Genomic DNA, 72,089 nt, shown 5'->3' with positions numbered 1-72,089 from the left:
GATCTTCCCAACCTAGGGATGGAACCCAGGTCTCTCGCATTGTAGGTGGATTCTTTACCAGCTGAGCCACCAGAGAAGCTTGTTTTTATTTTTAAAATAAGGTAATAAAAGCTACCACTTATTGGGGAGCTACCAGGTACTAGATATTGAATGAGGCACTTTATGTTCATAATATCTCACTTAATTATCTCATAGAAAGCGATAAAGTATGTCTTGATATCTTCATTTTAAAGGTGAAGAAATAGCTTCAAGAGATTTATGAACTTTCCCGGGATCATACAGTTAGTAAGTTATAGAGCAGGAATTTGAACTCAGTTCTTTTTGACAATATGCGAAATCTCTTATTTAATACACATGGGTAATTCCAAGGCATAATCTCAGTATCACTCCTGGAAACATACACTTGTTGAAGCCTGTAGTTCTTCTATCACATTGCAGGATACAGGTACTTAATCTTTACAGAGATACATTACTTTAAAGGAGAAAGCTAGAGAAAGAGCAGTTAGCCTGGCGGACCTGCAGGGGGCATCAGAGGTCCATTGAGCATCCGTGTTAGTCCTGTCCGACTCTTCAACCCTATGGATTGCGTTCTGCCAGGCACCTTTGGGATTCTCCGGGCAAGAATACCAGAGTGGGTTGCCATTCCCTTCTCCAGGGGATCTTCCTGAGCCAGGGATCAAACTGTGGTCTCCTGCACTGCAGGCAGATTCTTTACCATGTGAGCTACCAGGGAAGCCGGATTGAACCTCAAGACTGATTCAGAAAGAAGCCAAAGGGTGCTGTGACCAGGGGTGTTGCTCTGTGTGGAGATGAGGGGCAGAAATAAAAGGCAGTGAACCTTACAGATGGAAGGGGGAGATATTTCACTTTGCGCCCTGCTGTTTTCCCACCACATTTCTCTCCCTCTTCTTTTTATATTTTTTGTTTTGTTTTCATGCTCTTTCAACTTTCTTCCTAATCGTGTTCACCATAATTGCATTTTACTCTTCTCCCTACCTTTCCCCCCTTACCTTTAGATTATTTCTCTCTCTCTCTTTCCTTCTTCTTTTGGCTGTGCCACACACTTGCAAGATCTTAGCTCCCCAGCCATGGACTGAATCTGCCCTAGCAGTGAAAGTACCAAGTTCCAACCACTCAGGGAAATCTCTTTCTCTTCTTTTTAAGAACTTCAGATTTGTCTTAAAATTTGCCCTCATACAGGGCAGCAAAAGAGACACAGTTGTAAAGAACAGCCTTTTGAACTCAGTGGGAGAAGGTGAGGGTGGGATAATTTGAGAGAATGGCAGTGAACATGTATGTTACCGTATGTGACATAGATGAGCAGTGCAAGTTTGTTGCATGAAGCAGGGCACCCAAAGTCGGTGCTCTGGGACAACCCAGAGGGATGGGGTGGGGAGGGGGGTTCAGGATGGAGGGACACATGGGTACCTGTGGCTGATTCATGTCGATGTATGGCAAAAATCACCACAATATTGTAAAGTAATAATCCTCCAATTAAAATAAATTGATTAAAAAAAAATAAAATTGTCTTGGGCTTCCCTGGTGGTCCAGTGGTTAAGAAACTGCCTTGCAATGCGGGGGACACCAGTTTGATCCCTGGTCCAGAAAGACCCCACATGCCGAGAGGCAGCTAAAACCGTGCGCCCCAAACTACGGGACCATACTCTGGAGCAGGTGAGCTGCAAGTACTGAAGCCCATGTGCCCCAGAGCCCACGCTCTGCAGCAAGAGAAGCCATTCCAATGAGAAACCCGCACAGCACGAGTAGAGAGTAGCCCCTACTCACTGCAGCTAGAGACAGCCCGTGCAGCCGTGAAGCCCCAGTGCAGCCAAAAATAAATAAATAAAATCTTAAGAGAGACATGCATAAAAATTGTCTTTATACATGTGAGTTAAATGTAATACAATGGCAGCATCGATATTCTAAAATGAATAGTTACTACCAAAAGAAAAGAGTACTAAGCACTAGGAGGTGCTTATTGGTTTTGGTTTTAGGTGGTGGGGTTGGGGGTGGTGGGGTTGGGGGTGGTGGGGGGTGGTGAGGGACACTGAATTAAAATCAAATGGAGAATTCCCAACAGTCCAGTGGTTAGGACTCAGTGCTTTCACTGTGAAGGGCCCAGGTTCAATCCCTAGTCAGGGAACTAAGATCCTGCAAGCTGTGTGAGCTAAGTCATTTCAGTTGTTTCCGATTCTGCGTGACCCTTTGGACTGTAGTCTGTCAGCCTCCTCAGTTGACAGGACTGTGTTCTTTTCAAGAGGCTTCAGGGGAAAAATGTGTTTATTTGTCCTTTCAACTTCTAGAGGCTACTTGCATTCCTTGGCTCACGGCCCCTTTCTTCCATCTTCAAAGCCGGCAGTGTTGCATCTGTCTGTATTCTTGCCTGGAAAATCCCATGGATGGAGGGGCCTGGTAGGCTGCAGTCCATGGGGTCGCTAGGAGTGGGACACAACTGAAGCGACTTAGCAGCAGCAGCAGCAGTACCGTTCTTTAATAATCACACCTTCCTTGACTCTCACTCTTCTGCCTCCCTCTTCCACTTTTAAGGATTTTTGTGACTACATTGGGCACACTTGAATAATTCCTAGCTTACAGTCAGCTGATTAGAAACCTTAATTTTACCTGCAATCTTAATTCTCCTTTGTTATGTTATCTAACACATTTATAGATTCTGGGGATTAGGATGTGGACATCTTGGTAGGGGGCATTATTCTGTCTGCTACATCAATTACCAACATAGCTGACATACTTAACATCTATCAACTAATTAAAAGAATTTGTTATTTACATAATCTGTCAGTTAATGAATTCTCTTTAAATCGTGGGCTCTGTGAGTATGGTTCTCCCATCACTTATGGTCCAACATCCCCTTTCATAACAAACACTTTTATTCCCTTTACTGTCCTGAAACAAAACATATAACATCTAGGGTAAAGAACTTGGCTACCAATGCAGGAGACACAAGAGAGATGGGTTTGGTCCCTTGGTCAGGAATTTCCCCTGGAAGAGGGCATGGCAACCCACTCCAGTATTCTTGCCTGGAGAATCCCATGGACAGAGGAGCCTGGCAGGCTACAGTCCATAGGGTCATAAAGAGTCGGACGTGACTGAAATGACTTAGCATGCATGCATATATAATATCTATATGCATAACCTAAAAAAAAAGAATCTGATATTCAAATAGTCATGTAGAAGAGAAGTAAAAGGGAAGTAATTTATACACTAAAAAACAAAAAAATTGAAAAACAAAAACCACGATCAGTTTCAATAGGTAATTGGTCAGATGCAACTCCCTTGGACGACATCATGATGGAGTTGGAATCTCCCAAGTACACACAGAAGCCCTGTGATTCTGATAGCTACAGATGCTGGCTGACACAGGTATGCTTGACTCAAATTGTTGTTGGCCATCTAATTTTGCAAACTGTGAACTACTCTTTGGAAGGGTCTGAACAACTATTCTTAGGGAAGGGTTTGAGCAACAAGAAGTTTAACTTCGCTTGATTTACATGATAGTTGTGTTCCTGGAAAATTTAGTAATATTTAAGCTGTGCAGAAAAATATTTTGCATTTATATGTAAAATGGAATTAGGCTTCAGGTTCAGATAATCAAAGTTTTATTTTTATTTTTTTTACCTACATGAAGACTGGGAGGATATATAAAGCTGTGTAGGATGCGAGGCAGTTCACCACTGTGCTGACCCATTAATTGCAGAACATCTAGTGTCTAACCCCAACCTTAACCCTACCCACTGAGTGTTGGCAGTGCTTGCCAATCATTGTGACAACCGAGCCAAAACCTAACAAAACAGAACAGCTCACCTGTGAATTTCCCAGACTAGCGGTGACATCATCCTTGATGAGAAACACCAGTGGTCAGCATTTTTGGGTTACCAGTGTTTTTCACTGGGAGAGATGATAGCATTAAAGTTGATATTTGTTGAGTTCTAATTAGGTGCCAACACTATTCTAAATTTTTAATCTATTTAAACTTGTTTAATCCTCACAACAACCCTATGATGTAGAGTCAATTTATAGAAAAACCCAATTTATAGATAGGGAACTAAAACTTATCAAGTTTAGGCAATGCATTCAAGAAAACCTAGCTAGGGAATTCCCTGGTGGCCTAGAGGTTAGGACCCCACGCTTTCACTGCTGAGGGACCTGGTATAATCCCTGGTTGGAGAACTAAGATCCCGTAAGCCTTGTGGCATGACCAAAAGGCAAAAAGAAAAAAAAAAGGGAGAGAGAGAGAAAAGAAAAGAAAACCTAGCTAGTAAGTAAAGAAATTGGAATCCAAACCTGGCAGTCTGGTGCTAGAGCCCTTGTGAGTAACCACTGCACCCCACTGCTTTATGGCAGAGGCTGCTCAGTCTTTAATTACTTTCTCCCCAATAATAGCAGTCCCCTTAAAATTTATCAGATGGTCCTAAGCTAATGCGTCTAAGCCTGCTGCTGGGGTAACTGATCAAAATATTTGACTCCCTTTCTAACTGTCTTGCTCCATTTCTCTCTCTCTCTCTCTCACACACACACATACCGCAGTCACACCACTTTTTCTTTCCCTCTGGTTCACTGGAAGGAATGATGATATCAAAGCTACTGCAGATCTGTGAGTGATGATAGTAAGGATTGGAGAAAATGAGTCAGGGGCCATTCATTGGAAAGAGTGTGTGTGTGTGTGTGTGTGTGTGTGTATTGTATTTTCACCATGGATGTAGTAGCTTGGTTACAGTTGCTTGGTAACTATTTACTGTTATAAGTAATTTTTTAAAAAAAGAAAACTGGCTCTGTGCAATTCCACAGATTTTTCTTCCCCCTTTACAGTCTCTAGTTCTCACTACTGTCATGGGAAAACAAAAACGCAGTAGTGCTCCACGCTTCACCTTTCCTCTTATTCCTCTCTTGTGTTTGGCAGCCTCTCACAGCACTCTGTATGCCAAATTTTGCAAGTTCAGATATTTGAATGCATGGCATGAAATTGCTTCACAGTTGCTTTTTGAATGACTAGTTTTAGATATTTATTGGCAAAACTATAACACTGCAAAACTGTAACACTCTTTCGCTAAAGGAGAAGAATTAAATAAATTTTGTATTTGGAGTAGTCAACATCCTACCACATAGGATTTGAATGTAGTAATACCCCTAGTCTGAGAGTGGGCTCAGTGGAGTTCCAGGACTTTAGGCCTGAGGTGCCAGTAGAGCCCCATGCTGGAGGGCATGACTGCCCCGTGACAAATCCCCAAGGTGGACTTGCTTTGGGACCTTGGGTAAGTTACTCAAACTCTTTAAGACTGTTTTCTCATCTGGGGATGGAAATAGTACTAGTCCCTAAATCAGTGTTATTGTGGAGATGAAATGAGATAATGGATATATAATAGCCAAGCCTTTAGGTACCCAAGCAAATAATAATATAGGTCACTAAAATAATATCATGAGTGCTCCAAGGTCACCAGACCCTTAAAGGTCAGGTGCCAATGTTCCAGGGTGTCTTCTATGGTTAGAGGTTGTGAATTACCTACTTGGTCATCCATGCTGTCCTTTTAAAACATTTTAGTAATTTGCCACCTTTAAAATTCAGGAGATTTTGTACAACACTCTGAATTTCTGGCTTCTTGTGAAAATGTGGGAATGTCTAAAAATCTCCTGCCTTTCCTACACAGCAGCAATAAAGTAGAACTGAGTTGGGGATGTACTCCAGGGACTCTGTCTTGTCACCTACCAGCTCCAAGGCATTTGAGTTAGCCACTACCTGGCATGCAGAACATCTTAACCAGCACCCATACCTAGAAACAGTAACAGTCATTGTGTGTCCAGCCCCTCCTGTGTAGAGGAGCTGGGAAGCAAAAGCCCAGTAAAGCAAAGTTACTGCAAGTCCCGTCACTCAAGAACTCCTGTAACTGAACTGGAGCATACATAATCTTACTAGTCAGCAGTTTTAGGCTCATTCTTGAGAAACATGTCAATCTAGCGGATGAGACATGCCTGTTATATTGGAGTATTTAGCTGAAAATTCAAAAGGAAGTTCTTAAAATCAGGAGAATGGCTCTGGTCAAATAGCATTTCTATGGCCTGCATCTTCCCTTTTCGAATACATCTAGACAAAACCTGGTTTCGAAATATTCCAGGATGTCTCATTGATCTTGGTGGGGATGGGGAGAGTGGGAATATAGGAAATTCTCAAAATACCCTTAAAGCATAATTGATGCACATTCTTCATGTATTAATAATTTGCCACTTTGGCATAGAGTGGGAAACAAGAGAAGTGGCAGTAAGCAAGGAGCAATTTGGGAGACACTGGCCCTCATTCTCATGAGTACCTGCTATGTGGCCCTGCAAGTAAAGAAGTAAATATGCTACTAAGTAAAACAAATCTATTTGCTATTATAAATGAAACTGTAAGCAGGTACCCATGCCCTCCCGCACTGTCCCCCAGACTGTTATCATTAGATCCATTCTTTGTAGGAATTCTGAAGAAATGTGGGAATGTTGTTGGCAGCTTCCACCCCTCTCCCTGAAGGGTATTGTGAGTTAAGACAATGGGGATCGAGTCCCATTCCTTAGAACTGGTCATCCTTGCATTAGTGGATTCACAGCAAAGAAGCTTTATGGTTTGTTTTTCTGAAATTCATCTGACCCCCTCTGTTCCTGCCCTGCTCCACTGCCCTTTGAATCTGATCCAGGTGCTTGGTTGGGACTGTGATCAGAATTACAGGATTTAAAAAAGAAACTGTGCTTGACTTTGCCCTGTTAATGTATGTGTGTATGTGCTCAACTGTGTCCGACTCTTTGTGACCGCATGGACTGTAGCCTGCCAAGAGCCTCTGTCCATGGGATTTTTCCCAGAAAGAATACTGGAGTGGGTTGCCATTTCCTTTTACAGGGAATCTTCCCAACCCAGGGGTTCTTGCAGCTCTTGCGTTGCCCTGTTAGGGCTCCAATATTCTGGGGAGGCCCCTTTGGCAGTGACTACTTTAGAGAAACTGAACATGAGCAAAAGAGAGACAAATTGATAAAATTTGAAAGACCACTTCTTATACAGGGTCCTCCCAGTTCACAGGCTTCACAGATTGCACAATGGTAAATGTACAGTGCAGAAGACACAGGAGACGAGGGTTCTGTCCCTGGGTTGGGAAGATCCCCTGGAGGAGGGCATAGCAGCCCGCTCCAATATTCTTGCCTGGTGAATCCCATGGACAGAGATGCCTCTCAGGCTACCATCCATAGACTAGCAAAGAGTTGGACACAACTGAGTGACCGAGCCGATGCACGCACACTCCCAGTTAGCAGACAAACTGGCCTTCCAAACAAAGCATATGTCACGGGTCAGACTGAGCTCAGATGGATATAAGTAAGCTCAACTGAATGACAGAGTTCTTAAATCTAAGATTGAAACGTGTGGCAGGGTGTCCAGGAAGCACCTGGTGTGAGTTAGTGTCCTTGATCCTCAGAACCATCTAAAAAGGTAGGAGCTATTACTATCCCCCTATTTTGAGTAATGAAACTGAGGGACAGAGAGTAAAGTAACTTACCCAGTCTCAGAGGCAGTCAACTGCAGAGGTGGGTAATGAGCTCGGACAGTCCCCCGTAGGCTGTGCACTGTAATGGTGAGGTGAATTTTTGGCAATCACAGGTTGCTGACCTCTCCAGGACAGGTCTCACAGTAACAGGTTAGTGCCCTTGCTTCTGTGGCATAGCCATTTTGCATTATGACACAGCATAAAGCATTAAGCCCATAGTTACTTCACATTACCTTTAATGACCTGAATTAGGTCTAAGAAAGCTAGCCAACAATAAAAGAATGCTTAAATTACTTCAATGCCTAAAAAAAGTGACTCCATTTAATCCTCAGTTGGCATTTGAGTTTAGGTTCAACCTAAATGCTCTTGGGGTCTGTCCTGGTGGCCCAGAGGTTAAAGTGTCTGCCTGCAATGCTAGAGGCCTGGGTTCAATCCCTGGGTGCGGAAGATCCCCTGGAGAAGGAAATGGCAACCCACTCTAGTACTCTTGCCTAAAGAATCCCATAGACGGAGGAGCCTGGTGGGCTACAGTCCACGGGGTCGACCCGCAAAGAGTCGGACACGACCGAGTGATGTCGCTTAAATGCTCTTGTGTGTTTTTTTGTTTTAGTTGCTCAGTCGTGTCCAACTCCTTGCAACCCCATAGACAGCAGCCCACCAGGCCCCTCCGCCCATGGGATTCTCCAGGCAAGAACACTGGAGTGCGTTACCATTTCCTTCTCCAAAAGGAACTGTAGAAAGAAAGAAAGTGAAGTCGCTCGGTCGTGTCCGACTCTTTGCAACCCCACGGACTGTATGTAGCCTACCAGGCTCCTCCATCCATGGAATCCTCCAGGCAAGAGTGCTGGAGTGGGTTGCCATTTCCTTAGCTGGGCATTAAATGAATGTGGTCATTGCCTCCCTTTTTATCTTCTCAAATAATGGCTCTGGACCCAAAGCTAGTAGCCCTTTCTTGAGTTCAAGCAATTCAAGCGGCGAGAGGGGTGTCCTGGCAAATAAGGACGTTACTTCAGGGCATTAGGTTATCATGAGTGTCCATGATGGCCCACTGTTGGCAGGATAGATTCTGTGGGTTGTGTTTCCAGTCATGGCGGTGGAGTTGTGCTGATCCGTCCCCAGCAGAAGCCCCTTTGTGATGTGGGCTGGGGTTTGTAAGATGCCTGGCCAAATTGAGTGGAATCCTTGGTTGTGGAACAGTAACACTGCCAAGCATAACGAGGAATTTAGGTTGATTGGCAGCAAACAGAACTTCCTCCCTGCATCTGTGAGTGGAACATGTCCATCCTACCAGCTGGGTCTCTACTCTACCACTTCCTCAGTTTTTGCTTATCAGTTAACTGACAAATTAGAAACCCATCCTGTGTTAGTCTTCAAAGCCTTGATATAATTTGACTTTAATTGGCAAAAGAAACCAACAAATAACCCAACCAGATGACGCGTGAGGATCTTCCCCTCCTGCAACCTGTGGTAGTCAGATGTAGTGGTTATGAGGGTGGGTCCTTAGATCAGACTTCCAGAGTTTGAATCCTTGCTCTGAGACTTAGCTGTTGTATAACCTTAATCTCCGAGTGTCTCAGATTCTGCATCTGTAAAACAGGAATAAAAATGAGTGATGCTGTGAGGATTAGGGCGCCTTATAGTAAAACCTTAGTAACTGTCATCTTTATTTCCCGTCTTCCTCAAGTAGTTTGGTGTTATGTGTGGCTAATGTCACATGAGAGACATTCGTTTTGTTAACAAAGTTAAAAAGTTATTATCTATTTATTTTGGGTAACAAAAAATCAATTGTGTTGTTTTGGGTCTCCTTTTCTTTTTGCTTCTTGCACTGCTATGGCGACAGCTGTCTTGTACCAAATGGCCTCTTCCTGTGATTATTATTTTAAATCTATAACTAGTCAAACAGATACAAAAAAAAAAAAGCAGTAGTATTCAGTCTAACCACACCCAAGTGAGGGCAGATGTTTGACTGTTGCCATGGTGATGCAGAATATTTTGTAAAACACTTGGCCTGGGGGGCAGGTAATGAGTCATTCTTGGGGCTGGGTGGGGAGAGGGCAACTGCTTTCAATTAAAACCACACCAGCCAGAGCAATAGTTGAATCGAGAGACTCCCCTGTTTCCTGCAGTAAATAAGAGACGTCTCAAGTCTGGGGATTTGGTTGTACACGTGGTTCATTTGCCGTGAATGTTTTCTCCCTCTGGGTAGACGGAACTATTGATACTCTTTTGCTCTTCTGCATATAACAAGGAACAGCAAACTTAGTTTTGATAAAAATGTGGTCTGTTTTCCCATGTAGTCCTGACATGACTAAACCTAGAATTGTGAGCCACTTCTCTCGTTTCCTGCCTCTCCACACATACTCATTGTCCATAAGTAAGGCATGCTGAAATATGTTATTCAGCATTTTCTTCTCAGTAGGAGTAAAGCACGTGGGAGGAGGTTTTTCAGACAGAAGTGTTTGAACAATTACAGGCATTGTAATTTCAGGATGGAAAATCGGTACCAGATATGGCTCGTCTGGAATTTACTAGCTGGCTGAAGTCAGTAAATCAGCATCCAGAAATCTGAGCAGCAGAGTGACATGCTATCCCCTGATAAGAATGTGCCATGGGTCTCAAGTGCCATGGGTTCACTTAAATTAATACTGCTCAATTGTCATTGACCATCCACAGCATATTGGGCAGCAGCAGAATTTACACATGCCCTCTTGGTCTTACTTAGCTGTCATCATGCCCAAGGCACCATGCTAGGCCAGAAGCAGAGATATAAATGCTCTGAAACACAGCTGTTACCTTCTAAGCGTTTCTAATATAGGTAAGAAAAGACAGGGGGGGAAAAAAGCAGGAAAAATTATCTAGCAATAATATGAGATGCAAGGTAATATAAAATGAATAGTATCAGCAACGGTGGCACATGTGTGGAAGAGAGAGGAATCATCCTGGACTGTGGTGAAGGCAGGTGGGATTTGAGATGAGACTTGATGGGTGGGTAAAGAACAGGGAGAGGGCAATAAAGAAAGGGAAAAAAGAGTGACATGCAGAGGTCTGGTCCCAGCACTGGAACGTGGTCTAGGAAGGGGTGTTAGAACCAGCCTGGTGGCTCAGCCAGTGAAGAATCTACCTGCAATGTGGGTGACCTGGGTTCAATCTCTTGGTCATGAAGATCCACTAGAGAAGGAAATGGCAACCCAAACCCACTCCAGTATTCTTGCCTGGAAAATCCCATGGACGAAGGAACCTGGCGGGTTACTGTGCCTGGGGTCACAAAGAGTCAGACATGACTGAGCAACTACCGCTAAAGGAGGGTCAAAAACTGAGGGCAGGACAAGGCATTGGTGTGGGTGCTGTTAGCCTATGGCGGTGGTGCGGGGTGGGGTGGGGGGGTGGTCAGCAGCACAGAGCCTAAAGACTACAGAGTCGACCAAAGCCAGGAGAGCCGTGTAGAATCCAAGGGAGGCTATTTAAAACTGTGTGAGTTATGGCCTTGCCGAGAAGAGCTGACAGAGTTTGCTCAACTCAAATCAAGCAATAACGTGCAAAAGTTTACAACATAATTCTATTAGGTTCAAAAGATCTGATGAATTGGCATTATATTATAGTGACTTGAGAGCCAAATGGAAGGTCTCATTAATAGGAAAAAAAAAATTAAAAGTAAAATATGCTAAATCTACAAAGTCAGTTTTAAACTATTTAAGGGCATTTAATTAATCTGTGAAGGCACATCTTAAAAATGATTGTTGAATTTTGCTTGATTAACCACTAGAATATCAAGATTTATACTAGAAATACTGGGCTTTAAAATTTGACTTTCATAAACCAAATGTTAATCTTAAAAATCAAAGCATCTGCTAATAATCTTTTTCTGTGTACAACTGCCACTTTGGTGGACACCAACAACCTGATCTTGGCGGGGCCAAGTCTCAGTAGCAGACCTTCTGGGGAAGAGGACGAGAGCTGGCTGCAGGCCCAGCACAGTGTGGAGAGGTCCTCTGTTGGCCATAGGTGGTTCAGGCAGCCAGCCAGGTGGCGAGCACCAGGAAGGGCTGTCAACCCTTGGGACTGAGGTTTGAGGAGGAACTTTAGTTCCAGGAGACGTGGAGATGAATAAGATAACAGTGACAGCGAAGGATCCCAGGCAGGAAGTGGAGTCAGCTGTCAAACATTCTAGGTGGCAGAAAGTCTTCTCTCACAAAGTAAATGAGCACAAGGAAAAAGCGAACTTCTTTTAGAGAAGAACATGTGGCAATCCAATTAAGCATTTTGCTTTTGCTTTGTATCTAGTGAAACCCTATGTAACGAGGAATAACACTGGTACAGGTCTCTTTCTTACATTGGACATTAATTATCATTAATCTGGATCTTTAAGTAGAATTCAGTGTGTACTGAGATGGGGCCAAAATTCAGAGGCCCGGTGTAAAGCACGTTAGAACAGGAGAGCTTTTAAAAAATAATACTGATTTAGGCCCTGCTGCTGACCAACTGAATCAGAATCCCCTGGGTGGGGACCTGGCATCCCTGTTTTTTTCTGAAAGCTCCCTCATGATTTTATGCACATCCAGGGCTGATTCTTTGAACCACCGGTGCGATGGAAACCACGATCCAAACTGGAAGCCAAAAGACTAGTTTCAGAGTCCCAGGTCTGAAATAGCTCACCGGGTATTCCCCCAAGGAAATCATTTTAACCAGGCATCTGTTACTTCACTAAATAGGATTGTCCCCTAACTAGTTCCAACATTCTGTGATTCACTGAGGAGAAACTGCTTGCTTTACTAGCTCAGATACTGACCAGTCCGCAACCTGGTGGCCCACTCATTCTGGAGGAATTTCACACAGGAAAGAAGACGCTAGCACTCACTCCAGAGGCAGGCAGGGCTGGTCAGGCAAACAGATGAGAAAAGAAGCAAATAATAGCAACAGCAAAAGCCGACTCACTTCCCTTGGCTTGCCTGAATCCTTGTTTCTAAAGTGAACTTGAACAGGCAAAGAATAATTAGATCTCAGGTGGTGGCTTATGTCTTGTATTCATTTTCTATTATTGCTGTAGCCAATTACCACAAACTTAGCAGTTTAAACAACACAGGTGCATTATCTTATGGTTCCCTAGAAGTCTGACACGTTCTCACAGGGCTAAAATCTTGGTGTCCACAGGCTGCGTTCCTTTCTAGAGGCACTAAGGGGGGACTTGTTTCCTTCCTCATTTGGGTGGTTGACAGAATTTAGTTTCTTGCCGTTGTAGGACTGTGATCCCTGAATCCTTGCTGACTGTCAGCTGAGGGCTGTTCAGAGACCTCTCCGTTCAAAGCGAGGAACGATAGGCTGAGTCTCCTTTACCCTTCTGATCTTTCCTTCTTCCCTTTCTTCTCTCTAACACAGCCAAGAAAATTTCTCACTTCTAAGGACTACTGTGATAGAATGGAGCCCACCCAGATAATCCAGGATAATTTCCCTATTTAAGATCCTTATCCATAATCACATCTTCAAGGCCTCTTTTTCTGTGTGAAGTGACATATTCATAGGTTGCAAGCACTGGGATGAGGCCATGGGGTGGGGGAGCATGTGAGGAATAAGGCATTATTCGGCCCACACTCTGCCTCCAGGTGAAGATATTTTAAAAAGATGAGAAACAGGAGTGGGAGTTTGTGGTACAGGGTAGTTCTGAGGTTTATTTTCAGAATCACTGCACACTGATCCTGGAGGGGATGAAAATGTTTATCTGATCTAAATGATTTCCCAGAATAGGTAGAAGGGAATCCCAGACTCTGAGAGTGAAAGGTCCTTGTCTTTCTTTTGATGCTGAAACTGAAGCTCCAGTACTTTGGCCACCTGATGCAAAGAGCTGACTAATTGGAAAAGACCCTGAAGCTGGGAAAGACTGAAGGCGGAAGGAGAAGGGGGTGGGTGGCAGAGGATGAGATGGTTAGATAGCATCACTCATTCAGTGGCCTTGAACTTGAACAAACTCCGGGAGACAGCGAGGGACTGAGGAGCTGGCATGCTGCAGTTCATAGGGTCACAAAGAGTAGGATACGACTTGGTGAATGAAGAGCAACAACAAAATAAGAAAAGAGCGTGTCTAATTCTAGTCTAGTTCTGTTAGTGCATGTTCTCTGAGAGCAAGCAGGAGAGGCTGAAGACACCCTCCCTTCTGGGCAGAGCTTTGCATCCCTGTCGCATGGAATTCTCTGCTTTTCTAGAGTCCTTTTTAGAAGGAAGGCCTGACCCTGTTGGTTATGCTTAATTTGCCTCCAGTTCATCTTCTTAAGCACTAACAACATAAAGAAATGGAATTTGCAGCATTGATAAAAGTGAATGAAAGAAGCTTCAAAAAAAGATGACAATAATTTCTATTTTTCAGATCCTCCATGTACTTAAAAACTGAACTCCAGGTTATAAGGCTTTCAACTCTTAATATACAGATGGCGAAGATGTATTTGTTCAGTAAGCATTTATTGGGTACCCACTGTACGAAACATGACCAGTCCAAAGAGCTCTGGGAAGAAGCAGGGTGTTGTTCTAATCAAACCAGGCACGGAGCCAATTCCGTGTTCTTGTGAAAGGGCTGGCCTTGGTTACTTGGAGCGTGTGCAACTCACACAACTGTTTAACGGCAGAGAGGAATCTGAGTCTCCTTGGAGTTATGTCCCTTAATTATATAATAATTAATTAATTATTCAAAGCTGGTTTCCACTTTATAGCAAGAAGAAAAAAGATATTGTATTTTGACTTGGCGTTCTTGGGACATTTGTTTTTTCTGGCACACTCTAGCAGGGAAAGGAAACAGGTTTGTTTTGAAGAGGATGGAAATATTGCATTCCAGTGGCTTTCCACTCTGGTGGTTGATACTGATAAGCAGAATTTGGAAAATGTTGCTGGAAAACAGCAATTTTTCCTGATCTTCCATTAAAATATTGTGCATGACTTTCTATGCCTTAACAGTGTCTTTGATTTGAAATATTTCAGTTCTGCATATTAAAGTGTGCCACAGTGGGAAGAGCACAGATGAGAGAGACCAGTTGGCCTAGATTCAAACCCAGCCCTGCCACTCCTGGGTTATATCTTATTTTGTAGGTCACTTAGCTTCTCTAAAGTTTTCATTTCCACATGGGGGAAATGAGATAATATCCACCTGTATCAGCCGGAGTTCTTAGTTTATAACAACAGAAACCAACTACATATTTAATTGCACAGTTAAGCCCATAGGGATTTATGAAAATGGTATTGGATAACTCATGAAATCTAGAGAAGGGAAAATCCATAGGAACAGGGGAGGCCAGGCAGGGGCCAGGACTTCAGGGGAAGTATGTTACAGAACTGGTCCAGTGGAGACAGCAGTGCCCAGACACTGACGTTGCTGACACTGAATGTCAGCTGGCACCTCTCAGGATTGCTGCCCTCCTGCCCTGCCACCTATTCAGTGGATTCTCTGCCGTCTCTAACTAGTGTCACTAACTTCCAAATCAGTGTTTGGGGCAAGGCATGTCTGCTTGGAGAACTTAGGTCATCTGCTATTCTGTAGCAGTGAAGGAATCTGAGAAATCAAGTATGTAACATTTCAGTGTCCCTAGTGCAAAGTGGCGGAGAAGGCGATGGCACCCCACTCCCAGTACTCTTGCCTGGAAAATCCCATGGACAGAGGAGCCTGCTAGGCTGCAGTCCATGGGGTCGCGAAGAGTCGGACACGACTGAGTGACTTCCCTTTCACTCTTCACTTTCATGCACTGGAGAAGGAAATGGCAACCCACTCCAGTGTTCTTGCCTGGAGAATCCCCGGGACGGGGAGCGTGTGCAACTCACACAACTGTTTAACAGCAGAGAGGAATCTGGTGGGCTGCTGTCTATGAGGTCGCACAGAGTCAGACATGACTGACGCGACTTAGCAGCAGCAGCAGCAGCAGTGTGAAGTGGGCTCTGCCCATTCAGCCAAACTCTCAAGAATAGAGAATTTCCAAATACAGGAAGAGGATCCAGATGCCACATGGCCAAAAAACCCCACACAAAACCCACAAACAACCCCCACCCAAACAATAACAACAACAACAAAACAACCAAAAATCTCAAAAAACAAAATCCCCAAAATATCCCCTACTGGAGTCCATCCCTTTGGTAGCCCAACAGGGACCTACCTCCTTTTTCCTATATTTATACTCCAAAAGAAAAAAACTCTCCTATTCAGCTGAATGCAGCTATAATTTGTATAATTTAAAATGCTCTCTCTTCTTCCCCAAGGGAAGTCTCATCTGCAAAAAGTCTCATGCAAAAGTCTTATCTGCTCATCTCCACGTTCAAGATCTCTAGGTGATGTCCATTCCTTCTTCAGGTCTGGCAAGATCCCATCTCAGTGTTCCTTAACATTATAGGCTGAGTTGTAAATCATCAACAGCATATCCTAAGTAAGAGAGAGAGAGAGAAAATTAATTTAAATATGCATTGACATATATATATATATACACACCTATATCATTGCAAGAAAGAAACTGTGAATAAATGCTATATTCCACATGCTGTATCAGGTCACAAGGCCAACGTAAATATTTGACTTTGACATTCCCCTATTCCACATCCTTTTATCTTGGCAAACTAATGTTCTTTTCTTAAAAATTTTTGGCTACATGGTATGTGGAATCTTAGTTCCCTGACCAGGGATCGGATCCATGCCCCGTGCAGTGCAAGTGTGGAGTTTTAAGGGCTGGACTACCAGGGAAGTCCCCTGATGTTCTTCAAACAGTGGTGGTGGGACCCAGACCTCCACTCCTGGGGATCCAAGCCCTCGGCAATCCTATCTGTATCTTTTCATTCTGGTCATTGGACATCATGGCAGTCCTAGGAGTTATCCCCAAGGATCTCCTGGATCCAGCTGTCCCCTTTCCAGCCTCATTATGTAGCAGCATCCCCATTTCCTCCTAATATTCAGGGTCAACCATCTCTAAGAACTGAATAACAGGCACAAAGCCTGTTTCACCAGTGGCATCAGAGTCTGACCTCGTAGTTGGCTCTTCAGCATATGTTGTGTTCTTTTCTGAGCCTGGGACAGTGTGGTTTGATTGCAGGAGATGAACTGGCTTCTCCTTGCACGGTACCTCACTCAAATGACAGGACCATCAGGAGAGGCTGCAACAAGTCTGACTAGACAAAGAGGGAGCGGCAGCTTTGGTTCATGAGGAAGATTCAGAAAGTGAGGTTTTTGAGTGCTCTGAGTTGACCAAATGATACCGTATTTCCCTATTCCAGTACAGTATACCTTGGAGATATTGTAGGCTCAGTTTCAGACCACCACAATAAAGCAGATATCACAATAAATTGAGTCACACAAATTTTTTGGTTTCTCAGTACATATAAAAGTTATATTTACACTATATTGTAACGTATGCAGTAGCATTATGTCTAAAAAGACTATATATAATCTTAATTAAAAATGCTTCATTGCTAAAAAATTTTAACTATCCTCTGACAATGCAGGTTGCCACAAACCTTCAGTTTGTAAAAAATAATATCTGTGAAGTGTAATAAAGCAAAGTGCAATAGAATGAGGTATGCCTGTACTAAGGGTTAAATTCTTTATGCACAGTACCCTGAATATCACACAAAAGGTCTTGCAAGGCCATGAATTAAACATATAATTTGGTGACCCACAGAATCAACCTTTGTGTGTTTTTTGACTATCTCAGTGTTGTGGCTGTAAGAGATACGAGTTTTTTTATTTATTTTTTAAAACATTTTTAAATGGTGGTAAAAAACACAAGAGCTTTATTTTTCAAGTTATATAGTTTTGGATTTCAGTGTATGTTGTGTGGGTAAAATGTAAGAATTTGTGCTTATTACTGTCTTCGTCGTGTCCAGTGACATGAGAAGAAACCACTCTTTTATGCAGTCCTTGGAATGGAATTCTTCATAGTGTTCATGTTGGTTGATGATTGGTTTGGCTATCATATCATCCCTTCATTGGTTCTTTATTCCATGTGACCACAGGTAAGCATTTAATTAGCAGAGATTCTTCATTGTTCTTGTTTCTCTGGGTCACTAGCTTCTGATTCAAGTCTGGATCACTCTCTCTGATAGGTGGTACATGTGTGTGTGCCAAGTCACTTTGGTCGTGTCTGACTCACTGCCACCCTATGGACTGTAGGCTGCCAGGCTCCTCTCTCCATGGGATTCTCCAGACAAGAATACTGGAGTGGGTTGCCATGCCCTCCTTCAGGGGATCTTCCTGACCCAGGGATCAAACCTGTGTCTTCTATATCTCCTGTATCGGTGACACAGGTCTCCTGCTAACTTCCTAGCTGTAAGGGAGTCTTAAAAAGTGAGTACCTGACTTTCCATCGTTTTAGAGGAAGTCAAGCTGCCTCCAGCAAGACTCCTAAGATAGAGAATTCCTCAACATTTGCAAGTTCCGGTGCTGGGCAGCCTAAAACCTGTCTGGGATTTACTGGAATCCCTTGTGAGGTTGTTAGGGAGATTAAAAAAAGAGAGTAAAGATAAAACAAGGTAGACTATGTCCAGTCTCAACAGCTTTCTGTGGATAAAGATGGATTCAAATTTGTTTAACTTTCAAAATTTTTAAATAATAAGAACCAGATGAAAATAGGTGAGGTGGTTTTATTAAAGAACTTTTTATGGAAAAGATGAATATAGTTGGCTGTCTGGTATTCACAGGTTCTAGCAGCTCAGGGGGTAAAGCATCTGCCTGCAATGCAGGAGACCTGGGTTTCATCCCTGGGTCAGGAAGATCCTCTGGAGAAGGAAATGGCAACCCACTCCAGTATTCTGGCCCAAAGAATTTCATGGACAGAGGACCCTGGTGGGCTACAGTCCATGGGGTTGCAAAGAGTGGGATATTACTGAGCAACTAACACAAGGGGAGATTGAAAAAAATATAATAAATATAACACACCTAACATAATACCTGGTATATATTACACCATGATCAATGTTATTTCCTAGCATCTCTCTGGTGAATAAAATTAACCAGACTGAGCCATGTAGGATAGACTGTGAATATATAGTTAAACTCAAGCATTGAAACTATGATGTATGATTTACATCAAAGTTTGATAGGCAGGTTCAGTTCATTTCAGTTCAGTTCAGTCACTCAGTCGTGTCCGACTCTTTGCAACCCCATGAATCGCAGCACGCCAGGCCCCCCTGTCCATCACCAACTCCCGGAGTTCACTCAGACTCCCGTCCATCGAGTCAGTGATGCCGTCCAGCCATCTCATCCTCTGTCGTCCCCTTCTCCTCCTGCCCCCCATCCCTCCCAGCATCAGTCTTTTCCAATGAGTCAACTCTTTGCATGAGGTGGCCAAAGTACTGGAGTTTCAGCTTTAGCATCATTCCTTCCAAAGAAATCCCAGGGCTGCTCTCCTTCAGAATGGACTGGTTGGATCTCCTTGCAGTCCAAGCGATTCTCAAGAGTCTTCTCCAACACCACAGTCCAGTGCTTCTTATGATGTACTCTGCATATCAGGTAAATAAGCAGGGTGACAATATACAGCCTTCACATACTCCTTTTCCTATTTGGAACCAGTCCATGTCCAGTTCTAACTGTTGCTTCCTGACCTGCATACATATTTCTCAAGAGGCAGGTCAGGTGGTCTGGTATAGGCAGGTTAGGAGAGGTTCTATTAAATCATTGTCTTCTGATACTTAGAACACTTCTATTTTTGGTATAAATATTGACATTTTAATTGAGGAAAAGTGTGAATATAGTAGTCCCTCAGCATCCATGGGGGGATTGGTTCCAGGATGCTCAGTGATACCAAAATTTAAGGATGTTCAAGTCCCTGGTATAAAATGGCATAGTGCAGCCCTCCTTATCCGAAGATGTGGAACCTGTGAATACCAGATGGCCAACTGGTATTGGCCAAAAAAATATTCATTTTTTTCCATAAGAGTTTCTTTAATAAAACCACCTCACCTATTTTCATCTGGTTCTAAGTATTAAAAAAATAAAAAAGTTAAACAAACTTTGAATCCATCTTCATCCACAGAAAGCTGTTGAGACTGGACATAGATTTTCTGTTGTGCTGAGGTCTCATTGGACAGGAACCGCCTCCTGCTTGCTGTTCCATCTGGGTGTCTGAGATTGTTTTGCATGTTTGGTTTAAATTTATGAATATGTACAAAAGGCTTAGCTAAAATGAGAAAATATTGTTTTGACTTCCCAGCTGAATCTGAAATCAGAATGAAATTGTTCATGCAGCTAGTCCACAAGCTTCATTAAAATTAGAGGCCCCAGAGGCATAGTTATGGGCTTGGAAATAATATCTTCATCTGTTGGCTTCTATAAACAGCAAAAGAATGTCATCCCTCAAGATTCACTCTGCATGACTTGTGATTCCTTCACATGTGTATACGTGCATTAACACATTCGCCAAACATTTATGGAGCTCCTGGTACATATTGGATATTTTGTAGGCTCTGAAAACACATGGAAAGACTTGGGCCCTGAAGTTAAGAAGTTCACAGTCTAGTAGGTAGGATAGATGTTTAAAGCAAGTAGTTGTTAGTGATGGTTGGCGTATGTGCCAAGAAAAGTGGTGGCTCAAAGGAAAAAATGGTAAACTGTAGTTGGGGTGGGGTGGGGAATGTGGATTCACAGAGAAGGAATCTTGAAGAGTAACATAGGTGTGCTCTGGGACAAGGGGAGAGGGCATTTCAGGTAGACGCACAAGCATGAAGGCACGAAGTTGCCTGATGTTTTGGGGGAACTGCAGGTAGTTTGGAGCCTCGCATGAGAGAAGGAGTGGCAGGGGACAAGATTGGAGGAGTAGGCAGAAGCCAGTCCTCGGTGGGCCTTTGATGACTTGCTGAGGGAAGGTACACTTCATCCTAAAAGTACTTCAGAGCCATTGATGTGACTTAAATGGGGCAGGTTTGAATTTAGAGCAACTACTCTGAAAGGAAACTGTATGATCAGTGGAGGTGGGGGTAGAACAGAGTGAAACTAGAGGCAGGGAAATCTACAAGAGTAGAGAATATTGTGAGAGTCCTTGTGAGAGCAGCTAGCGATGTCCACCTTTGACTCTGTCTCCGTTTAATACGATGAAGGGACTGTAGCTACAGTTCAGTTTCCTGTGGTAGGTGGCAGGGCAGCTAGGTGACCACCAAAGGTCTGTGTTCCTCTTCCATGGCCTAGGACAGTTGTTGGAAAGCAGGTGCCCAGCCAGGAGCCACGTTAGCAAGTCTCTAAGCTTGTATCTTGGTGGGGACATGTGACTGGTACTTGCAGAGGAATGTAAGTGGGAGGGAATGTGCTTACTTCAGGGCAAAGGCAGTTAAATATCAGATGTGAGCTCCTTCATATGCCCTGCCTTCCCTCTTCCCTCCTCCCCCTTGCTGACTGAAGTCACTGAGTCACCACTTGAGGGAGAGCTGCCAGGCCTGAGTGGGCTTTATTTTGCTCTTTGACGTTGCAGTTAACCTATTCTGATACAGCCTGTTTGATCTGTTGTAAATTACAGAAATTCGTTATTGGATTTTGAGGGCCTGCTGCTAACTTATTAAGGCTCACTGTAAATCAGTTAATGAATTATAAATTATCTTGACAGTGATGCTATCCATAGATCTGCATAATTTGTGTCATATTTATTGAAAGCTGTTTCCATGACTTCTGGAGTTGGAGGGCGGTCCATCCTGTGTTCCTCAGAGTGACTCAGATGACAATCAGGAGGAAGTTGAACTATATAGCATCTTGTGCTGCTTCTCTGAACTGTGTTCTGACAGTTTGGCTAAGTTACCCTGTAACTTGTTTTGAGCACTGTTTCAAATTATTTCCGTTTCCACAGATACTTTTTGGCATCTATCCTGTGCTGGGCCCAATCATAAAGTTTTGCTTTGGACCTAGAACTGTTTTAGTTTGTTCTGGTGCAGTAAGGAACAAGTGTTCCTGAAACTTAGTGAGTTCTGGTGGAGGCAGAAAAATTAAGGAAACTTACAAAAGCATACAATAAATGCTATATTTGGGAAGAATAGGATGCCTTGAGAGCAGATGGAAGGAACACAAAACATGAGCTTGGAAACTCAGGAAGGCTTCCTAGAGTGAGTGACATTTAAGCAGATAGTTCAGGGTTGAGTAGTAGTTGGTCACATGAAGAGGAGAAGATAGAGTGTTCTAGGAGAAGAATGAACAGGTAAAGGCCTAGAAGAGTGAGCGCATGAAGTGAGCTGAAAGAAGTTCTATGCATCTTGAGAACACTGTGCAGATTGAGAAGTGGAATGTGGGAAGGCTAATGTTGGAAGAGGAAGCAGGGGCCCGATGATGAAGGGAATTTTAGATAGTGTAACGGCACTATCTTAGGTTGGGTTGCCCCCAAAAGCAGGAACTGGGACAAGGGTTTGGGTGGAAGTAGTTTATTTGGAAAGCGGTTTCAAAAAGCATGGTGAAGCAATGGGGAAGTAAAACAAAGAAGGAAGAAAGCCTGTAAAGGTTGTGTTAACCTTCAGGGTACTGCTCTGGGCAGTTGAAGCTCATGGCCGCTGGAGGCCCCTGAGAGACCATGTAAGGCATGCCCCTTACTTGTCACAGTGATGTGAGGAAGAAGGGCCATTTATCCAGCACTCTTGTCCTTTGTGGGCTGGAGGTTGTTCCTGAGGACCTGCCCTAGCTTCTCTGAGAACGTCCTCAGGCAAGCTGAGAGACATAAAATCATTGCCTGTTTGGGAGTGGCTTGTAGGTAATATCCAGGGTGAGCCAATGGGTTGTGAGCAGGGCACTCACAGCATCTCCTAACTGTCTAAACTTTGCCCCAAGAACAAATGAAATCTATTGCAGGGTTTTAGTAATGCACTTAAAACATTTATTTGTCTGGCTGTGCCAAGTCTTAGTTGCAGCATGTGGGATCGTATTCCCTGACAAGGGCTCAAACCTAGGCCCCTTGCATTGGGAATGCGGAGTCTTAGCCACTGGACCACCAGAGAAGTGCCAGGAATGCATTTTAGAAAGCTCACTATAGCTTAATGGAGAGGGTTGATTGGAGTGTTACAAAACTGAAGTAGATGAGTTAAGAGTTACTTTAATAGAAATTTTCTTCCTGCTTCAGTAAGCCCAAGTGAATCTTATTGTTTGAACCAAGGACTTAGTAAAAGATCAGATTTTTAAATATGTGGTGTGGGTTAGGGTAGGGAAAATGATGATTATATATATATATATTTTAAAAAGTTGGAATTCCCTGGTGGTCCAGTGGGTTAAGACTCTGTACTTTCACTGCCGAGGGCCTGGGTTCAATCCCTGGTCTGGGAACTAAGAGCCCACAAGCCGCGTGATGTGGCCAAAAAAACTTAGACTTTATTTTTTAAAGCAGTTTTAGGTTCAGAGCAAAATTGAGCAGAAAGTACAGAGTTTTCCCATATAACCCCCTCCTCCATCCACGCACAGCCTCCTCCCCCTTTTATTAACACTCCTACCAGAGTGGTAAATTTGTTACCCTGATGAGCCTACATTGAGACATCATTACCCTCAGAGTCCATAGTTTACATTAGAATTCATTGGTGGTGGTGTACATTCTATAGGTCTGGGAAAATTTATAATAACATGTATTTACCGTGATAGTGTCATGCAGTCTGGTATCACTGCCCTTTGTGACCATCTGTTCATCCCTCCCTACCCCTTGGCCTCTAGCAACCATGGCTCTTTTACTGCCTTTTCTAGATACAGTTGGAATCCTACTGTACGTATCCTTTTCAGACTGGCTTCTTTTACTTATATACATTTGTTTACTCTGTGTCTTTTCATAGCTTGATAGCTTTTAAAAAAATAGCTGAATAATATTTCATTGTTTGGATAGACCACAGTTTATTTATCCATTCACCTACATCTTGGTTGCTTCCAGGTTTTGTGAGTTATGAGTAAAGCTGCAATAAACATCCATGTGCAGGTTTTTGTGTGGACATGAGTCTTTTCAACATCTTTGGGTAAATACCAAAGAGCATGATTGCTGAATTGTATGTTAAAAGTATGCTTAGTTTTGTAAGAAGCCTCCAAACTGTCTTCCAGGGTAGCTGTGCCATTTTGTATTCCTATGGCAATGAATGAGAGTTCCAGTGGCTCTATACCCTTGTCAGCATTTGATGTTATCATAGTGTTCTGGATTTTGGCCATTCTAGCATGTGTAGTGATATCTCACTGTTTTTTTTTCTTTTTTTAACTGTTTATTTTATATTGGAGCATAGCTGATTGATAATGTGTTACTTTCAGGTGTACAGTAAAGTGATTCAGTTATACATATACATGTATTTATTCTTTTCCAAGCTCTTTTCCCATTTAGGTTGTTACATAATATTGAGCAGAGTTCCCTGTACTATCCAGTAGGTCATTGTTGGCTATCCATTTTAAATATGGTAGTGTGTACATGTCAATCCCACACTTCCTAACCATCACTTTGTTCCACTCTTCCCCACTGGTAACTAACTATAAGTTCGTTCTCTGTAAGTCTGTTTCTGTTTTGTAAGTTTATTTGTAACATTTATTTTTAGTTCCACTTATAAGGTATGTTACATGATATTTCTCTTTGTCTGACTTCACTCAGGTATGACAGTTCCTAGGTTTGTCCATGTTTCTGTAAATCACATTATTTCAATTTTTTAAATGGCTGACTAATATCTCATTGTTGTTTTAATTTTCATTTCCCCAATGACACATGATGTGGAGCACCTTATTATATGTTTATTTGCTTCTATAGATATTCTTTAGTGAGATATCTACTGAAGACTTTAGCCCATTTTTAATGGGCTATATGTGTTTTCTTACTATTGAATTTAAGAGTTCTCTTAATATTTTGAATAACAGTCCTTTATATGTCCTTAAAAATTTTTTTTGCTAGCCCTTTTATAAGGAAATAATTTTCTTTTGTAATGGAATATAGAAATGTATAGACATACAAGGTTGTTCAGTTTATTTTGGGGCAGGGGAGGGGCGAGGGTAAGGTAAGTGGATCCATATGCTGCAATCCTGAGGCAAATGAAAAGATTCTTTGTGGCAGTAGGAAAACTGTGGTACCATACAATGTGGCATAGAACATTAAGAACAAATGTCCTCTCCTAAGTGAAGTGAGTCAGAAAGAGAAAGACAAATACCATCTGATATTACTTATGTATGGAGTCTAAAATATGACACAAATTAACATATCTACAAAACACAAATAGATTTCTTTCATCAAAATTTTATAGTTTTCCTCATATAGATCTTTTTTAAAAAATCAATTAGTTTTTTATTTTTGGCTGTGCTGGGTCTTTGTTGCTGCGCAAGCTTTCCTCTACGGGATACTCTGTAGTTGGGGTGTGCGGGCTTCTCACTATAGTAGCTTTTGTTATGGAGCATGGGTTCTAGAGCACAGGCCCTCAGTAGTTGTGGCGCATGGGCTTAGCTGTTCTGAGGCACGTGGGATCTTCCCAGACCAGGATCAAACTCACGTCTCCTGTGCTGGCAGACAGATTCTTTATTACTGAGCCACCAGGGAAGCCCCTCATAGAGATCTTTTACATATTTTGTTAGATTTATATCTAAGTATTTCATTTTGGGAGGGTGCTATTGTAAGTGGTATTATAGTTTTAATTTCAACTTCCACTTGTTCATTGCTTATATTTGTTGTTCAGTTGCTCAGTCGTGTCCAACTCTTTGCAAACTCATGGACTGCAGCACCCCAGGGGTCCCTGTCCTTCACCATCTCCCAGAGCTTGCTCAAACTCATGTCCATTGAGTTGGTGATGCCATCCATCTATCTCATCCTCTGTTGTCCCCTTCTCCTCCTGCTTTCATTCTTTCCCAGCATCAGGTTCTTTTCTAACGAGTTGGCTCTTCACATCAGGTGGCCAAAATTTTGGAGCTTCAGCTTCAGCATTAGTCCTTCCAATGAATATTCAGGACTGATTTCCTTTAGGATTTACTGGTGTGATCTCCTTGCAGCCCAAGGGACTCTCAAAAGTCTTCTCAAACACCACAGTTCAAAAGCATCAATTCTTCAGAGCTCAGCCTTATTTATGGTCTAACTCTCACATCCATACATGACTACTGAAAAAACCATAACTTTGACTATACGGACTTCTGTTGGCAAAGTAATGTTTCTTCTTTTTAATACGTCGTTTAGGTTGGTCATACCTTTCTTTCAAGGAACAAGCATCTTTTAATTTCACGGCTGCAGTCACCATCTGCAGTGATTTTGGAGCTCCCCAAAATAAATTCTCTCACTGTTTCCTGTGTTTCCCCATCGTGATGGAACTGGATGCCATGATCTTTGTTTTCTGAATGTTGAGTTTTAAGCAAGCTTTTTCACTCTCCTCTTTCACCTTCATCAATAGGCTCTTTAGTTCCTCTTTGCTTTCTGTCATCTGCATATCTGAGGTTATTGATATTTCTCCTGGCAATCTTGATTCCAGCTTGTGTTTCATCCAGCCTGGCATTTCACATGATATACTCTGCATATAAGTTAAATAAGCAGGGTGACAGTATACAGCCTTGACGTACTCCTTTTCCAATTTTGAACCAGTCCATTGTTCCATGTCCAGTTCTAACTTTTGCTCCTTGACCTGCATACAAGTTTCTTAGAAGGCAGGTATGGTGGTCCTATCTCTTTAAGAATTTGCCACGGTTTGCTGTGATCCACACAGTCAAAAACTTTAGAGTAGTCAATGAAGCAGATATAGATGTTTTTCTGGAATTATATTGCTTTTTCTATGATTCAGTGAATGTTGGCAATTTGATCTCTGATTCCTCTGCCTTTTCTAAATCCAGCTTGAACATCTGGAAGTTCTCAGTTCATGTACTGTTGGAGCCTGACTTGGAAAATTTTGAGCATTACCTTGCTAGAGTGTGAGATGAGTGCAATTGTGAGGTGGTTTGAACATTCTTTGGTATTGTTTCTCTTTGGGATTAGAATGAAAATTGACCTTTCCCAGTCCTGTGACCACTGCTAAGTTTTATAAATTTGCTGGCATATTGAGTGTAGCACTTTTACACCGTCATCTTTTAGGATTTGAAATAGCTGAACTGGAATTCCGTCACCTCCACTAGCTTTGTTTGTAGTGATGCTTCTTAAGGCCTGCTTGACTTCACATTCCAGGATGTCTGGCTGTAGGTGAGTGATCACACCATTGTGGTTATCTGGGTCAATAAGATCTTTTTTGTGTATTTCTTCTTTGTATTCTTGCCACCTCTTCTTGATATCTTCTGCTTCTGTTACTGCTGCTGCTGCTGCTGCTGCTAAGTCACTTCAGTCGTGTCTGACTCTGTGCGACCCCATAGACAGCAGCCCAATTGCTGGCATATGGGAAAACAATTGACTTTTTTATATTAACCTTGTATCCTGCAACCTTGCTATAATCACTGATTTATTTTAGGAGATTTTTTGTCAGTTCTTTTGGATTTTCTACGTAGATGATTATGTCATCTACAAACAAAAAATTTTATTTCTTCCTTTCCAGTCTGAATGTCTTTTATTTACTTTCCTCGGCTTATTGCATTAGCTAGAACTTCCAATATGATGTTGAAAAGCAGTGGTGATAGGGGAAATTTTTACCTTATTCTTGATCTCTGTGGGAAAGCTCCATGTTTCTCAGCATTAAGCATATTAGCTATAGGGTTTTTTGGTTGATGTTCTTTGTCAAGTTGAGAAAATTCCCCTCTATTCCTAGTTTATTGATAGTTTTTGTTATGGATAGGTGCTAGATTTTTATCAAATGCTTTTTCTGTATCTATTGATATGATTAGTGATTTTATTTTTCTTTAACCTGATTTGGTAGATTACATTACTTGTTTTTTGAGTGCTGAATCAACCTTGCCTATCTGGATAGATCTCCTTTGGTCATTGTATATAATTCTTTTTATACATTGTTGAGTTTGATTTGCTAATATAGTTGGCCCTTGAACAGTATGAGGGTTAAGGGCACTAACCGTTTCCGTAGTCAAAAATCTGTGTTTAACTTTATGTAGTCAGCTCTCTGTATCTATAGTTCCACATCTATGGATTCACTCAACCGTGGATCATGTAGTACCATAGCACATATTTATTAGAAAAAAATCCATGCATAAGTGGACCTGGGCAGTTTCAACCTGTGTTGTTCAAGAGTCAACTATATTTTGTTGAAGATTTTTAAATCTGTGTTCATGAGATATATTGGTCTGCAGTTTGTTTTCTTGTAATGCTTTTGTCTGGTCTTCTTCTTAGGGTAATGCTGGCCTCCTGAAATGAGTTAGGAAGTATTCCCACTGCTTCTGTATTCTGAATTGGTGTAGTTTCCTTACATATATGATAGAATTCACCGCTGAAACCATCTGGGTCTAGTGCTTTTAGATTGTCTGGTTCTGATTCTTGCTCTGTCTTTTCATACGGTATTTTTTGGTTTTTAGTTTGTCTTATAATTCCTTCTTGATACCCAGATATGATGTACTAGGTAAAAGGAAATAGGCCTTTAGTAATGTAGGCTTCCCTGGTGGCTCAGATGGTGAAGAATCTGCCTACAGTGCAAGACCTGGGTTGGATCCCTGGGTTGAGAAGATCTGCTGGAGAAGGGAATAGCTACCCACTCCAGTATTCCTGCCTGGAGAATCCCATGGACAGAGGAGCCTGGGGTCTACAGTCCATGGGGTCACAAAAAGTTGGACCTGACTGAGTGACTATCACTGTTATTTTCCACGGCGTGGTAAGGTGGGGCGGGGGAGGGGAAGCAGTCTGTAGTCCTGGTTAGTCTCAGTCTTTCAGTGAACCTGTGACCTAGACTGTGAACTCTGCACACACTTTCCAGTTCCTTCCTACCTCCCTTCAGGGGGGACAGGGTGGCTGGAGTAGGCTGAAGTTAAGTATTTCCTTAACTGTGGAAGGCTAGAGTCAGCTAGAGATGGGTATTTCCCTTCCCTCGGGTCAGTTAGGCTCTGATAAAACCCAGAAAACTCTGGTTTAACAGTTTTTTTCTGAGGACAGATCTTGTTAAGAAAAACAGAATACTCTGGAATATTTCATAATGGTTCTGTTACTCTTCCCCCTGCTGGAAGCACTTTGGGATTTTTCTCCAATATTCACTTTTCAGAAGAGTTGGGGCCTCCCAATGACTGGGCCTCCTTGGAGGTTTTGTCTCTCAGACTTGCCCACATTGAGCCTCCAGGAGTTTGTCAGTTACAGTTCAGATTTTCCTACGCTGACACTGATTTTTATGGACTTTTCTATTGTAGTCAGTTGTGATTCTCTATATTCTCCTATTGACCTATCCAATTTAGGGGGCAGTGGTTTTCCCTGTGACCTGACTTCTCCCATGGATCTAAGAAGAGCTGTTTATTTTTCAGTTAGTTCTGCTTTTTACTTGTTAAGATGAAGTGGTGACTTCCAAGCTTCTTACATGCCAGACTGTGAAAGTGAAAGTGTTAATTGCTCAGTCGTGTCCAACTCTTTGCAACCCTATGGACTGTAGCCTGCCAGGCTTCTCTGTCCATGGGATTTCCCCTAGGCAAGAATATTGGAGTGGGTTGCTATTTCGTTTTCCAAGAGATCTTCCCAACCCAGGGATCAAACCTGGGTCTCCCACACTGCAGGCAGATTCTTTACCGTCTGAGCTACCAGGGAAGACACATGCCAGCCTGGAAATTCATAACTGTAGATTTTATGCTAAGTTTGAGAGGCCTGTGGTTCATCCAAGTGGGGTTGTTACTACACTGCTAGTAACTGAATGGGAAAGGAGGTGTGGTATATAAAATTACCCAAGGCAGAGTTAATGTGGGAAAAGAAGAAGGCCTAGGCAATATCCTTAAGAAAGATCAACATTTAAAGAAGAAGAGGCGATGCCAACAAGGGATAATATGAATAAACCTGAGAAGTAGGAAGAAAATCAGAAGAATTTGACCTTGTGGAATCCAAAGGGAGAATGTTTTAAAAAAAGGAATAGCCAACAATAGTAAATCCTGCTGAAAGGTAAATATATTAAAGGCTAAAAATTATCTATTGGAGGAGCTTTTTGGTAGGTTAATTCAGTGAAAGCATTTTTGGTAGAGTGGTGTGGGTAGACCAGGAAGAGCTGAGAAGGAGGAGGTGAGGAATGAAATATGGATATGAGGGAGTATTTTTTTCTTCTAATAGGAAGACTTAAGCACATAAACATTGATGGAAATGAGTGGAATGAGCTGGTATAGGGAGTGATGGGAAGAAGATATAGAAAAGAGTGGATGATTGTTGGAGTGGAATCTCTTAGAAGTCAGGGAGGAGCTGAGAAACCAAAACACAGGAGGAGGGATTAACCTTAGAGGGGAAGAGAGATACCTGGACTATTTTAAAAGGAGAAAGACAGGAAAGAATCAGTATGGGTTATATATTATGTCATTTAGTCATCATAAAACTCTCTGCTACTGCGAAGTCACTTCAGTCGTGTCCGACTCTGTGCGACCCCATAGACGGCAGCCCACCAGGCTCCCCTGTCCCTGGGATTCTCCAGGCAAGAACATTGGAGTGGGTTGCCATTTCCTTCTCCAATGCATGAAAGTGAAAAGTGAAAGTGAAGTTGCTCAGTAGTGTCTGACTCCTAGCGACCCCATGGACTGCAGCCTACCAGGCTCCTCCGTCCATGGGATTTGCCAGGCAAGAGTACTGGAGTGGGTTGCCATTGCCTTCTCCAACAAAACTCTCTAGGGGTGGATATTGTTTTCCCCAACTTTTAAGTTACCCTGGGAAGTTAAATAACTTGCTCAAAGTCACAAAGGAGAACTTAGGTTGCTTTGAACTCAAACTATGATGCTCATTTGCCTGTGGTATAAGCTTAAGTTCCCCATAAGAAGTGCCCTGAAAGTGATTAAAATTTACTTATGCCTTTAATTAATGACTTTATAAGTTAGAATGGAAAGAACTTTTACTGACACAAATATGCAGTGTCATTTGGTAGAGATTGAGCAAGAGAGGCTGCCTTTAATTAATGTTTGACCAACTTGGTGCCAAAGGTCTGACTTTTGTTCTTGAGCAAGACTTTGCTAGAATGAACAGTCTAGCAAGAAATACCAACATGTATATTTTATATAATTATCTCCTTTATTCCTAACAATCCTGTCACTTGGATATAATTGGGTCTATATTACAAATGAGAATACTGAAGCTCAAAGAGGTCAAGGAGCTTGCCAAGGCCACAGAGGAGGTGGTGAAGTAAGAGCTGAACCTGTCTTTCTGAGTCCAAACTCTTGCTCTTTCAACAAAGAGTTACTTCATGTAGCTTGAGGGTAGGGAGGGACCTGCTGGTTGGAAGATGAATTATGTGGTTTTGTAATAACCCCTGGCATATAACTGGTCCACCAGGATTTTATCTTTCTCTTTTCAGCTACTTAAACTTATGTTGAGCAAAGTTGTAAGGCCAATAATAGTCAACATTTATTGTAATCTTAGAGCAACCCAAAGAGGTAGGTTCTATTATTGTCCCCATTTTACACAGGAGAAAACTGAGGCACAGAGAGGTTGAGTAACTTGCTCATGGTTACAGAGCCTGTAAGCAGCAGAGCCAGAATTTGAACCCAGTGTGGACACTAAATAATGATATTGCCTTGCAGACTGGGATAGTCGGTCTTTAATGAGGAGAGTGGATGTCCCAGGTGGTGCTAGAGGTAAGGAATCAGCCTGCCAGTGCAGAAGATGCAAGACACAGGTTCAATCCCTGGGTCGGGAAGATCCCCTGGAGTTCAGTTCAGTTCATTTCAATCACTCAGTCATGTCTGACTCTTTGCGACCCCATGAATTGCAGCATGCCAGGCCTCCCTGTCCATCACCAACTCCTGCAGTTCACTCAGATTCATGTTCATCGAGTCAGTGATGCCATCCAGCCATCTCATCCTCGGTCATCCCTTTCTCCTCCTGCCCCCAACCCCTCCCAGCGTCAGAGTCTTTACCAATGAGTCAGCTCTTCGCATGAGTTGGCCAAAGTATTGGAGTTTCAGCTTTAGCATCATTCCTTCCAAAGAAATCCCAGAGCTGATCTTCTTTAGAATGGACTGGTTGGATCTCCTTGCAGTCCAAAAGACTCTCAAGAGTCGTCTCCAACACCACAGTTCAAAAGCATCAATTCTTTGGTGCTCAGCCTTCTTCACAGTCCAACTCTCACATCCACACATGACTACTGGAAAAACCAGAGCCTTGACTAGATGGAACGTTGTTGGCAAACTAATGTCTTTGCTTTTGAATATGCTATCTAGGTTGGTCATAACTTTCCCTCCAAGGAGTAAGCGTCTTTTAATTTCATGGCTGCAGTCACCATCTGCAGTGATTTTGGAGCCCAGAAAAATAAAGTCTGACACTGTTTCCACTGTTTCCCCATCTATTTCCCATGAAGTGATGGGGCCAGATGCCATGATCTTCGTTTTCTGAATGTTGAGCTTTAAGCCAACTTTTTCACTCTCCTCTTTCACTTTCATCAAGAGGCTTTTTAGCGCCTCTTCACTTTCTGCCATAAGGGTGGTGTCATTTGCATATCTGAGGTTATTGATATTTCTCCCGGCAATCTTGATTCCAGCTTGTGTTTCTTCCACCCAGCGTTTCTCATGATGTACTCTGCATAGAAGTTAAATAAGCAGGGTGACAATATACAGCCTTGATGTACTCCTTTTCCTATTTGGAACCAGTCTGTTGTTCCATGTCCAGTTCTAACTGTTGCTTCCTGACCCGAACATAGGTTTCTCAAGAGGCAGGTCAGGTGGTCTGGTATGCCCATCTCCTTCAGAATTTTCCACAGTTTCTTGTGATCCACACAGTCCAAGGCTTTGGCATAGTCAATAAAGCAGAAATAGATGTTTTTCTGGAACTCTCTTGCTTTTTTGATGATCCAGCGGATGTTGGCAATTTGATCTCTGGTTCCTCTGCCTTTTCTAAAACCAGCTTGAACATCTGGAAGTTTATGGTTCACGTATTGCTGAAGCCTGGCTTGGAGAATTTTGAGCATTACTTTACTAGCATGTGAGATGAGTGCAATTGTGTGGTAGTTTGAGCATTCTTTTGCATTTCCGTTCTTTGGAATTGGAATGAAAACTGATGTTTTCCAGTCCTGTGGCCACTGCTGAGTTTTCACATGTGCTGGCATATTGAGTGCAGCACTTTCACAGCATCATCTTTCAGGATTTGAAATAGCTCAACTGGAATTCCATCACCTCCACTAGCTTTGTTCGTAGTGATGCTTTCTAAGGCCCACTTGACTTCACTTTCCAAGATGTCTGGCTCTAGATTAGTGATCACACCATTGTGATTATCTGGGTCTTGAAGATCTTTTTGTACAGTTCTTACATGTATTCTTGCCACTCTTCTTAATATCTTCTCCTTTTGTTAGGTCCATACCATTTGTGTCCTTTATCGAGCCCATCTTTGCATGAAATGTTCCCTTGGTATCTCTAATTTTCTTGAAGAGATCTCTAGTCTTTCCCATTCTGTTCTTTTCCTCTAGTTCTTTGCATTGATCACTGAAGAAGACTTTCTTATCTCTTCTTGCTATTCTTTGGAACTCTGCATTCAGATGCTTATATCTTTCCTTTTCTCCTTGGCTTTTTGCATCTCTTCTTTTCACAGCTATTTGTAAGGCTTCCCCAGACAGCCATTTTGCTTTTTTGCATTTCTTTTCCATGGGGATGGTCTCCTGTACAATGTCATGAACCTCATTCCATAGTTCATCAGGCACTCTATCTATCAGATCTAGTCCCTTAAATCTATTTCTCACTTCCACTGTATAATCATAAGGGATTTGATTTAGGTCATAACTGAATGGTCTAGAGGTTTTCCCTACTTTCTTCAATTTAAGTCTGAATTTGGTAATAAGGAGTTCATGATCTGAGCCACAGTCAGCTCCTGGTCTTGTTTTTGTTGACTGTATAGAGCTTCTCCATCTTTGGGTGCATAGAATATAATCAGTCTGATTTTGGTGTTGACCATCTGGTGATGTCCATGTGTAGAGTCTTCTCTTGTGTTGTTGGAAGAGGGTGTTTGCTATGACCAGTGCATTTTCTTGGCAAAACCCTATTAGTCTTTGCCCAGCTTCATTCTGTATTCCAAGGCCAAATTTGCCTGTTACTCCAGGTGTTTCTTGACTTCCTACTTTGGCATTCCAGTCCCCTATAATGAAAAGGACATCTTTTTTTGGGGTGTTAGTTCTAAAAGGTCTTGTAGGTCTTCATAAAACCGTTCAACTTCAGCTTCTTCAGTGTTACTGATTGGTGCATAGACTTGGATAACTGTGATATTGAATGGTTTGCCTTGGAGACAAACAGCGATCATTCTGTCATTTTTGAGATTGCATCCAAGTACTGCATTTCAGACTCTTTTGTTGACCATGATGGCTACTCCATTTCTTCTGTGGAAGAAATAAACTGTGGAAAATTCTGAAAGAGATGGGAATACCAGACCACCTAACCTGCCTCTTGAGAAATCTGTATGCAGGTCAGGAAGCAACAGTTAGAACTGGACATGGAACAACAGACTGGTTCCAAATAGGAAAAGGAGTACGTCAAGGCTGTATATTGTCACCCTGCTTATTTAACTTATATGCAGAGTACATCATGAGAAACGCTGGACTGGAAGAAACACAGGCTGGAATCAAGACTTCCGGGAGAAATATCAATAACCTCAGATATGCAGATGACACCACCCTTATGGCAGAAAGTGAAGAGGCGCTAAAAAGCCTCTTGATGAAAGTGAAAGAGGAGAGTGAAAAAGTTGGTTAAAGCTCAACATTCAGAAAACGAAGATCATGGCATTTGGTGCCATAAGTTCAGCTCAGTTCAGTTGCTCAGTTGTGTCCGACTCTTTGCAACCCCATGAATCCCAGCACGCCAGGCCTCTCTGTTCATCACCGTATCCCGGAGTTCACTCAGACTCATGTCCATCGAGTCTGTGATGCCATCCAGCCATCTCATCCTCGGTCATCCCCTTCTCCTCCTGCCCCCAATCCCTCCCAGCATCAGAGTCTTTTCCAATGAGTCAATTCTTCGCATGAGGTGGCCAAAGTACTGGACCTTCAGCTTTAGCATCATTCCTTCCAGGGAAATCCCAGGGCTGATCTCCTTTAGAATGGACTGGTTGGATCTCCTTGCAGTCCAAGGGACTCTCAAGAGTCTTCTCCAACACCACAGTTCAAAAGCATCAATTCTTCGGCACTCAGCTTTCTTCACAGTCCAACTCTCATATCCATACACTTCATGGGAAATAGATGGGGAAACAGTGGAAACAGTGTCAGACTTTGTTTTTCTGGGCTCCAAAATCACTGCAGATGGTGACTGCAGTCATGAAATTAAGAGACGCTTACTCCTTGGAAGAAAAGTTGTGACCAACCTAGATAGCATGTTCAAAAGCAGAGACATTACTTTGCCAACAAAGGTCCGTCTAGTCAAGGCTCTGGTTTTTCCTGTGGTCATGTATGGATGTGAGAGTTGGACTGTGAAGAAGGCTGAGCACCAAAGAATTGATGCTTTTGAACTGTGGTGTTGGAGAAGACTCTTGAGAGTCCCTTGGACTGCAAGGAGGTCCAACCAGTCCATTCTAAAGGAGATCAGCTCTGGGATTTCTTTGGAAGGAATGATGCTAAAGCTGAAACTCCAGTACTTTGGCCACCTCATGCGAAGAGTTGACTCATTGGAAAAGACTCTGATGCTGGGAGGGATTGGGGGCGGGAGGAGAAGGGGATGACAGAGGATGAGATGGCTGGATGGCATCATGGACTCGATGGACATGAATCTGAGTGAATTCCGGGTGATGGTGATGGACAGGGAGGCCTAGCATGCTGCGATTCATGGGGTCGCAGAGAGTTGGACATGACTGAGCGACTGAACTGAACTGAACTGAACTGAGAAGAGTGCAATTGTGCGGTAGTTCGAGCATTCTTTGGCATTGCCTTTCTTTGAGATTGGAATGAAAACTGACCTTGTCCAGGCCTGTGGCCATTGCTGAGTTTTCTCAATTTGCTGGCATATTGAGTTCAGCACTTTCATAGCATCATCTTCCAGGATTTGAAATAGCTCAACTGGAATTCCGTCACCTCTACTAGCTTTGTTCGTAGTGATGCTTTCTAAGGCCCACTTGACTTCACATTCCAGGATGTCTGGCTCTAGATGAGTGATCACACCATCGTGATTATCCAGGTCATGAAGATCTTTTTTTAGTACAGTTCTTCTGTGTATTCTTGCCACCTCTTCTTAATATCTTCTCCTTCTGTTAGGTCCATACCATTTGTGTCCTTTATCGAGCCCATCTTTGCATGTTATGTTCCCTTGGTATCTCTAATTTTCTTGAAGAGATCTCTAGTCTTTCCCATTCTGTTCTTTTCCTCTATTTCTTTGAATTGATCGCTGAGGATGGCTTTCTTTTCTCCTCTTGCTATTCTTTGGAATTCTGCATTCAGATGCTTACATCTTTCCTTTTTTCCTTTGCTTTTCACATCTCTTCTTTTCACAGCTATTCGTAAGGTGTCCCCAGACAGCCATTTTGCTTTTTTGCATTTTTTTTCCATGGGGATGGTCTTGATCCCTGTCTCCTGTACAATGTCATGAACCTCCATCCATAGTTCAGGCTCTCTATCTATCAGATCTAGTCCCTTAAATCTATTTCTCACTTCTACTGTATAATCGTAAGGGATTTGATTTAGATCGTACCTGAATGGTCTAGTGGTTTTCCCTACTTTTCAATTTAAGTCTGAATTTGGCAATAAGGAGTTAATAATCTGAGCCACAGTCAGCTCCTGGTCTTGTTTTTGTTGACTGTATAGAGCTTCTCCATCTTGGGCTGCAAAGAATATAATCAATCTGATTTCAGTGTTGACCATCTGGTCAACTCCCCTGGAGTAGGAAGTGGCAACTACTCCAGTATTCTTGCCTGGAAAGTTCCATGGACAGAAGAGCTTGGTAGGCTACAGTCCATGGGGCCACAAAGAGTCGGACATGACTGAGCACACATAGAAATTAGACTTGATTCTCAGATCTGTTTTTCTGACTTCTTCCTTGTCTTAATTTGACTAGAGATATAAATTTTGGTATCAGACTTAGGTATGAATCACACCTCTATCACTTAAAAAGTTGTGTGATCATGGATAAATTACTTAACTTCTCTGCCACTCAGTTTCCTCATCTGTGATATGGGGACAATAATAATACTCTACTCAAAGAGTTGCTGTGAGGATTAAGTGAGACAAAGCATTTTAAGAGCTCAGCAGAATGCCTGGCCAGTGGAAATTGGGCAATAGGTGGTACCTATTCTTATCAATAAGTTATAACAGGCAGACAGTAAGTTATAACAGACTATAACAGGCAGGATTTGAGTTCAGTTCTACTTGACTCCAGAGCTCCCAAAATAAGTACTGTATCAAGTACCTCCCAAGCGTTCTCATCACAGCCTTTGCAAGCCCCTCCCCCAGGCTTCTGGGGTGTTGTCAATGGACTGCTCAATCTGCTGTCTGCTTAAGCAGTTCCTTTGACCCTTCCTCTTGCTGTTCCCACTATGATGAGTAGTCAGTGATGAAAAGGCAGAACCAGACTGAGAGTTGGAGGCCAGTGAAGGAGGGATAAGAAGACAAAACATGGTTGATGAAGTGTAAGTTGAAGGCATAGGAGTGGCCAAGGTCACACATCTGAGCCCGTGTTGCTGACAGATCCCAGCATGAAATGTGCAAAGCCGATGGGCTAATGCCAGGTCCAAGTAAGGATGTGGTTTAGACAAATGCTTCTGTATAATGATTTGTTGTAACCGGGCTTCTTTATGCAAGCTTAACCCCTAGCCCCCAGGCCCAACGGGTTAAGCTTGCATAGATTTTGAAGGTGCATCTAATACTTCTATTTTCTGTCCATTTTAATCAGTCATTGAGTTCTGTTGCATTTTTTTTTAAATTTATTTGGCTGTGTCAGGTCTTAGCTATGGAGCACAGGTTCTTCATTGTAGAGAAGACCTTAGTATCCCGACCAGGGATTGAACCCTTGTCCTCTGCACTGGAAGGCAGATTGTTAACCCTGGACCACCAGGGAAGTCCTGAGTCCTGTTACATTTTTTTTATATTATTTTTTTAATTTTACTTTATTTTACTTTACAATACTGTATTGGTTTTGCCATACATCAACATGAATCCACCACGGGTATACACATGTTCCCCATCCTGAACCCCCCTCTCCGCTCCCTCCCTGTACCATCTCTCTGGGTCATCCCAGTGCACCAGCCCCAAGCATCCTGTATCCTGCATTGAACATAGACTGGCGACTCGTTTCTTATATGATATTATACATGTTTCAATGCCATTCTCCCAAATCATCCCACCCTCTCCCTCTCCCACAGAGTCCAAAAAACTGTTCTATTTATCTGTGTCTCTTTTGCTGTCTTGCATATAGGGTTATCGTTACCGTCTTTCTAAATTCCTTATATATGCGTGAGTATACTGTATTGGTGTTTTTCTTTCTGGCTTACTTCACTCTGTATAATCGGCTCCAGTTTCATCCACCTCATTAGAACTGATTCAAATGTATTCTTTTTAATGGCTGAGTAATACTCCATTGTGTATATGTACCACAGCTTTCTTATCCATTCATCTGCTGATGGACATCTAGGTTGCTTCCGTATCCTGGCTATTATAAATAGTGCTGCAATGAACATTGGGGTACACGTGTCTCTTTCACTTCTGGTTTCCTCGGTGTGTATGCCCAGCAGTGGGATTGCTGGGTCATAAGGCAGTTCTATTTCCAGCTTTTTTTAAGGAATCTCCACACTGTTCTCCATAGTGGCTGTACTAATTTGCATTCCCACCAACAGTGTAAGAGGGTTCCCTTTTCTCCACACCCTCTCCAGCATTTATTGCTTGTAAACTTTTGGGTCACAGCCATTCTGACTGGCGAAATGGTACCTCATTGTGGTCTTGATTTGCATTTCTCTGATAATGAGTGATGTTGAGCATCTTTTCATGTGTTTGTTAGCCATCTGTGTGTCTTTTTTGGAGAAATGTCTATTTAGTTCTTTGGCCCACTTTTTGATTGGGTCATTTATTTTTCTGGAATTGAGCTGCAGGAGTTGCTTGTATATTTTAGAGATTAGTTGTTTGTCAGTTGCTATTATTTTCTCCCATTCTGAAGGCTGTCTTTTCACCTTGCTTACAGTTTCCTTTGTTGTGCAAAAGCTTTTAGTTTTAATTAGGTCCCATTTGTTTATTTTTGCTTTTATTTCCAGAATTCTGGGAGGTGGGTCATAGAGGATCCTGCTGTGATTTATGTCGGAGAGTGTTTTGCCTATGTTCTCCTCTAGGAGTTTTATAGTTTCTGGTCTTACATTTAGATCTTTAATCCATTTTGAGTTTATTTCTGTGTATGGTGTTAGAAAGTGATCTAGTTTCATTCTTTTACAAGTGGTTGACCAGTTTTCCCAGCACCACTTGTTAAAGAGATTGTCTTTTCTCCATTGTATATTCTTGCCTCCTTTGTTGAAAATAAGGTGTCCATAGAAAGACTTTGTGTGTGTGTGTTCTGGCCCCTTAATCTGCCATCTGAGAATGCCCGGAGGGGGTGGTGCTCCCTAGGAAGCTGCAGTCATGTAGAAGGTTCTAGATTTTATAAGGTGGTCTGAGAAAACATAGATTAGGGAGAATCTGTGTTAAGGAAGGAAGTCAGAGTTGTTATCATGGAGAGGGTGGGTTTGCCCCAGTCCTAAAGCTGGAGCAGGCCATAAATAAGAGCATAAACAAAGAAGTCAGACATGGTGGAGATGGGAGATTGATGAGCCTAGAGGGTCAGGGCAAATGCTGAAGGTCTAATGACAGAAGGGGTGTAAACATCTGAAAGATTGCCATGTGGAGGTGTTTGTATTACTTGGGGTGAGCCTGGATGCTCAACATAGATTTCTCAAGCAGGTCCTCCAAAGTGCTGGTCATAGCAGAGGAAAGTGAACACCTGTGTGTGTGTGTGTGTGTGTGTGTGTGTGTGTGTTTGTGTTGGGACGGTATCCAAAAGGGGTAGCCAAAGGAACACCCTGTAGAAGGAAATTTTCTTAGAAGTTTTGTGTTTTATAATGATGCTCTGTTTAAACATTTAAAAAATTTAAATGACACCATTAAGTGAAGTGGGCACTCCAGAATAGTGCTCCCTACTTAAGCTATGACATATTACAATTTTTTGACCAGGCTGTGTGGCCTGTGGGATCTTAGTTCCCCAACCAGGTATCAAACTTGTGTTCCCTGCAGTGGAATCATGGAGTGCTAACCACTGGGCCACTAGGAAAGTCCCTATAGCTATAACCTGAAGAAACTTTGTCATTTACCTTCACCCAAAATCCCTGGCCATAGCGTGAGGAAGCACAGGTTAAGGGGCTCCTTGAAAGTGAAAAGTGAAAGTATTAGTCAGTCAGTTGTGTCTGACTCTTTGCAATGCCATGGACATACCCGTTGGGCTCCTCTGTCCATGGAATTTTTCAGGCAAGAATATTGGGTTGGGTAGCCATTTCCTCCATGGGATCTCCCCCACCCAGGGATCAAACTGGGGTCTCCCCGCATTGTGGGCAGATTCTTCACCATCTGAGCCACGATGGGCTCCTTAATGAATCCTAATTACCTGCTGTTCATTGTATGTATACAATGTGAAGAGTGGCTTTTGAAGAATAAACTCTTCTTCAATTCCAATACTCGATTTTGATGTCCTTCTATCTATGTGCATCCACCTCATTCTTACATTCTTGCCTCAAGTATACTAGCCCTACTCTTTAACAAATCTTACTCTGATTATTACAATATGCACTTAACAGCTTAAAAAAATAATATTAAGCTTTGATTATTAGAACAATACAGGTTTACTAAAGATAGGAAAATTCTTTGAAATATTTTTTAAAAGCAGAGAATTTTATTAATTCTTTGTATCTCTACATGGACTCAAGTTCTAATGATGCAAAAGAGCACATAAATATTCTCCTTCCCAGTTCCTGTTCCCCCAGCCATCCTGTTCTTTCTGCAAAGCATCCAGTTTCATCAGTTTCCTGTATATTCTTTTTGGATATGTTTTTTGCATATTTAAGTAGTTGTATGCATATATTCTCCCTGGTTATTTCCCCACAAATGGTCATTTAATAGACATATAGACAGACAGACGCCCATTGTTCTGTACTTTTTTACTCTAATACTGTGTCTTGGAGACCATTCCACATCAGCACATTGAGATCTTCCTCAGGTTTTCATGACAGTCCAGTGAGCAGCAGACTGTTAATCAGCAGGCCTCTGGTCTCTCCCACATCTGGCATTTGCGCCACATCGATTGTGCGGAAATACCACTCCCTTGCTCTCATACCTTGATCAATCCTACCAGCGACCCCCAACCCCATTAGCGGTGAGGAGGTCCATGCCCTGCTCCGTCTGACAGCACTCCCGTCCCAGGTCGCAGCCCTGCCAGGCTTCTCACTGTTCCTTCTTGCCTTTTCCTCATTTTCTGTGTGCTCTTCTCTGCTCTTCCCAGCCTTCCTTGCCTCAAACGGATCTTCCTCTCCGTCGTTTCTGGCCAGAGTGCTTCCTCCATGACACCCCTAGCCCTCAGAGCTAACTACCAAATCCGCCTGCAGTGCAGGAGACACAAGAGACATAGGTTCGGTCCCTGACTCCAGTGTTCCTGCCTGGAAAACCCCATGGACAGAGGAGCCTGGTGGGCTACAGTCCAGAGGGTCGCAAACAGTCGGACATGGCTGAGGGACTAAGCACACAGCACACACACACTGTCTTGTCGCTGTGATAGGAACAGGGCTTGCCCCACCAGTCTGTAAACGCTGTAGGCCAGTGACCACATTTTCTTTGTCATTTACTATTTCCTGAAGTGCTTTAAGTCACATCGTTGAAAGGAAATTTGAATATTTGTAAAATTTGTAAGAAGGTCAAGAAACTGGTCTCTGTGCGCTGACTCATCCAGGATGGGGTAGGGCAGAATAGAGTCCTCCCTGCAGAGACCAAAGCTGAATCATCTCCCTCCTCCTCCTAGAAAAACAGGCTTGAGGCTAAGTGCTATTAATGCTCATCAGAGCCTTGATGGATGTGCCTAGAAGAGCTTGAAAGGAACAGGCTGAACTTTGGCAGGAAGAACCCACAGTGCAAGGGCTAGTCATTGATTAGCTGCTGTGCATAATGTGACAGATAGGATTTTTACATTGAGCAGTACAAGTTCTGTGTCCGGAGAGTTAATTGATATTATTTTTCCACTTTTTGGTCAATCTTATTGAAAGGATGATGTAAAAATGTTAAAACTTTAAGAATAACAGGCTATTTTTACTTTCACATAACCTCTTCCAGACTTTGCCCTAAAAAAATACTGGATAGCTGCAGTCAGAGTGAACATACCGTTTTTCAGATAAATGGGAGTTTGGGTGGGAAACAAGGTGACTTCATGTTCTGTGCAGGTGGCTTTCTCACCCAGACCTTATGACTCCATCATCTTGATCATCTCTCTCTCTTAGTTTTGGCTTCCCAGGTGGCTCAGTAGTAAACAAACAAACAAAACCCGATAATACTCCTGCCAGTGCAGGAGACATAGATAGGAAATGTAGGTTTGATCTCTGGGTTGGCAAGATCCCCTGCAGAAGGAAATGGTAACCCACTCCAGTATTCTTGCCTGGATAATCCGATGAACAGAGGAGCCTGGTGGGCTACAGTCCATGGGGTTGCAAAGAATCAGACACGAATAAGCACACAACACTCACTCACTCACACTCTTGGTTTTGGCATGACATGCCAGAGCTCAATTTTTTTCCTTCCTCCTCGGTTCTCAGAGCTAGAGAAAGATAAATAAGAGTCCCCACCCTGCTTTATCTTTTGTAAACTGGAATGTGACTGGAATGTGAGAGCTGGAGGAAAGTGGAGCATTCTTAAGAACACATTTTCTGCTGATTACCTCCTTTTAAACGAGAGGCTCATCTCTGTCTCCCAAAGGAGTAGACATAACCGAGACCCTAGATTTGTGGTTTTTCATCCAGTGATCTCATCCACCACACTTCTCATATCATTTAGCATTTCCCAGTTATTCACCTCTCACTCCCTGCCTTTCTGGCGCTACCTATGTGCACTTTCTCGTGCGACACACTCCATTCTAGGCCTGCTGGACTATGCATGGCCTCCCAGGTGTGTGGATGTTTCTTCGTGCTATCACTGCCGTGTGTGGAGATGCAACAGAAGGAGTGGCTTAACCCTTAGGTGGCCTAGATTCAAATTCTGTCCCGACCACTTCTCAGTTTGCTATCCTGGTCAAACCACCTGTAAAGTAATAGCACCTGCCTCATAAGCTGGGAGGGGTGTGTGTGTGTGTGTGTGTGTGTGCTTGGTCATGTCTGGCTCTTTGCAACCCCATGGACTGTAGCCCACGAGGTTCCTCTGTCCATGGGATTTCCCAGGCAAGAATATTGAAGTGGGTCGCCATTTCCTTATCCAGAGGATCTTCCCGACCTAGGGATCACAATGAGTTAATATTTATAAAGCACTAGAACAGAGCCTGGGTTGTAGTAAGAATGCTATTATCCAAATTTCTTCTAGTCTTTGAAGGCCAGATAAGATCCTACCTCTTATACAAAACCTTCTCTGACTAATCTTGCTGAGCCCACAATGATCTCTTACTCCTTTGAATATTATAACGTGTGATATTTAATTTACTGAAACAGCACCTTGATACAGCTGCAGAATAAAAAGGAAGGTAGAGGAAGGAAGGAAAGAAGGAAGAAAGAAGGACAATATCTAAATTCAAATCTTGACATTGTAACTTACTGTGGGACTCTGAGGGAGTTGCTTGAGTCTCGGTTTTTCCATCTGTAAAATGGCTATCTAATACCTTAACAGGGTTATTAAGAGGGCTAAGTAAGATAATGCTTGAGAAGTATCTCATACACATCTTGACTCATGGTAAACCTTCAATAAATACACATGCTCTTTTCAAAAATATTATTTAGAATTTTGTTTCCCAGATTATAAAAGTAGAATTGTTGTAGAAAATGTAGATAACGTAGCAGGGTATAGAGAGGAAAGTTAAAATAACCTCATAAACTTCTTTGTGGAGACAACAATTTCCCTAGCCAGTAACTCCTACCTTGGAAATGAAAACACAGGTGGGTATATTTCCTTTGGTCTTTTTCTGTGAGTGTGTGCTGGCAGACATATATTAAAAAGGGAAGAAACCCATTATAAACCAGTTTTACCATCTGCTATACTTTACATAGGCAATTCTCTGACTTATTTAGTGTTCTTCAGTCATGGTTTTCCTGAGTCGTATATTCTGTGTACATCTATACTTATTTAACCAAAACTGTATTGCTGGATGTGGAGGTTATGTTGGGGTTTTAAGTAAAGAATGCTGCATTTTATACCTTTGCATATGAATTTTTGTCACTATCTTTGATTACTTTGTTATGAGAAATGCTTAAGAATAGAAATATTGGATCTAAGAAAACACATCAGAGGATCCTGGGGCCTTCTGCCAACTTTTGCCTCTTCTAGAATTTGTATAAATTACATTCTTGCCAAAAGTGACCAAGGGTGTCCATCACATCTCACCTTTGCCAATCTTTAACTTTTTGTCTGTTTTCTCTGTTTACTTTCACAGGATTATAATCTCCCTGAGCAGGCCATGCTGCTTGTTTGTATCTACCACAGAACATTGCCTGGTGTCGTTCATATAGTAGCCCTCGTGAATATTTGCCAAATGACTACATTTCTATTCACAACTATTCCTCTGTGGTTAAAGAGCCAGAGAAGGTACTGGAACAATCACTTTCAGATTGGCCAAATTGAGAGAGAGGTTTATATACTTGCCCTTGGTCTCCCACTGAGATGAGCAGAAAAGTATGAAATCACAGGTAATTGGCTCATGATCAGGGGCTAAGAGACAACATGAGGTGTTTTCAGGGTCAGCTCTGCAGCATGTTTGAAACTGGCTTTCTGTACTGCTATCCATTCTTCCTTCACAACTGGGTGTGGAGAGGGGCGGGATCTGCTTTTACAGCTTTGCTGTGTGGCGGAATGAGGGGAATTTTCCAGATAGTTCCTTTTGATGGCTGTTGGCACAATTGCAGCTTTGCCTCTGGGAGCCATTAGGCTGTGGCCCCGAAAACCTGGATAGCTGTTTCAGCAGGTCAGATTGTGAGAGCCCTGTGTTTTTGTTGGCATGGAGAGCCATTTAGGATTTCAAACCATGAATAGCCTTAAAATTTTCCCTGTTCTAGCTCCCTACTAAGTGCTTTGAGTAGTGGGGCTAAAGTGAGGAAAACTGTTACTGTCCCTTTTCCCTTCCAGTCCTCCCCTCATAAACGCACACCCCAAATATAGTGACCCAGATGATTTCCTGGCACTGTTCTGAATGCCAGAGTTTCTGAGGCCATCTTCTGGGAATAATGCATTGCTTTAGAGATTTTTTTTGAACCTACAAATCCACTGTGAAGATGAATGATACCTCCTCTCCCAGCCCCAGAGCCCTCTCTGCTGGCATAGTTCTCTTTTCAGGTAAAGAGGCTTAGAGTGTGAAAGCTTGCTATAGACTTGGGGACATCTAAGCCCATATCTCTGTGCTAAACCTGCCCATTTGCAAACTGAACACCAGTTTGATAATGCCCAGTAAACAGTTGCCCCCAGAGGCAAGTGGTATACACTAAAAGGGTAAATCCAGGCTGATCACATTCTCATGGAGAGTTTGCTTTACCGGGAAGGGCCAGGGTGCTTCTCTATTCCCTGTAGCTCTCAGTGGTTTCCATGGAGCAAGTATCTTTAAACTACAGATTGGAAGACTTCTCTTAGAATGAAGAATTGTCTCTGCGGCAGATGTAGTGGACTCGCATGCCAACTCCTAGTGTGTAGAGGTTGGAAAATATAAAGCTTTATTTCCCAGATTCCCTTGCAGTTTGGGTTTTGATGGAATTGAGGTTCTGCTAATTAGATCCCCTTCTTTGAGACTTGGATGTGGGAACCATGTCACATGTGGAAAGAGCCATATGTGGCAGTGTGGAGCCATGGTTGTGTGGTTCTGGAGCAGCTAGCTTTAGCAAGGGCTTCCCAGCTCAGCAGGCAGCTTCCTGAGCTAAGCAGCTCCCTGGGTGGCCCCGATCTATGGCACGGATTTGGGAATCACTCCTGGGATCAGTTCCTTAGCTAGCCAACTCCTCTCTTCCATTTAATATCTTATAGTAAATCCCTCTTTGTAAACCTGCTGACATAACTCTGTAGCTGCAAAGCTATCTATTGTCTTATCTTGTTCATTTATTGGCTGAGACAAAATAAAATGATGGAATTTGACCTTTGACCTTGATTTTATTACAGATATCCTTTCACCAAAGATAGTTTTGGACTCTCCTGTTCCCTTTTACATGCTTTTCCTGGTGACAGTGGATGACCTTACATTGAACTTTTTCCCAGAATTATGTCAATTGAACTATTTAATTGGTACAATTTCATGTGCCAATTCATACCTCATCTTTCCATAAAGAATATTATATTATATTATTAATAATATAGCTATTTAATAATACCTATGGAATGCATCTCTGCTGAAGCTTGTAACAGACACAGAAAGGATTAGGAGAAATACTTTGCTGTTTATCAAGACATAAGCACTGGCATATCAATTTCAACAAAACACCTATTATATAAATCATGGCCACATTAATTCTTGACATCACAATACAATCATGGCATCTCATGACAACTCAAAAAATGTTAATGCGATATTGTTCCTGAGTTATCACACTTGTCTCTGATTTTAATTAGTTGTCTTAGGGACTTATTTTTACCCTAGTTTGCTGAAACGTTGCTATGAAAAATGGACTAAAGATATTTCAGGCATACAGGGTGCTGGTTGGAAAGGCACTGATTTAACTGGGCAGGACTATGCTCAGAAATTATAAAGTTGGAATATATTCCTGAAGTGCGTTCTTTTAATCCTTGAAGGTTTTGTCCTTCAGCTAGACACAGCTACAAGGCAGGTCAATCTGAGAAGTTAGACTGCAAGCCTGAGTGGAGAATGCTTTCTCACCTTGCAGATGCTGTGGAAAGAGCTCTGCCTCATGCCAGATGCTCAAGGACATGTAGGAAAAAGCATTTCTGAAGAAGGAATAAGCATTCTGTCTGCAATTCAGAACTAAAAAAGGAGTTTGTTTATTGAGAGCAAGATGATGCAAGCAATATAAAAATCAAAAGCTTATCTGGCTTTAATTGACTTTTCTTTCTCTGCTTCTCAAAATGGAGTTGGATTTTATTTGTACATTTTCTATGGGTCCCATCTGCTCAGAAATCCTTATACAGGGGAAGCTGTGGGGCAGATTCCTTAAGTGACCCTTTATGAGAATTCTTATCAGGGTGGGAGTAATTACTCAGTGCTGCCTACTTCTTCCCCTTCTGCTTCATGTGTACTACAAAATAGTCATTGCATGCGATGGTGAGCCCAGCGATTAGCGAAAAGAAGCTCTGGAAGCCCACTTTGCCATCTCGACACTGGTCCAGGTCCTTCATTATTTTGTCCACGGCCAGAGGGTCTTTTTGATTCTGAAAAAAAGAACAGAAGCAAGAACCATCAGTCAGTGGTGCAGTGACGAGCTTCTTTGATTTGTTCTGCTGACTACTATATGTATAATCTCATTACTTGAATTCTTGCTTTAGATCACGGTGATATTTGGAGGTCTTCTAAATGTACTTCTCTGCTTTGAGAGAGCATTTCAGAAAATTCATATTTATTGCAGGCTAGGAAAGAGGTTTCCATGGCATTCTTATGTAACTCAGGGACTAGAAACAGTCTATTTCTAGAAAGAGGAGAAAGAGGAGATACAGCGCCAGAGAAGGGAGATCCATGACTCTGAATTTTCAGTCCACTTAAAATCTGACCTGCTTTACTCACAGTCCAACTGTTACCACAATTTTTTTTCTTTTTTTTTTAATTGGAGGATAATTGCTTTACAATATTGTGTCCTCTGCCATACAAATTATTTTGAAGGTATGGACCATGGAGTTAAGTGTTAGTTGCTTAGCTGTGATCGACTCTTCCCAATGCCATGGATTGCAGCCCGCCAGGCTTCTCTGTCCATGGAATACTCCAGGCAGGAACACTGGGGTGGGCAGCCATTCTCTTCTCCAGGGGATCTTCCTGACCCAGGTATCGAACCCGGGTCTCTTGCACTGCAGGCAGACTCTTAACCATCTGAGCCATCAGGGAAGTCTGTTACCACAGTTTTTAAATTTACATCTCTTAACAAATTTTCATTCCTTATAGCATGGTCAAGTCCTTAAAAAAGAAACTCCTTATGAAAGACCTCATGAGATGACTTGGGGAGTAAATTTCAGATCTTTGTCCTATGGATTTTGAAGCAATGCTAACGATACCCTGGGATGGGTTAGATTTAAAGAGGAAGGGCAGTTGGTCCTCTTTTCTTGGCACAGCTGAGGCCAACCTAGTGTGACTTAATATCATATTAGCCAGGTGAGTAAGTCACATACCTTGGTGGACCTTCATGTAACAGCTAAGAATTGAGGCTGGACTAGAGTGTCTCTAAAATTGCTTCTGTTCTTAATGAGTTGGCCAATCTATGTCATACCATCCTCTTTGCTGGATGTTTTACATTGGATGTGTTTCAAAAGTAGAACATGTGATGCAGTCATAAAACTCCCCACAACTCTCAATGCCTTAGCACAAATGCGTGGAACTGGAACGAACAGGTAAGATCCCTGTTGTTTTTTCTTTTCCCTTGCTTTCATGGGTGATTGGTTTAATCACTCCTTTTCATAGTGTTGATGCTTAGAAGTGGGAAAGTGTAGTTTCTCCTGTAGGGTCCATGCCATCAACCGGAAGTAAATATGGCCATTTACAGGTGTTAATGGGTTCAGGGGGACTTTCCTGGTGGTCCAGTGTTAAGACTCTGTGCTTCCAATGCAGGAGGGTGGGTTTGATCCCTGTTCAGGGAAATACGATCCCACATGCTATGTGGTACAACCAAAAAAAAAAAAAAAAAAAAAAAACCACTAAGGGCTCAGGTAAAGCATTTATGAATCCTGTTGACTGCATACTTGAGTAAGGGAACTGATACACACTGTCTCAAGTGTGGTGGATGTTTATATAAACTGCGCTCAGAAACCCTTTAAGGTAAGCGGCAGCATTTCCAACATGCCCTAAGCAGTCAACTATAACCTGTCTGTGCAGCTCCCTCCCTCTTTTGGTGGGTTTCAGTTAATTCTGGCCTCAACCCCAGCTTCCTGGCTGCGGTCACAAGCAGTGCAATTTGGATGACATAAGGGATCAGGTTTAGAAACAAAACGCTCTGTCAATGTAGCCAGTGTGGGTGTGCCTGGAATTATGACCCCATGCTTAGAATAAATTGTACTGCCATGTTCAGAACTGTGTCGAACACTTTATCGAACCACAAGGCCTTTAGGAAGGGTCTTTGTCTCATGTGATAGTCATCCTGGCTTCTAACTTATGTAACAACACAATTAACGAGTGTTTAGAAGCAGACTGAGAGCTTCTTTGCGTGATGGGCAGGTTTACAATGAGCACATTTTGTCCTTGAATTTCATGCTTGCCTAGAAGGATCACAGAAAGTGAAAGTGTCTTGGAGAAAATCATGTCCAGCCTCTCATTTTCTAGAGCGCCTGAACTGAGGCACAGAAAGCTGAAGCGACCTTCCCAGTGTCAGTTCGGGTTCTGGTCTGGTTTGTATCAGAGAACTGTAAGAAAGCAGAGCACCAGTGTCCTCTAACTCATTCTAGGATAGCACTGTGGTAACTGCAGCTCTAAGATACAAGTTAAATGATTTCCATCTGTTTATCTGACTGATACTCATAACCTATAAATCATCACGTACTCTATAAAACCTTATGTTTACTGAGTCAGGAGTCAGGGGCTTAACTAGTGCTGTTTACCATGCAGATGACAAGGGGCAGGACTCTGCCTTTTACCATCTCCTCCCCAGTGGGTTCAGATGGTAAAGAATCTGCCTGCAGTGCAGGAGCTACAGGTTCGATCCCTGGGTCAGGAAGATCCTGAAGATCCCTCCAGGGGAAATTCGTCCCCTGGAGACAGGCATGGCAACCATTCCAGTATTCTTACCTGGAGAATTCCATGGACAGAGGAGCCTGGTAGGCTATAATCCATGAGGTCACAAAGGGCTGGACACAGTTGAGTGACTAACACTTTCACTTTCCCTTCACCCTTTATGCTGCTGCTAAGTCGCCTCAGTCGTGTCCGACTCTGTGTGACCCCATAGACAGCAGCCCACCAGGCTTCCCCATCCCTCGGATCCTCCAGGCAAGAACACTGGAGTGGGTTGCCATTTCCTTCTCCAATACATGAAAGTGAAAAGTGAAAGTGAAGTCGCTCAGTCGTGTCTGACTCTTAGCGACCCCATGGACTGCAGCCCACCAGGCTCCTCTGTCCATGGGATTTTCCAGGCAAGAGTACTGGAGTGGGGTGCCACAGGCTGATGCAATGTTCCACACCAAGTACAGTAGTGATCCCTTTAAGTGACTCTGGTTGTGGCAGGCAGGGACGGGTTTGCATTTCAATCTGGTAGCGCAGGCATAAACTCAGACTGTGCGCCTGTGTTCTCATAGCTTTATCAACGTGAAAGGCAGTTTTTCCTGGAGTGATGCTTGGCTCTCATTCAGCAGACGCTTGACACCATTTGTTTAGAGTAGTGCTGGAAAAAAGTTTGAAAGTCTTTATCTCAAGGGATTTAATTTAAGAAGGGGGCATAAGTGGATGTGACCAGGACGGGGCACCTCCAGTGCCAGGTTTATGGACCTGAGGGCAACAAGGCAGCCTGCATGACTACTCTGGTGAAAGACCTTCTTTCCTGCAACTCTGTCTCAGTGGACACAGTGACTCCAGACGGAATCTTTCTAACACCTCGTATTGTGATTTGTGTGTAGTCTCATTTCATTTCCAAACTGTAAGTTCCTTAAGAGCAGGGGCTATATATGTCTTCTTTACTGTCTGTTTCCTCCCATAGTATCTTACAAACAGGAGGCACTCAACAACGTTTAATAACTAAATGAATGAAAACACGTTTCTAGTAGTGACTTCCACAGGGAAAGGCTAGAAAGAGGAAGGAAAAGGAAATAGGGCCCAGAAGCATTATAACTGATTCTTTCTGAGCCTTTCAACACTTACTTCCAAAAATCCAGGGAACTCCTTTTCCATGAGTACTCTGAGGTCTTCTTTTGTTAAGTAACCTTTATCACCTGCAAATTTGTGAAATGTGAACATCATGGTTTCCATGGCGTGTTCCATTTGAGACGGCATTTTGGTGAAGTCTGTTGAAACCTATTAAAGGATGGAAAGAAACAATATACATGAACTCTAAAAAATTTTATTCATTTATTTATTTGGTTGTACTGGGTCTTAGTTGCTGGAGGCAGGCTCTAGAGCACACAAGCTCAGTAGCTGTAGACCCACACGGCTTAGTTGCCCCAAGGCTACATTAAGTGACATGAATTACCAGTCTTTTGAGAATGACTGGAAGAGCTCAGCCATTCAATCATTTTCCAATTCACCCCAGGTTTGGGGCCTTCCTCCTGCTGATGGAAACAGGCACTTCAGGTATTGGTGCTCTGAATGAGGGGTTTTATCTAGTTGCCTGCTAAGTTTGCATAATGAAGAATAAAAACTCTGATCATTTGGAAAAGCAAGATCAGTGCCCCTTTGTTTAACTGACAAAGCACCTACTGAGAGAACAGCTGTTTCACCACTTCTCTTGGTGGTGGTGGTGGCGGGAACTGGTAAATGGGACTTTTCCATGTGAACACTGCTGAATACCAACAGCCACAGTCAAGCGTCATTAATAAAAGAACTTCAACCTTCCAAGCTTCACTAGACCTTGCTTGGTCTCATTCTAGGTTTCAGAAATCTGCTTAATGAATTTCATCTCCTGAGCACTTTTTTTTTTTTTTTTGGCCACACAGCATGGCTTGTGGGATCTGTGCTCCCCGGCCAGGGATTGAACCCAGGCCACTTCAGTGAAAGTGAGGAACCCTAACCAGTGGATGGCTGGGGGAATCCTTGTATTCTTTACCAAAGTTCTGAACTTGTTACTGATTATAACAAGGTCATTTGCATCTTTGTTACTACATGAGTTACAAGCTACCAAAGCCTTGAGAAATACAAATACAAGCTACCAAATACCAAACACAAGCTACCAAAGCCTTGAGAAGGAACAAGTAACGGTGTATAGTAATCACTTTGGGGACCTGACATATTTTTGGCAGCACTAGACAGAAGAGCTACTCTCACAGTCTGAGGTGCAGTGGGAATTTTCATTGTGAATAGCTTAAAAGAAAGGGAAGGGTTTATCAGATCATTATATTCAGGTAAAATAATCTGGGGCATTTGTCTCGTCAAGGCCCAATGCCTGGTACTTAAGAGGAGCCCAGTGAATTTTGCTTAACTGGAAGGCATGCTTCAGCAAGAACAGAGTAGCTTTGGCTTACACCAACTAAAATCACTACTGGATCGGAAATAGATGAAATTGAATCGAGACTAATATACCACTCAAAAAAAAAAAAAAGTTAGGAATTGGTTTAGAGTAGAAGGCAGTGGCAACCCACTCCAGTCTTCTTGCCTGGAGAATCCCAGGGACGGGGGAACCTGGTGGGCTGCCGTCTATGGGGTTGCACAGAGTCGGACATGACTGAAGCGACTTAGCAGCAGCAGCAGTCCCCAAACTTTTTGGCACCAGGGGCTGGTTTTGTGGAAGACCGTTTTTCCACAGATGGGGAAGGGGATGGGGGATGGTTTCAGGATGATTCAAGAGCATTACATTTATTGTGCACTTTATTTCTAATCTAATGCCACCGCTGATCTGACAGGAGGTACTGGTCCACAGTCCCAGAGGATAGGGACCTGTGGTTTAGAGCAGTGGTTGAAGGGGAGGCTGGCATCTCCTCCGGAAGAGTCTCAGTAGGAACTGGAGACATGCATTCATTCTGGTTCCTGTTGCCGACATATGCGTACTCAACAGAGATCCCTAAATGCTATCTTTTACCGAGGAGAGGGTGGAGCTGGTGAACACGAGGATTGAGCAATTACACTTTGAGTTGAAAGTCCTACCCCTTAATCCCCAGAAAAGTACAGGAATCAGCATGCCAAAGAATGTGCTACTCTAGAGAATACTATAAGCCAGAATCTGGCGTGATTCATCTGGAAGACTTCTCATGGAGAGAGCAGCAAATTCAAGGTCCACTGGGGGATGAATTCCAGAGGACTCACATCCTTTCTCCTCTCTCCTGACACAGCCAGTATCTGGCTTCACATGGCAGTGGCTTGGAGGGAGTCAGCCTCGCCTGGATTGGCTCTGCAAGTCCAGCAACATAAGAGATAACAAGAGCACTGAGCTCAGTGAGTCACCTTTGGGAGAAGACTGGCATCCCACTTCAGTTCTCAGGAAATATCTCTGGAAAGGAGTCAGCCACCACAGAGGTTTAAAAATACCTGTGCACAAGCTCTACGGCCAGAGCACTTCACAGTCAATGCCCAAAGATCTCAGAAGCTGATCTGGCTGTGGGACACCTCGTTCACTTTCTTCCCAGGGTAGAACAGAAGGAAAATGCGCTGCAAAGCCAGAGAAGTAAGAAAGGGAATCCAGCATGAAAAGGACCCCTAAGACAGGAAACAAGCTACTTCAGGAACTTCTAAGAAATACAGGCTGTAAGCTGAGGAAGTCCTGGCTACCCTTGAATACCTTCTTCAAGAGAGTGAGGCCCTCCTTCCTGGAGTGAGCACTCAGGTCTCAGGACACTCCAAACCCAGCCAGGGATGGTTTGTGCTTACTATGAACTGTGGGAGCTTTTCTGCCCCCATTGGATCCCCCTCTGCTGTTTACTTAGCACGTGGGCTGTGGCCACAGCAGCCAGCACAGACTCCCAGTTTGTTGCCTAGTGCTTGTACTCAGTAGATAAGTCACGTCCAACTCTTTGCGACCCTATAGACTGTAGTCTGCCAAGCTCTGTGTCCAAGGCAAGAATACTGCAGTGGGTTGCCATTTCCTTCTCCAGGGGATCTTCGCCACCCAGGGACTGAACTTGCCTCTCCTGCATTGGTAGGTGGATTCTTTACCACTTGAGTCACCTGAGGAGCCCGTTTGTTCAGCAGACCTTCTGCAATAAGAATGCAGAACAGGGGATACTCGGGAGATCTAAGGTTGTGGAAGCAGAAATAGGTTTGAAAATCAGAGATGACCACTCTCTCATCAGTAACCAGGGCTCCTGAGGGCATGGACCAGGGCTAGGAGCAAGTCATTCGGTTTTGAAGGTGAAGCCAGCACGCTGATTTTAGAGTAAGATGAAGGAAAAGGGGAAGATGTGATGCACATTATTCTCTTGGCTAATGGATGGATCCTCCAGTTCTTCCAGAGTGTGGTGGTAGCCCTACTGAGCCAGCCCGCCAGGCCCTCCCATCTTGGGTGTGGCTCACCCGGGCTGGGCAGATGGATTGGTTGCTAAAGCAGCAGTTCAGGAACTTGAATCTGGGTTTCCACCACTGCCTCCGCCCCACTGCATCCCATTCTCCAGCCACCCAACGAGCTCCACCCCCAGGTAGGGGTGGTACTCTAGCTTCTGGCTCGGAAACACTTCTACTGGATGGCCTTGGGCTGAGAGGCAGCGGCATCCTCTCTGTTCCCCAGACAACCTACTGCCATTTCATCATTTATCTGCCTCTCCATCCTCGATTTAAGTTCTTATAGGGTAAGGGCTACCGCTCAGTCGCATCAGTCTGTTCTGTCTGGAAACCACTAAATAGTGGTATAGTGTTGCTAATGAGCGAATGAATGAATCAAACAGTTTCCTTGGCTGGAGCTGAGGTGCAGGTGTGATTACCCTGGGCTGAAACCCTGGCCACTGGGGCAGAGCAGGAGGTGAGGGCTGCGAAGGGCCTGGGAAGGGCCTGGAAAGGGGCAGTCAATGAATGAACAGTAGCGTACATTCCATAGTGTAGGAGAAAATGGTGTGTCCTGCTAAACAGGTCTGGTCACCCAACACTTTTTCTCTAGTTTTGGTTTATCCCTCTTGATTGCTTTCTCACTGTGAGCTCCACAAGCTCTAACTACCTCATTGTTGGTCACTCACGTGTTTACTGAAATCATTTTATTGTGATGTCTGTGTTTCTCCTATACAGGTCTGAAGAGTGGATGCTCACATATGTTTCTTTGTGTAACTGTCTCTTCAGAAAAAAAAATTCTGGGCTCTACAAATTTAATTACAGTGGTGGGAATTCAATTTTTGCTGTATCTACACTGAGTACCTACTTTGCATGACTAGGCTCGTGTGGGCCCCCTCTCCACAGCCCCCACCCCCATGGTGCTTGACTTTGGGGAGTTCACCAGCTAAGGTCATACTATTTTAAAATATGTCCTGAAATCTAGTTAACTGTGCTTCTGTGTCTTTCTCCACTAAACTGTGGGCTCCAGGAGCAGGGTCTTAGAAGCCAACACCCTGCCTTCAGAGTCTGCTCAGTGAATCAGTAAGAAGGAACTTGACAATAACATAAATTTTGATCCTTCTGGGAGTAGCAGGGAAGTAGGGGTCCTCCTTAGAAAAGTGTCTGCTCCTAAGCAATATCAAATGTTTGCTCTGGACCGATGCCCAGATCCAGGCCATAATTTCAAAAAGGAGATTTCTAAAGAGCAAGAAGTCTGATCTCTTCTGTATCTTGTCCATACCCTAGTTTTCTTACAGCCCACCCAAAAAACAATTAGCAGAATGTTAGTAAAAACAAACATGTTATCTAAAACGTGTTTTAGGTGTCCTTCTTTTTGGTGCTTTTAAAAAGAAAAAAAAGGGGGGTGAGGGAAGGGGAGTGGGATTGGGAATTGAACCCCGAAGGCATTCTTGAATTTAATCCCTAAAGGGAATTCAGAAAAAGTGAGTTGAGGCAATGGATCTAATCCAGGCTGTCTCTCCCACCTTTCACCAAACATAAAATTTTCCCATTAAGAAAATGAGCAGCAAAATAAGAGTTCCAGATACAATCCTATAGGAAGAACTCTGAGGCCTTCCTACCCTAACAAAGTACATCCAATTCTCCATGAAGAGCTGTCAGGTATCAGCCAGAACTGGCAAACAACAGCCACTGTGACAACAGCTATTAAATCCATTGTTGGATTAGGTGGTAGTTATTTAATAAAGGGCTAGGAAGTACTGAAAATCGTTAAAAATCATTCTTTTTGCTTTCGATGTGAGATTCCTAAATTGTTGAGTCTCAGAAAAATGAGAACCTTAAGACTCTAAAAAGATCAGCTTTCCTAGCAGTCTGAGTGCTAATCTACACTTTATATCTCTGAAAGGATTCCATTGTTTCCTTCAGCTTTAAAAGACTGGACTGGATCAAGGCCATACCAAGTGGGTAGTGCTCTAAAAAAGTCACAGGGTTGGAGCTGTCCATGGAAAGCAAAGAGGCACTCATTCTCAGCTCCACCCAGCCCAAGGCCTGACCTCACTGGAGAGTAGCTGCTGGAGAGGATGGCCAGGTGCCAGATATGGGAGGCAAGGGGGCCATTTGATGTTGTATGCAGGAAAAGCCAGGGAAGAGCATCGCCTAGAAATCAGAGTGCTTTATGCCCAGAAGACCATTAGGAGAATCTGAAGAAACAAAATAAGAATCTCCAAATGGTGGATCAAGGACCACAGTGAAGAAAGTAGCTTCTGGCTGTCAAGGGAGGAATACCCCACTTGGAAGAGATGATTAAACAGAAACCAGTCAGGAGTCTGTGGGGGCAGGGCTGAGGAAGAAATTTCAGATGAATTGTGAACTCATTCCTGCCCTAATGCCTGGCATCACCTTTTGCAATTTGATGAAATATGCTGGAGGCAAAGATCAGTGACAGGGTGTTTCCGTGGGCCTGGCCTCACCTGAAGGGCAGGTTATAAGTCCACTGCTGCAGTTTGAAACTCATGCTGTAGGGGAAAAGGAATCTGCAGTAACTGCAAACCTCTCAACGGGAAGCGTTACCTCCCAAATAAAGCTGAGGCAGCCTGCCAGTGGGAATCCAGGCCGATAACCCAGCAGCTGAAACGCCATGACCCTACCAATCTAACTTGTCCTCAACCACAGTTCAGTCAAGAAACCTCTCCTTCAGATGGCCGGCCTGTCCGGGTGTGACTCATTTCCTCTTGGAAAATGCCCTCTAAAATGGCACAGTTCCCCTTTTCCTTCAGGGAGTGTTCTGTCTGAACCATCTGCAGAGAGTCTGGAACCATCCAGGCCACACCCACATGGTCTCACAACTGAGTCACAGGCTTCCACTAGGAGAATCCGGGAGCCCTTTGTGCTAACCACGCCCTGCAGAAACCTCAAGGGAGGGAAGCGGGTGGGCTTAACGTATTCCAGAGTCTGGACCAGGGCCCCGTGGTGCCTGGCACAGGGCTAGCTGCTCTGCTGGCCCCTCCACCCTCGCCCAACAAGGCAGATTCCGGGTTTCAGTTAGGCGGAGACCGCCCGAGGCTGGAGAGTGCGGTATACAGGTCTGAGGGCGAAGCACCAGTCCTTTGCCAGGCTCAAATTGTGTCCAGGTACCAACAGCTCATTTTACTGGGCCAGGTTAATCTGGGGTGTTAGATCCTTCATTAAACTTGCTCTTCCTCTATCTCTGTATAGATCCACTAAAATAGCAAGAAGGGAACCCTTTCAGTACAAAACCCACTTCAGTGGTGGCTGAAGGTGGTGGCTTCCCCCTACCCCCTCAGCAAAACTGTTTTATAAGGAAAACAAATAGAGCCTTCTTCCCTCCGCTGGTAGAGAGAAACCTCTCGTCTAGCAGACAAATAACAGGAAGCCCAACCTTGAAGCTTCGAGGAGAGGGACAGAGGGGTGTCCTTTAGGGAGAGAACCCGCCAGCCCTCTCCGAGTCTGCACGGGCCGTCCAGCTAGGAGGCTACGAACATCTGGACAGAAGTCAGCCTGCAGCCGGAGCCCACACAGAAACAAGCCGGCCAGGACAGGGGGCCAGAAACAGGGATTCGGGTAACTGCGGAGACCAGTCGAAAAGCAGGAAGGGTGTAAAGAAAGATATACCGAAAGGTAGCGCAGAGCAGACCCCGGGGCACCGACACCGAAGCACTCGTAAAGGCCAAGTGCTCCCTCCTCTGGGGGTCTGGGGGGGTCGCGCCGGGGAGGGACAGGGGAGGTGCTCGCGCAGCTGGGGTGTGGCCCAGAGCTCGGGGAGAGGATACCCCCGCATGCCCAGCCGACGCCCGACCACCACCATCGTCCCACCGCCACACCTGGGACGCCCGGTGAAGACCGCCTGGCGAGGGGGAGCCGCCGGCGTGGCGATTTCCCCGGGCGCGGGCTGTGGGGCCGGGGACGGCCCGGGACCGGCGGGCAGGACTCACCTTGGCGGGAGGCGCAGCGGGGACGCTCGGCTGGCGGGGACGCGCGGCCAGTGAGCACAGCGCCGCGGGCGGGGCGCCTTAGTACGTGGGGCTGGGGGGGCGGGGGGAGGCAGGAGGAGCCTGGGCGGGTGTCCGGGCCTCGGCTCACCCCACCTCTTCCCCTCCCTGCTCTTCCTGCCCGCCTCCCTCTCCCCCCGACCCGCCCGGCCACACTCACACCCCGGGCGCAGCGCACACACCCTTCTCTCGCTCTGCGGAGTAGCCTCGCTCCAGGCCTCCACCCGCCCCCAGAGAGAAAGATATTGTCAACTCTTCCTACTCAAATGCTCTCGAATATTTTCGTGCCCTTCCTCTCGGGTTTGCTTTTAGCGAGTAAGTGTGGAAATCAAAGAATCCAGTCATCCTGCGGGTGGGGCGCGCTGGCCCAGAACCAGATTGTAAGCTCCTCGTCTGTAAACTACAGGTCTAGGAATTATTTTCTAGATGATATTGTAGGGCGGGGCACCTGACACAAAGGCGTCAGACTTGGTTTCAGGTTAGACTCTAAGAGGTAAATTGGGAGGGTTCCAAGGCCTGCGGGGGTCTCCCTCTCACCCACCGCCCGGCCTACGGGTTGTTCTCGGAGAAGCCGAGTTCACTACCCGCCGCAGTGAAGGGGGTGGTGGTGCTGTTTGGCTTTTTAGCTCCAGGGCATTACGAACCTTTGGTTGAACTGGAAATTGACCCCCTCTTAGCGTGCGTGGCAGTCGGTCTAGCGTTCAGTTTCGGCTGTAGTTGACATTATTAAAACCTGTTTAAGAATCTCCTTTTTTTTCTTTTTTCTTTTGGTCCTGAAATTGGCCTGTTTGGTCCTCAAAGCACTTCAGAAGGAATTTAGAGAAAACCAAAGGGTTTCCTAGCTGGTGCTATCCATTCCCCCACCCGCCACCCCCAACATTTATTTTAATTGTGGTTCAGGGTTAAATGCAAACTACTAGCAGCTGTTGGTGGAAAAGGGCCCAGTCCCAAGTCTTGGGTTTTCCTTTGTTCCCAGGGGAGGTCCTGGGAGGAGTGAGTGATCCCTGAGGAATGAGCAGTCTTGGGGAATCCTCCAAATGCCTCCATGTGACTAATCTGAGCTCTTGCCAGGAAAACTCGGATTTCAGTTCTCACTCCACTGAGTTCCTCAACCCTGGTGCTGAACGTTCAAGGGGGGCAGTTCTGCAGTCTTCCCATAGGCTTCCTAAGCTCTTCCTAGGCTGTTGGCTACAGTCAAGAGTGGAGAAAATTCTCGGTCCCTTTAGTTCCAGGAAAGATGCAACTGGATTTAGAATGAGAACACCTGAGTTCCTATACTATGCACTCCTTGATTCCTTCACTTGATTTGCAGTGTTTAGGAATGCTTAGTGTATGTACTGAGAGAAGGTGATGGCACCCCACTCCAGTACTCTTGCCTGGAAAATCCAATGGACGGAGGAGCCTGGAAGGCTGCAGTCCATGGGGTCGCTAAGAGTCGGACACGACTGAGTGACTTCACTTTCACTTTTCACTTTCATGCATTGGAGAAGGAAATGGCAACCCACTCCAGTGTTCTTGCCTGGAGAATCCTAGGGACAGGGGAGCCTGGTGGGCTGTCGTCTATGCGGTCACACAGAGTCGGACACAACTGAAGTGACTTAGCAGCAGTGTATGTACTAGGGCGTGGGGATTCGGAAATCAAAGAATCAGTCTGTCCCTCAAACTTCAAGCTTTGTTGGAAGATAGATTAGCAAACAAAATCCACTGAGCTCAGTGAATGGTAGAGGATGCTATCAGACACTGTGAGCATTGAGGAGGCACCTCCAAGTCCCCATGGAATTATCACAGAACAATTCCTGGAGCAGGAACATTTGATAGATGTTTTAAAGATAATATTTACCATGACTTTTAAATTTGATTGTAAAACAGGTGCATTCTTCTTGTAGAAGGTTTGGGAAATATACCAATGTATAAGGAGAAAAATAAAATCACTTGTAAATGCATGGACCAAAGGTAAACATTTTTATGTATTTCCTTTTTTTTTGTTCATATTTATGTGGTTGCATTGAGTCTTTGTTGGGCCCAGTAGTCGCCCCATGACATGTGGGATCTTTCTGGACCAGGGTTCAAACCCATGTCCCCTTCATTGGCAGGCAGATTCTCAACCATTGGACCACCTGGGAAGTCTTGGGTAGTAGTTATTTAGTGAAGGGCTGCTGCTGCTAAGTCGCTTCAGTCGTGTCCAACCCTGTGCGACCCCATAGATGGCAGCCCCCCAGGCCCCTCCGTCCCTGGGATTCTCCAGGCAAGAACACTGGAGTGGGTTGCCATTTCCTTCTCCAATGCGTGAAAGTGAAAAGTGAAAGTGAAGTCGCTCAGTCTATCTGACTAGTAGCGACCCCATGGACTGCAGCCTACCAGGCTCCTCTGCTCATGGGATTTTCCAGGCAAGAGTACTGGAGTGGGGTGCCATTGCTTTCTCCAAGTGAAGGGCTAGGAAGTGCTAAAATCTGTTAAAAAAATAAGCAAATTCATTCTTCTTGCATTTGATATGGTTTTCCTAAATTATGACATTGATTATAAAATTATGTATTCTACTTTTGCTCCATAACTTATCTTTACTATTTATATGTCATCAAGAGCATGATTGTTCATTTACTCATTCCTGTTTATTTTTTCACTCAACAAGTTACTGCAGTTGACTCTTTATATCTGAGAGTTCTTCATCCTCAGATTCAACCAACCATGGATCAGAAATATCCAGAGAAGTAATATCATAAATGTCCAAAAAGCAAACTTGAATTTGCAATAATTTGCATATTTTAAATCGCAATTTTGCATATTTTGCAGTCTTTACAATTATTTGCATTCTGTTAGATATTAAAATGAACTTATAAAACAGAAAGATACAGACTTATAAAATGAACTTATGGTTGGGGTCAAGGAAGGGATAGTTAGGGAGTTTGGGATGGTCATGTACACCCTGCTGTATTTAAAATGGATAACCAACAAGGACCTACTGTATAGCACGGGGAACTCTGCATGATGTTATGTGGCAGCCTGGATAGGAGGGGAGTTTGCGGGGGGAGAATGTATAGGATGACTGAGTCCCTTCCCTGTTCATCTGAAATTATCACAACATTGTTAATCGCCTATACCCCAATACAAAATAAAAAGTTAAAAAAACAACAAAAAAAGAAAAGTAATCTAGATGTGATTTAAAGTACACCAAAGGTTGTGTGTAGGTTATATGTGATACTGTATCATATTATGTAAGGGACTTGAGCATCCGTGGATTTTGGTATGGGGAAGTTTCTGGAGCCAGTACCTACAAGGACACCAAGAAGCCACTGTGTTTGATTACACTGTAGCTCCTTTACTCTCTTCTCTGGCCTGCTGGCCATACTCTCAGGGCTCCCAGGTCTTAGTGGCTACAGCTTCACAAGACAGATGGAACCTGGGTTTCCAAAGCACTGTGCTAAGTGCCGAAAGTACAGTGGTAGGAATGGGTGCAGGATGGACTTCCCTGGTGGTCCAGGGGTCAAAAACCCACCTGCCCATGCAGGGGACATGGATGGGTCCCTGGTCTAGGAAGACTCCACACGCCACGGAGCAACTGAGCCTGTGTGCCACAACCGCTGATCCTGCATGCCCTAGAGCCTGTGCCCCGCCGCAAGCGAAGCCACCTCCATGGGAAGCCCACAGAGAGCAGCAAGAGTGAGCCCGTGTGCAGCAACGAAGACCCAATGCAGCCAAAAGTAAGTACAGCATTTGAAAAATGGTTGCAGGTTAGACACTATCTCTGCCCTCTTTTGACATTTTTTTTTTACTCTAGGTACTGGTAGATCCATAAAGCTCTAAGTACCTGCCATGCCTTTCATCTCTCTCTAGGAGAGGTGGTCCCAGGCAGTTCTTTCTCCAGAAGGTGATTATCCTTTATAAACCACAGGTTCACAGAGCCAGCTCTGTTTCCCGAGTGACAGCTGATCAGACCAGGGGCTAGTGCTTGAGACAGAGCTGCCCACCAAGGATGGTAAGGTGGTAGGGGGTTGGGGGGAGATGGGGGGAGAGGAGCAGAATGATTGGCCACCAGAGGAATGGGAACAGCTTGGAGACAATGTGGTTCCTAGAACAAAGAGGAGGTGGTATTCATATTCTCCACCAGGCCCATCGCACTCTCCAGCGTAGGAAATACTGGGAGTAGGGGATGTGTTCCACTAATGAGGCAGTATTGGGTATTTTTCCCAGTTCTCCATGTCACATAGCAATGAAACCCACGTCCCAGTGGTTCTCAACTCTTGCATTTGTGGTTGCAGCAAAGAGGGCATGATGTCCACCAGAAATGTGTTCTTCCTATTGCAGTGTAGAGGTGTTGCTGAGAAGAGGCTGCGGAGCCAGAGATTATATTCCTAGCACCTCTTGCACTTCATGTGACTCAGTGACTAGTCATCAGCAGAAAGGGGCTGGAAGGGATGGGTGTCACCTGCAGGCCAAAGGGGGTAAGAGATGACTTTCCACGTTCTTTTTCTCCATCTTCTGAATTCTGAAATTCTGGGGGTAGAGGAGCCATCGCTGGAAGGAGCCCGAGTCCCTGAATCACCGAGTGGAGGAAAACCACCAGCTAACCAGGAACATTTTCATCTGACTAGTTTTGTGGGTGAGAAGGAACCTCATAACTTGGGTATGTATTCGTTACAGCAGAACAGGGTGGCATTTTTTTGAACACAGTATTTTGGCAGCATACTCAAAAAGATTATGTGGCATGTATAGTAATCACACTATTATACTGGTCACATTTTAGCATCATGGTGGCACTGTTTAAGGAGACACTTTTAGCGCCCTGATCACTCTCAGATACTCAGGAGACAAAGTTCTGGGAAGTCTGGCAAATGGATAGTTTCTTTGTTTCTTCATTTGCATCAAGTTGCGCCCGGCACTGCACCGAAACTATGGGCAGCAAAGCTCAACATTCTGTCTGCTCAAACATGGTACTATCGGTTTGAATGGTAGTTGTAACAAAAGGAAACTTTATTCATCAATTATGGAGCCCTAGGAAGGAATGGGCTGCCATCTGTGGGGTCGCATACAGTCGGACATGACTGAAGCGACTTAGCAGCGGCAGCAGCAGGAAGGAATCACAACAATCCTCTACAGCAGTTCAGTTGAGAACTATCAGTTTACAGTTGCCTGGTCAAGACTTTTTGCTAGCAACCCCCCAAACAAACAAAACAACAGGAGCTTTCCTGGTGGTCCAGTGGATAAGACTCTGCACTTCCAGTGCAGGGGTCACGTGTTTGATCCCTGGTCAGGGAACTAAGACCCCACATGCTGAGCAGCTGGGAAAATAAATAAATAAAAAATAAAACAACAGACCTCCCCCCACCTCCGCTGTGTGTGAAAGTGAAAGTCACTCAGCCGTGTCCAACTCTTTATAGTCCATGGAATTCTCCAGGCCAGAATAATGGAGTGGGTAGACTTTCCCTTCTCCAGGGGGTCTTCCCAACCCAGAAACTGAACCCAGGTCTCCTGCATTGCAAGTGGATTCTTTTATCAGCTGAGCCACAAAGGAACCCCAAGAATACAGGAGTGGGTAGCCTATCCCTTCTCCAGTGCATCTTCCCGACCCAGGAATCAAACTGGGGTGTCCTGCATTGCAGGTGGATTCTTTACCAGCTGAGCTATGAGGGAAGCCCGTACATTTCCCATATTTTTTGACATTTAGGTCGTTAGCAGTGTTTTACTGTCATAAGTAATAATTAAATATAAAAGGTCTGCTTTTGAACAAATAGCTTTGCCCACATGTTTATTTTCTTAGGAAAGATTCCTACCAAAGACTGTCCTTTTTCTTTGTTTACATGGATCTTAAAGGACAAGTAGGGTGTAGCCGCATTTCTGTGGGGGCAGATAGGAGGGAGAAGCATGTCCCAGGGCATGGAGTTGTGAGGTATCCTGTTTGTTCCAGGAATTGCCCCTGCACAGGGAGGATGCAAAGTCCCTGAGGGCCTTGGCAGGGGGATGAGTCCCAAGAGGAGGTGTGTTTTTTGGGGCACCTGGTTTGCTTTGCTTGTTGCTGAACCAGACTTGCATCTTTTTTTGCCTATGGGTAGTAAAGGCAATCTGCTGACCCGAGGTTGTAGCAGAGAAAAGTGCAGCATTTATTGTAAGGTTTCAGGGCAGCTAATGCTCAAAAAACCTGAACTCTACCATGGGTTTCAGGGAAGCATTTTTTTTTTTTTAATTTGCTTTTAGTTGGAGTATAACTGCTTTACGATGTTGTGCTCATTTTTGCTGTACAACAGTGTGAATTGGCTATATGTATACATATATCCCCTCCCTCTTGAGCCTCCCTCCCCCCACCCCCCATCCCCCCTCCCCCTCTAGGTCATCACAGAGCACCAAGGTGAGCTCCCTGTGCTATACAGCAGTCAGGGAAGCATGTTTAAAGACAGGTGAGGGAGGGGAGTCACAGGGTGTGTGATCAGCTTGTGCACAATTCTTTGTTTGGTGGTGAGGTAATAGGGTCATGTCACAGGGGTTAACATTATCAGTCCTCTGGGGGCTACAGTGCTCATGGTCATCAAGCAGCTAATGCCTTTCATTGCTGGAGGGGGGAGGGGGGCAGCGGGTTTCAGCATCTGTAAAACAGTTCAGGAAATATGCATCAGATACTGTTATCAAGGTACTTCACAGAGGAACTAAAGATTCTGTGAGTGTCATATGGCTGACTTACTGTTTAACTTCTTATCAGTTCTCCTGCCCCAACCACTGTTTTTGCCAGTATGTGTTCACGTCCTTTCAATCCTCAGTTCTTGAGCTTTTGTGACTTTTGTGGCTTTTGTGAGTCAGGGGAGGCCTGGGAGACGACAGCTATTCTACAAACACGAGGCAGACAGAGGACATGGGAGGGGGAAGGGGGTCTGTCCCAGGAAAGCACTATAGGGTCCTGCTTGGTTATTGCTAAAGAGTTTGGAGCTCGTTTCTAAAGGTAACAAGGAGCCGCCAAAGAATGGCTTACCAGTCACGTGGCTCTGGGGAAATCATCTCACCTCTGGGGAAGTCATTCACTATTCAGAACCTGAGTCTCCTAACAGTTAAAATAGGGATAGATACTCATCTTCTGGGGTGATGACAAAGAATGAAGGCATCCGTTTGGCCCTGGCATGCAGCAGTTTTCAGACAGCAGATCAGCTTCTGTGTGATCCCTCCTGGCAGAAAAAAAGCTTTAAGAGGCCAAGCTGGGCTGTTTTGTGGCCCGAGGTCTCTCATGTGGGATCTGTGGGCAAACATCTTTGCGACTTCCTTCTGGGACACTGGGAGAACCCCAGCAAGGCTGTACTTCCTGGACTAACATATCTCTTGGAGCAGCAGAAGCTGAAGTTCTGTATTATTATGATTATTATTTTGTTTTTGTAAATTTATTTATTTGACATGTACACACTGCTTTATTTATTATTTTTGGTTGAGCTGGGTCTTGGTTGCTGCATGCGGGCTTTTTCTCTAGTTGTGGGGACCAGGGGCTACTCTCTCGTTGCAGAGCACGGGCTTCTCATCGTGGCGGCTTCTCTTGTGGCAGAGCACAGGCTCCAGATGCATGAACTGCAGTAGTTGCGGCACAGGGGCTCATTATCTGTGGCTCGTGGGACCTAGAGCATGCAGGCTCAGTAGCTGTGGTGTGCAGGCTCAGTAGCTGTGGTGCGTGGGCTCAGTTGTGCCGAGGTACGTGGGCTCTTCCCGGACCAGCGATTGAACCTGTGTTCCCTGTATCGGCAAGCAAATTCTTATCCACTGCCCCACCAAGGGAGTCCCTTATTATTATTTATTATTATTTTAAAAATAATTTTATTTATTCTTGGCTGTGCTGGGTCTTCATTGCTGCATGGGCTCTTCTCTAGCTGTGGAGAGCAGGGGCTACTCTTCGTTGCAGAGTGACGGTTTCTCTTGCTGGGGAGCACTGGCTTTCGGGCGCTCAGGCTTCCGTAGTTGTGGCTCCTGGGCTCTAGAGCGCAGGCTCAGTAGTTGTGCATTGGTGCTGAGTTGCTCTTCTGCATGTAGGGTCTTCCAGGACCAGGGATGGAACCCAGGTCCCCTGCAATGGCAGCTGGATTCTTATCCACTGCCTCACCAGGGAAGGACATTTTTATTATTTTTAACACAAGAGAACTCTTAGCTTGGGGTTGGAAACCATCTGCTTTCTTCTATCGGTTAACTGCAAATTCTAATGATTATAATCTATTAAATATTTACAAAGCACCTATTAATATCTGGAATATTCCTGACTCTAGACATGTCAGGAACAAGACAGACAAATTTCTGCCCTCATGGGGCTTTATTCTAGTGGGAAAGGCAAATAAAATGCAGGTAAAATGAAACTAATACAAAATTTTGGCAAGTTGTGAGGTGAAGTTGAAACTGAATGATTGAACTGACTAACTGAATGAGTGTCTTGTTGGGAAAAACAAAGGGCTTAGTTAGAGAAGAATTGAAGTAGAAAGTCAGGGAAGACTTCACTGAAGGGCGGATATTTGAACTCAGAAGAGAAGGAACTATGGTTGCAAATAGAGGAGGGACTAGGACGAAGCTTTCTGCGTGGAGGAAAAACATATGTAAAGGCTGGAACATGGGGAGGAGTTTGGTCTGAGATGGGAATTGAAAACCACTAGCGTGCCTGCAGCGAGAGGAGCAAGGGGGAGGGGAACTGGACCTTGAGAGAGTCAGTTTGGCTACATAACACAGGGGTTAGGAGCGCAGGCTTGGGGAGTGAATCATATTTTCTCTGCCGCTCATTAGCTTTGTGATCTTGAACATGTCAGCAACCTTTTTAAACCTCAGTTCTCATCTGGAAAATAGACTCAAAAGAAATCCCAGCCTCCTAGGAATATTGTGACTAGAAATGAGTAAATACTTAGCAGAGTGCCTGGCACATTGTAAATGCCCCACTCCTGTTAACTGTAATTATTCTTAGGTGGAAGATGGGTTAGAACCAGACAGACTTGTGTTGAAATCTGACTTGCTGCATGATTGCTTTGGGCCGTGGGCAAGTAAGTCTCCGTGCTTTCTGTTTCCTCACCCATAAAATAGACTTCAAATTCCTTCCCTGAGGGGTGGGTTAGTAAGATACGAAGTGATTTATGTGCAGCCATCCTGAAGCTAGGAGCCAACCTCTCAAGATCTTTTAATTATTTTAAATTATTTTCCTGAATATATCCAGTCTCTTTTTATATTTTCATATATGTTGGTTACTACGAGTGAAATGACACAGAACATACAAGACACACAAGACGCACACAAGAGACATACACTCTGGCCAGAGGGACAAGAACTGGGCAAACTAATTGCCTTTTATTATTATAAAGCCCTCCTTAGGCAGAATTCCAGACTGTAAGAATAAGCCTCTTCAGTACAGTGCAGGTGCATACATGTTATCGTACAGCAAAGGGGAGTGAAATCTCTGTCTACTGCAGAGTCTGCACAAAGCCCTCATCTTCTTATCTCAAGAAGGGAATGCTCCCTTGTTTGCAAGGGACCATTAAACTCAAGGCTGTGTCCAGACTCTTTGGCAGAACGTCTCATATGCAAGGACGCTCAGCCTGAGCAGAGAGACCCGTTTGCAGGCACATCTCTGCTACCCTATTAACCCTTCATCTCCCCCTTTTTTATTTTATTTAAGCCCTCGAGACATTTGTATTGATGTTTTGTAGAGCAAGGCGTAAAGCTGTAGGCGGCCAACCTCCAGCCTCTCTAGCCCCTCTTGCGGCTGTGCCTGTCTTAGGTTGCCCTCCTCTGAGGGTCTTACCCATCATTGGCTATCCAGCCACCTCTTGCGGGCTAGGCAGAATCTCTCTAGATGATGGGCATCTAGAACTCTTTTTATTTATATGTCTCAGTTAATCTCTTGAAGGGCTCATGTTAAATGGTACAGGTGTTATACAAAACAGAAGAATTCCAATCATATTTCAACACACTTCGTGTAGATAAAACAGCCAATTGATCTCCAAGCCAGGAAACGGTGTGTTTGAAGATTGAGCACGCCGGTAGCAAGTTGTGCATCCAAATCTCGCTGTTGTTGCCATAACAAATGAGAGTCTTTATGCCAGTCCCGAACAAAATCAGCTGTTTGAATTCCTTGGTGTAATGCAAGGCCTGCTACAGCTGCTGTTGCAGTTACTGATGCGACTGCGAGAATCGAAGCAATGACCACAGCAAGCATACGTCGAGATCGGTGTAGCAAAGTCTGTACAGCAGTTACTAGATGAGAAACAGCAAAAGAATCTGACCACGGCTGAGTCAGATTTATAGGCAACCATACTTCTGTCTGAGCTTTAACAATTACTAGCAAGAAATTGGAGTTAAAGGCTTGTCTTTCAAATTTTTCCTACCAAGACATTTACACATTGAGTTAAATTACAATAGTCACATGACATAGACCCCACAGTATCATTCCAGGTCCAATTCCCATATAACAATGCAAAAGGACATTTTATACATGCCATTGAGGAATAAGATTTATTAACATGTAAATTAACATGGAATGGACCCGAAGAGTCACCACTGTCCAAAGTATAATTTCCTGACCAGATAGTGAGATTATCAGAAACCGCCCATAGTTTTTAAATATCTCCTTGAATGTACGTATGGATATCCTTGCAATTGTAATTGAGGAGGGACAAGTGCAAATTGCTGCCATTTAACTGTTTCTTTACCATTACCCATCAAAGTGGTATTTGCACGATGCCACCTAAACGGTTTATTTGACCATTTTTCTAAGAATTGTCCATGATCTGGACTCCAATCTACAATGATGGCCCCAGAATAATTCATGACCGTAAAGGGTCGATGACCTCGGCAACGTTCCCACTCCAAAGATTCTAGAGAAGGAACAAAAAAGTTAATAGGACATAGCGACATGTGTTTTCCATTATGAATATCTATCAGTTTTGTTGAGGTGCTAAATCCCCTGGTGGAAACAAGCACAGTAAAAGTAGCAAAATGGTAATTATTATACTTTACCCCCCATGTATTATAAGAATGATGAGAATGTTCCTTAGTGGACAGACAAAAGGGTGTCCCCCTATACATAAAGGAATACCTTCCACTGCAATGGTCAAATTACTAATATTATATTATTGTTTATGATGAGATAGTTGTTCTATTCCCCCGCAAGCTGGCGGGGGAAAGAAGGCAGTCTCATTAGTACATACCTGCACTTCTGGTTCCCCCCAGGAAACTGCTCTTACTACTGGGGGATTAGGTATATATGCCCAATATGTATGATTACTTGCCAATACACCAATTACCTGACGTGTCACCACCACCATCATGGCAAGCAAAAGATTGGTAGGATTCAGAGGTTGCCCCGCCTTCATTAATGTCTTTTCTGCTTTCTGAGTCAACCTCTTCATTTGACCCCATGTAGGAGGTGTTGCTTCCCTTGTACGGGAGGTAAGGCTTCTCTGCATAGTAAGCTCTTCGAATTTTTGAACAAGGGGATCAGCCATTGTTGATTTTGATCAATCTTGCTAGGGTCCAAAACCTGTAATTATCAACAGAAGTGAAAGCATACCCTCGTCCCAAATATATTAAGGATGCTGGGATCCAACCTTTCTCTTTATCTTTATACCAAATAGGCGTATTCAAGATCTTCTTATCCTCTTTTTTCCCTTGAAAATGCAACTCGGCTGCTGATAGATTTCCCTCGCTCCAAACATTTACAAAATTTAGGGTAAGTAAGGTTTTATTCAGAATGTCTTTAGGTTTCATAAATCTCTCTTGTTCCCCCTTTTTTATTTTTTCAAGATAATCACGCAAGGTACGATTAGCTCTTTTAATGATAGCTTGCCCTTGACTATTATAAGGAATACCAAAAGTATGAGTTCTATGGTATTGAGCTAAAAAGTGAGCTAATTTTGCGGATTGGTAAGCAGGTGCATTATCAGTTTTCAATTCAATTGGTAATCCCATAACTGCAAAATAAGATAACAAATGAGTAATAACAGCGTCAGCCTTTTTAGAATGTAATGCAGTGGCCCATTGAAAATGTGTGTAAGTGTCTATAGTATGATGCACACATTTTTGTTGTCCGAAAGAAGAAATGTAAATTACATTTATTTGCCATATCTGATTTGCTTGTTGTCCTCTTACGTTGACACCTGGTGGGGTAAACAGCAAAGCAAAGGGTGCACATATGGAACAAGAACAAACAATATTTTGAGCTTGTTTTCGAGTAATAGCGTGAGATTTTTGTAACCCTTTGGAGTTGGTATGTTGTAAGAGATGTTCTTGCTTTGCTGCTTCTATAGGATTAAGTAAGGCATCAATTGTAGCATTTCTGAATGATAAGGGTCCAGGAAGGGCAGAGTGTGCACGGATGTGAGTAAAGAAAATTAACTCTGAACGCTGCAAGAGCAATTGTTGTACTTGGTAAAACAATTTATCAATAGCTGTTTTAAGAGTCAATGGAAGGGAGACATGAGGAAGCTGTAGGCAAGAGAGAACAGCATACCGAGAATCTGAAACAATGTTAATAGGAAGTTGGGGAAAATCTTGTAAAACTAAATAGATAGCCCACAATTCAGTGGGCTGTACAGAAGACAATGAGTGGGGGAGAACCTTGGAATTTTCTGGGGTCCAATATCCAGCAGTATTTTTATTTGCATCTGTAAAAATAGTGGGTCCCTTAACTGGAACATCTGAAATTGGGGAAAGAGATATCATAGTGTTAGTCCGGAGAAAGTCAATCAATTTAGATGATGGATAATGATTAGAAAACGAACCAGGATATGAAGCAAGAGAAATTTGCCAGTTTTCATTAAATTGTAAACATCGAGATATTTGAGCAGTTGTTAACTGAGTAACAATCTGGTGTGGTTTACATCCTGATAGTTGTAAAATACGATAGCGACCTTTCTGTATAAGGAAGGCTAATTTATCCATATATATAGTCAATTTTTTGGAAAAACTGTTAGGTAAGAAAACCCATTCTATTAATCCTTCTTCTTGAGCAATTACACCAGATGGGGAATAAGGGGTATGAAATATGATAAGAGAAATAGGTTGAGATGCATGTAAGTAAGTAAAAAAACCGTCATTCAGTTGTTGTTCAACAAATTGAAGTTCCTGTAAAGCCAATGGGGTTAAGGTCCAGGGGCTATCCAGAGCTGCATTTCCTTTTAAAGTAGAAAACAAATGTAATTGATAAGTAGGAATCCCAAGTACCGGGCGTAGCCAATTAATATCTACCAATAACTTTTGAAAATTATTTAAGGTTTTGAGATGGTCTCTTTTAATTTGCAACTTTTGGGGCCTAATTTTGTGTTGTTTTAATATTGTCTCTAAATATGAAATAGGAAAGTCTTTTTGAATTTGTTTTTCGGGGCTATTTGCAAATTGTATAGTCTTAAAGCCTCTTGTACTTTTAAAAAGAATTCATCACGTTCAGCAATACTAGGAGCTGCCAATAGGAGATCATCCATATAATGATATAGAATATAATTGGGGTATTTTTGACGAAGGGATTGTAAAGAGCGAGCTAAGAGTTTTTGGCATAAGGTAGGACTGTTTATCATTCCTTGTTGTAGGACTGTCCATTGATAACGCTTAACAGGCTGAGTATGATTAAGAACAGGAACTGTAAAAGCAAATTTATCTCTATCTTGCAATTGTAGAGGAATGATTAAAAAAAAACAAAACAGTCTTTAAGATCTAGCACCATTAAGGACCAATTCTGAGGAATAAGAGCTGGAGAGGGGAGTCTCAATTGCAATGCTCCCATAGGTTTAATACATTTATTAACTTCTTGTAAATCAGTTAACATTCTCCATTTTCCAGATTTCTTTTTTATAACAAAAACAGGAGAATTCCAGGGGGAGGTAGAAGGCTCTATATAACCAAGTTGGAGTTGTTCTTGTACTAATTGTTCTAATGCCTCGAGCTTCATTTGTGGTAATGGCCATTGCTCAACCCATTTTGGAGTATTAGTTAACCATTTTAATGGGAGTGCTCGAGGAATTTGAGCAGTGGCTACTAGTTTTCCGATGGAATGGTTACAGAAGCCCCCAAAGGAGAGAGAAGATCTCTCCCCCATATATTAATAGGTATATTTACAATATAAAAGGTAACAAACACTGATCTTTTATTATGGAATTGACATTGCAAGGGATGGGTACTCTTCCAGACATCTGCAATGGAGCCCAATCCCGTTAGCATTAAAGGGGTTTTTTTTTTTTCCTCTCGGGGCCATTGTTGAGAAGAAATGACTGAAATATCCGCCCCTGTATCTACTAGTCCCTCAAAATTGTTTCCTTGTATAACCAAGGAGAGAACAGG

General features: G+C 43.5%; 1 protein-coding gene and 1 non-coding gene across 2 annotated transcripts; one reads left to right on the top strand and one right to left on the bottom strand.

Moving 5' to 3' along the window:
- The first annotated feature begins 22,681 nt into the window (after window positions 1-22,681).
- On the top strand, window positions 22,682-22,755 carry TRNAE-UUC (transfer RNA glutamic acid (anticodon UUC)). The gene has a single exon. It is a non-coding gene; the product is annotated as a tRNA-Glu (tRNA).
- Window positions 22,756-46,532: 23,777 nt separating this feature from the next.
- S100A10 (S100 calcium binding protein A10) lies at window positions 46,533-57,897 on the bottom strand. The gene is made up of 3 exons (XM_052637284.1): window positions 57,771-57,897; window positions 50,557-50,709; window positions 46,533-46,943 (listed from the first exon to the last, which is right to left on the bottom strand). The coding sequence occupies exons 2-3, from the start codon at window positions 50,686-50,688 to the stop codon at window positions 46,782-46,784; spliced, it is 294 nt and encodes a 97-aa protein (XP_052493244.1). The 5' UTR covers window positions 50,689-50,709; window positions 57,771-57,897; the 3' UTR covers window positions 46,533-46,781.
- Window positions 57,898-72,089: the final 14,192 nt, after the last annotated feature.

The sequence above is a fragment of the Budorcas taxicolor genome, chromosome 3 (genome assembly GCF_023091745.1).
Source record: "Budorcas taxicolor isolate Tak-1 chromosome 3, Takin1.1, whole genome shotgun sequence".
NCBI lineage: Eukaryota > Metazoa > Chordata > Mammalia > Artiodactyla > Bovidae > Budorcas > Budorcas taxicolor.
The sequence above is the reverse complement of the archived record's forward strand: the minus strand, read 5'-3'. Positions and strand labels throughout refer to the sequence as shown.

Bases quoted from the DNA above. Each gene is read 5' to 3' on its own strand.
- S100A10 (XM_052637284.1), bottom strand. From the start codon at position 50,688: ATGCCGTCTCAAATGGAACACGCCATGGAAACCATGATGTTCACATTT. The intron at 46,944-50,556 runs GTAAGTGTTGAA...TCTTTTTTTCAG, and splicing joins AGTTCCCTGGATTTTTGGAA to AATCAAAAAGACCCTCTGGC.